Below are 70,738 nucleotides of genomic sequence, written 5' to 3'. Positions count from 1 at the left end.
AGCTTTCCCAGTGTGTTGGCATCGCCCTGCTCATGGTCCTGCACGGCCTTCCCTGAGGTGCTGTGATCAGATGCCTGGGGGATGCTGGGATCGGGCTCCCTCCATTCCCCTGTTCTGCTGCTACAGGCTGAGCAGGGAGGGAGGGAGGGAGGGATGGATGGGGATGGATAGATGGATGGATGGGGATGGATGGATGGAGATGGATGGATGGGGATGGATGGATGGATGGATGGATGGATGGATGGATGGATGGATGGATGGATGGATGGATGGATGGATGGATGGATGGATGGATGTGCAGATCCATCCTTGTACTCACTGACCTCCTGAAATGACCTGTGTCCTCTCCATGGTCTGCTAAACTGACTGTGTCACCTCTGAATCACCAGTACTTGCTCTATGCTAAAAAGTTCCCTGTTAAATCCCTTAAGGTGCTTTGCAGAAGAAATACAATATTGTTTGTGTCCTAAATGAGATAGCTGCTTCATACAGACATTAATCAATATATGAAGGAGGCACCCTCAGGGAAGACAGAGTTCTTTGCTTTCAGGTGAACTCTTTGCTGTCTTACACTCCAGATTATGAAAACTGAAATCAGTTTATCAATCTAATTTTCTGCTCACAATTGATACTTTTATTTTTCAATTTGTTCTAATCAGGCAGCAGAGCTAAACAGAGCTGTTCCTTCTGTGAACCACCTGTGTCCTCTTCCCAGTTTGCCTGGATCCCACACCACACTGTTCAGGTTTGTAGTGGGGGGTGTCCATCCCATCTACCAGATGGGATACAGAACAAATGTTCCCTCATGCTATGGGATTGTTGGAGTTTGAGTGTTATCCTCTTTGTGAGGCTGAGTTATCCTGCTCCTGTAACTTCATCCAGCTTCCCTAAATTATTCATCTTTTTCAATAGGCCATGGGAGCCTTCTGCTCCCTCTCCTAAATTATTTTGCAGCAAACAGAGCGAGTGCAGAGGCAGCCGTGGCTCCACAGTGGAGGATGATCTCCACAGATCTCTGTCACGGGGGGTACCTTGGGGCTGAGATAACTCCCATGTGCAGCCAGAGCCTCCCAAGGACCAGGCTGTGTTGGGAAGGGTAAATCTTTCCTCTGATGGACTGAACATTTTCTTCCCAAGGCATTTGCCAGGGAATCCCCGATGGCACTCTGCTGTTCCAAGCAGCTCCAGTGCTCACTTGCTTCAGGTTGTAAATGCTTTCTATTTCTTACAAGCTGTGAGTCTGATGAAAGTGTAGCAAACCCACGACCCAGCAGCAGAGGAAGCAAACTGTGCAGCACACGGCGTTGTGCTCCTATAGGGTGTCTTCAAGTGTGCCGGGTAATGATCCAGCAGCTGTGAATCCATACAAACCAGCGCTGCTCCGAAGGGCTGTAATTATTAATCTGCTAACGCAGACACAATGCACTCAGCCTCCCTCTCAGCCTCTCCCAGGAATGGGAAATAATGCTGCAGCGGCAATTACCTTAATGCAATTATCTCAGATGTGGAATTCCATCACGGCACTCGGTGTCCTGCTTTGTGCAGAACGGACGGGGAGTGGGGGCTCTCCCAGGGCTCTGGGCTCCAGGCTGGGGCCTTGCTCCTGGTGCCAGCAGGACCTGGTGCCCCTCGTCACCTGCACTGTCTAAAGCCACGGTGGAAGCAGAACCTGGGCACTGCCACAGCCTGCAGTCTGGGTTCCCAAGGGATGCTCCACGCCAGGGACATGAGCAGAGCCGTGTCCTGAACCAGGATTCCTGAACCAGGTGGCATCACACGGGCAGTGGGGGCAGCCCTCAACCTAAATCTTGTTTAGACACAAATCTCTGAGGTCTTTCCCAAGGATAAAGGAAATATAGGAAGCCACGCTTGGGATAATCCCTGGGTTAATGTTAAACACCACCACCGTCCCTCCCACTTGCAGAGCCCATGGCAACTCATCATTAAGGACACAGTGGGAAGGCCTGAGCTGCAGAAAGTTCCTTGAAACCCTCGTGCACACACACTCCAATCAGGCAAGAAAATGTTCTGCAATTTGTTCAAGATGGACTTGGAGACTATTTCAGCATTCTCGTCTCCCAGGGAGGAAGGAACTAATTGCAAAGGATTTTTAAAAGGAAGATTGCAACTGGCCAAAAACAGTAAATGGATTTTACTTCCTCTGCTCTGATAAATATTTAATTACAGAGTGTAATGCAGGGATTGGGTTTAGTTCTTGCTTGTTTTGATGGGCTTTTGTTTGTTTTTACATGTATATTTATTTATACTCTGTTCTTCCACTGCAACTGACGTCCTCGTGTGCCACCTCCACAGTGGTATCTCCTAGAATTAAATGGAATTGTCTTTTCACGGCATCAGTCCTCCCTGTCTTCGTGACCAGAGCCCATCTCCAGGAGCAGTGGTTTGAAAATGAGCCACTTCTGTGGAGCCTGATGTCTCCCTCACCTCATTGCTCCGACAGCTGCTGGTTTGTGTTTGGTTTGCTTTTCCCTCTCACTTTCTGGTGTCTTCCTGCACAGTTTTTAACATTTTATTTTTTGAAAATCTCATCCCTATACTGTAATTGCTTGAAAATGTTTATTTACTTAAGGGACTCTTTACTCAAAACTCCAGGCTCTTGACTACTAATATCATGCACTTACGTAATTGTGTAATTAAAACTGAAATGAGAAATGTTTCTTTAGGCTCCGTTTCTCACCTGTGCCCCATCCCCAGAGCAGCACACGGGGCTGCTCCCCACACCATGTCCCCTCTCCCAGCACAGCCTGGCAAGTGCCCACACTCCATCTCTCCCCAGCCTGCACTCCAGGCTGATGAATTATTACCCATGAAAAAATCTCATTAAAATCACTGAGAATGTGCCCAAACGAAGCACCCCAGGGCCTGGCAGGCTCGTCCTGCTCTGCCTTACTGACTCTGTCCCACATATGCCACAGCCTTCCTGCATCTCGTTTTGTGCAGCAGGATTTTTCCCAGCAGGATTGATAACAATACAGCCTCATAAATAATGTTCCCTGCATTGGTGGATTGGGGATTCTGCATTGGTGTCTGGCTATTAATGGTTGTATATTTTTCTTCATAATGCTCAAGTGCCTTATTTATGCTTAATGGCCCTGACTGTCTGTAAGGAGTGGTCAAATGGCTGCTGCTGGCAGGTTTGGTGGGGTTTAATGTCTCTGGTTTTAAATTGCAGAGGTCGTTACTGTTAAAGGTCCCTACACGTCCTCACGGCCAGCTGGGAACGCCTGTTCTTCACTCTCTGGCCACATGTGAAGTTTGTTCCTGCAAAGGTGACTCTCTGCTCGTGTGTGTCTGCAGCACCCACAGCAGCCCAGCTGTGATAAAGCTTCAGCCTCGGCTCCAGTCACAGCTCCTTGAGGAATAGAGGTCTCTGCATCTGGCATTTGATGGCCTCAGCCATACAAGGAGCCACAAAAAGGTAAGGGCAGCTCCACCTGGAGGTCTCATTCCCCTCCTCTCCCCCAGAGTGTCGCTGTGTGTCCCCAGCACTCCCGGCCGGGAGGGAACAAACAGAACAGTTCTGGGCAGTCACAGAGGAGGGGGTGCAGAGCAGGGGGGTTTAAAGGGCTTCTCCTCTTTGCTCTTCCTTAGAAGCCACTTTGCTGACAGGCAGCATCACTTGCACCACTCGAGGTGGCTGAGCTGGGGCTTCCACAGCAGAAACCCTGTGGAGACACGGCTGGTGCTGCCCCAGCCCCATGGAGAGCAGGAGGAGGGGCAGGGCCCTGGATTTAAAACACACTGGGTCCCCAGGGAGCCATAGGGAGAGCCTCAAATTTGGCAGGCATGTTTGATGTCAGCTTTCACTGCTTCACAGATCCCACTGAACCTACATCCATCAGTGAGAGACTTTCAAAGTGCAGGGGAATAAAACTCCTCATGGATAACGGCCCCGAAAAATGCCTCTTGGCAGCTTTATTGCCTGGTGCATAGGAAAGGAGCAGATGCACTTTCAGGACCAGAAAGTGCTCCAGTAATTCCATTAATGGCCAACCCAAGGTGAGGTGAGGGGTGCATGGAAGGGAGAGCAACCCAGGCTGCTGGGGCTCTCCGGAGGAGCGTGGGGTTGGATCTCAGGCTGGCTTGGATCTCAACACCAGTGCTGCTGGAAGCCCAGCGGGCATGGAGAGGTTTGTACCAGGCAGGAAAACTGTCCCCACGTGTTTCCATGACAGAAAACTCCAGATTGGGTGTGCAGGCTGCTGGGGCCCAGACCCCACTGACCCCCTGGGGCTGCCAGCCCCCAGCTCCAGCAGCGCCCACATCCCCCTGTCCAGAGCTGAGGCCGTGCCAGCAGATGGGCTCCTGCCATCCAGATGTTGTCACCAGGAAGTCCTGTCAGGGGTTGCTGGCCGGGGTCTCGTTCTCGCCTGTCAGACTTGACATCTTCAGTGTATAATTAAATGCCAGGACGCGAGCAGCAGAGCAGGTGCATGCTAATGAGGAGATCAATTTTAATTATGATTTTAATTAAACACCCAATCCGGTAGGAAATATGACAAGCAGGCTAGAAATGCAAAATTTATACTGGGGGAAAACAATGGAGAGAGATGGGGAAGACGGAACTGAGGTGTGTGTGCCTCGAAGCACAGGCTGTGTGGGGGAGGATGGGAGGATGGTTGGGTGGCTACTAGCCAGGGGGGGAATGGAGGGCATCCTCTGATTCTTCTCGTTGTCACAATTTGATGAGGAAAGCCCAAAAAACCACATTTACCATTTTGTCGCTTTTCCCCAACTCCCAGTTTTTGCTCTCTGCCAGCGCTCCAGAGCTCTTGTAAACCACGGGGTGTGCAGCCACATGGTGGAAACCAGCTATAAAAGGAATTACCACTGAACAGAGATCTTTGGCAAGAGGCTTTATAGCAGCCCACGTCACGGGGGGCTGGGGTTTTGGATCACGGATCAGAGGGAACCTTTAGGATCCCTCTGTGCACAGCCTGGTACATTCGGCTGCTCTGGATTAACTCCTCCGTGAACTCCAGCAAGCTTCAAAAGAACAAATCCCTCTCCAGACTACAGCCTCCCCAGAACAGGAAACCCTCCATCACTCCTGCCACGGATAACAGCCACTGTGTTACTCATCCCAATCTGTCTGGCTCCTGACCCACTTCCCTCACATTGGTCTCTTCCCAGCACAGGTGGAACCAAGGCAGCTTGTGCCACCCCTGCCCTCTCGCCACGTCCCCTCCCTGCAGGAGGGGGCTGGTGCCACAAACCCACAGGGAAAGAGGAGCCATGGGATGCTGGTCCAGGCCCCGGGGGAGGACCAGGAGCAATGAGCACAGGCTGTCTCATCCAAATGGAATGAGGCTGAGCATGGATGTAACATGAGGCCAAACGCGGGGAGTGGGCGTTTTAAGCTCATTGGTTACCTGAGCTCACCCCTGGGCTCCCTCCCTCCCCCCAGCCTCCCCCTGACTGCAGAATTATTGATTTTGCTGGGTTTTGCTGTTCCATATCATAAATTGACTTCAGCAACTCTTTTCCCTAACTAATGAGGCCATTAGCAATAGGGTGTGGGTGGACAGGCAGCTCACCCAGATCAATGAGACGAGGGGACATGTCTGTGCAGAGAGACAGGAGGAGGTGAGGACCCCCCCAGACACAGGGTACACCCCTCCTTACCCCCTCCATCCCTCCCGTGCTGGGGGTCAGCCCAGGAGCCCCCAGTCCCCGGAGGGATCTGCAGGGCACGGCCCCAAGGTGACCAGCTGGTGAGGACCAGCACGGGGACAGGGAGCCTGGAGCAAACTGGGGCAGAAAACAGCAGAATTGGGGGTGGGGGAATGTGCCACTTGTCCGTGCAGCTCTGCCATCAACCACTTTTTCATGTGGTTTGGCTCCCGGCCTCGGCGCTCACAGTTAAGGGAAATAATTAGGGGCTGTGGACGGAGCTGCTCTGTCGCACCAAGCCCCACTCCCCCTTTCCCCCAAAAAGGAGGTTCAAAGGAGAAAAGGGGTGTCCTCCCTGCAGCCCCCCCACTCCCACCAGGCTGGGCTTTGATTTGCTGGCTGGAAGTTTGCTCTGCGGATTTGTCCCTCCCGTTTAATTAGCTGCTCCGAGAGCTCCGGCAGAAACCGCAAACCCCGGGCTGGGTTTTTATAGAGCGTGTTTTTACCTTTCACCCTTTGGAAATGTCAGAGCAGCGGGGAAGCTGCGCCGCTTTGTTGCCTCCACTGTTTTAATAACTTTATGGCTCGCAATCCTCTGGCAGCCCTTCTGCCCACCTCCCCTCGGGAGGAGAGCACCCGGGGAGATAACAGCCCATCTGATGGCGAGGAGGCAGCGAACAAGAGCTCGCCCGTTATCTTTAACCCCGGCCATCCAGGGTCATTCCATTTAGGCAGCGCGGCGTTTCTGCCGCCTGAGCAGCGGCGTCGCAGCGCTTTCCACGCAGCGGCCCAGTAAATCATCCTGGCCAGATAAAAATGAAAAGGATGGTTAGTTACTTATCCAGGGCTCGGTTTAAAAGCCGGGAGCTGGGGAGTGGGGAGAGGCTGGGGAGCGTGGGGGCACCTTGGCTCACCTCCGGAGCGGGCGGTTGTTAGAGCGGAGGCACCTCTGGCTGCAGGAAGCAATTTGTCTCCCGGAGGCTGACAGGAGCTCCTTTCTTCTCCACTTACTCCTTGCTCAGAAATAAAAGGGGCATCCGCTCACATGAAAAGCGGGGAAGGCTCCAGGTTTCCCTTGTGAGGTCTCTCCCAAGCTGGCACGGACGGGCAATTTGTACAAATGACACTTCCCTGGGAGGGAAGAAAGAAGGAGAAGAAGAAAGGCCACCCCAGCTTCCAATTTGTGCCGCAGCAGTCTGCTCCAGCTCCTCCTCTTCCCACTTTCAACCTCCTGTGCGATGCTCTGGCTCCGGTCCCTGGCTCCGAGAGCGGCCAGCCCTGTGCCCTGGCTGGTGACTGCCCTGACCAGTGGCTGCCCTGACCAGTGGCTGCCCTGACTAGGGCCAACCCCAGAGCTGCCCGGGGTCGGTGGCCATGCTCCCGCTGCTCTTCCCACTCGGAGCCGGCTCCCTCTCCCACCCTGGAGTCGACAAATGCGTGCCTGGCAAATGCATCCCTGCTACCCCTTCAAAGTGGATTAGTTAAACCTTCACAGACTCCTCGGTGGGCGTTTTTGTTCAGTATTAGAGTGGTTCTAATTCGATTTATCTTAATTCACTTGCAATTTGCTTATAATTAAACTACAGCGAACCAAGGGAGCTGATTTACCCGGCGCACTGAAATCTGATGAGGATTGTGAATCAGCCACCTCAGTTCACTGCACAGTGTATTAATATAAATTGAAGTCAATGGTGTTTTACATTAATGCTTTCTTGAATGTCCCTATACGTGCAGGTCTGGGGCAGAGCACAGAGAACGTTTATTTTTGGGGAAAACCCCAATTTCCTGGGCTTTGTGTTTGTCCAGGACACCCAGGACCAGAACTGCCACCCTGCCTGCTGCTCCTGCCAGCCCACCCCTGATACAGAATCATTTGTGACAAAGCTAAAGAAGGATTTATTCCCCCCGAAGTTTCTCCCAATGGTCCTGGCACCTGACAAAAGGGGGTCGTTCCCCAGATAACGGACCTTGCCAACACTAAACTCTCTTAGCCACAATTTCACGCAGTCAATTATCTCCTAATCAGGGCCGTTTTGTCAGAGGTTATTGCCCTAAGGACTCAATTAGGTTATATCTACGTCATTAATATTTTATGAAAAAATCATTCACGTGGAAGTGTTAAACACCTTTGCAAACTTCCCTCTCCCCCGCCCCCGGGGAAAAGGGGCTTTGAAGCTCCCTGCAGGCAGCGGGCCCGGGGCTGGCAGTGCAGCCGGGGAGGAAAGGCAGGGACAGCCCTGCCTGGCACTGCCCAGCTCCTGGGGACGTGTGGCCCTCTCCTGCCCTGCCACTGCCGGTTCCAGCTGTACCTGCCTCTCACTGTGTCCAATTGCATCTGGCTGCAGCTACACTGCTCTCCGAACCATCGCCCTGTCAGCTCCCCGCGCGTCTGCTCTGAAGTTATTTTCGAGCTCCGAGTTATATTTAACTCGAGGCATAATAGTTGCCACTCCAAACCCTCTGTTTTATTAAGTCAGGCGTTTGGGTACTTGCAAATAGAGCTGCCTGGAAAATGGAACTGCAGAAAATTGCAGACAAAGACGTTTCTTCTCATTACCATTTCTTTCCAGAAGGAAATGGTTCCCTGCCACCTGGTCACCATTCCCTTCATCCAGGACATCTGATGGTCGGGATGGGATGGGGGGGCAGAGGCTGCAGCTCACGACGGGTGGGCATCACCCTTGGAATGGGGCTGCAGCATGGAAACACTTCAGTGTGGACCTCAGGGAGCTGATAAACAACTGTAATGATGGTCCAGGGTGCCAAACGTCCTCAACATCCCGGAGCTCAGCTCTTGAGCGACAGCCATTGAAGTTAATGAATAAAAGCCTTTGGAAGGCTTTTTCCAAAGATTTCTTTGGTGGGCTCATACTGCTGCCGTTCTCTGGGGTGGATTTTCACGCTGGCAAAAACGCAATGAAAAGAATGAACTTAGGAGAGAAAAAACACGTACAAAAAGCGAGCAATGCTACAAAATACTGCAGCATTCCTGCATCCCTCAGATTTCCCTATGTAAGTAAAGAATCCGGCTTTCCTGCCCCCAACGGACTTGGAAGTGCTCCTGAGCACCATAAAGCTCCTCAAAAACCAGTGGTGGGGTCTAAGCCTGTCGGTGCTTTGCGGTGTTTCTGTGGGAAGTTGGGATGTCCCAAGGCAGAGCCTTTCCCAGGACTCAGAGGTGCAGAGAATTCCCTGCAGCGATCCTTATCTCCGCTCTCCCGGCACACCAGGCAAGTGTTTCCTCTTAATGGGAATTGACACAAAGTAGGGTTGATTTTTTTTTTAAAAAAAAAGTTCTCCTCCTTCCCCAGGCAGTTTTGATGTGAATATTAATATTAACATAATTTCATGATGATTAGAGAACACAATTAGGGGCTATTAATAATGACACAAATAATGACATTTAAGGCCTCATTTTCCTGTGTGTAACACTCTGGTGGTATTTAAACAGCTCTGTCTGGCACAATCACTGCTGTGTCATCATGGTGTCAATCCCACAGCTCCCTGCCAGTGCCTGCCCTGCTGCCAGCACGGGGTCCAGGGAGAGGGAAAGGGAAAGGAAAAAGGAAAGGGAAAGGGAAAGAGGAAAGCACAAGTGGAGATGCTGCTGAAGAGGATGGAACAATGGGACACCTGGGGAGAGGCTGATGGCTCTCCTTGAGGAGCTGATCCCCACTTGCAGGGCACACCCCAGCCAAGACCTCACCTCCTCAGACAGGAAGAAAAACCCATGTAATGCCAGCAGAGCCCCATCCCAGTGCCTGGCTGCTCTTCTCCAGGCTCTCCAGAGGCCAGCTCCCACACTCCACCATAAAAACAGCTTAATGGGGCTGTTCCAGCCCAACTCCACCGAAGTCAGGCACTGCAAAGGCCCCATTTCCTTTAGAACACACTCACTGCCAAGCTCAGCCCTTGGAGGAGGCCGTGCTGTGCTAATGTCACTTAATGGAAACCTCGGAATCAATTTTTTGCTCCCTGAAGAAAATCCCCCTGGTTTATGCAGCAAAAGCTGTAATACTGGAAATGGCTTCAGATTTTTGTGGGGAGAAAAAAAAACACCAAAAAACCAACGGAGAGGAAGAGAAGGAAGGTTCATTGCAGCTCCACGAAAAGGAGGTCAAGTGAAGCTTTGCCAGGTAAGTGACTGGTCCACACGTGCTGTCCCCGGGGCTGGGGGGCTGTGCCAGGCTGTGCCCTGGGCTCTGAGGGTCGTGGCATGTCCCCTCAGCAGAAGGGGCTCTGGGTGAGCACCCACCCTCCCAGTCACAAACTCCCATTTCTCTGAAACACCCCAAAATGTCAAGAGTCACCTCGTGCCGTGGAGAGGGGGATGGCAGGGTTAGGGGTGGTGTCCCACACTGGGACAGGCACAGTGCCAGCCTGCAAGGGGCATGCAGGAGGATCTCTCTGAGGTGCACAGGGCATCCCTCCCATCCCGGGATTCAGGGTACACCGAGGGGACTGCACAGCCCCAGCCCTCTCCCCCAGAGCAGCACATCAGGGCTCTCATGGCCCTGAGGGTCCGCCCCGGTGACCTGTGCCTGGCACTCTGGAAGGAGCTCCAGCTGAGCTTTACCTGCCTGTGCTGCTGGAATGCTGCAGAGCTCCCTGGCACAGGATGCCGAAGGGAGCTCCATTTGTGAGGCATCACCCACACGGATAACTCACAGCACACACACTGCGATAAACAAAGCCTTTCATTAAATTCTGCAGACAAACAGCTTGGGGCCATTCGGCATTTCAATGCACACACAGACACCTCGGCAGAATCCTGCTGGTTCAGCTGCAGGTTGAGCTTCCCAGAGAATGTTCCCATGCAGCCAGTGCTCCGGCTGCACTCCCGGCCGGGCACTGTGGGCTCTGGGCACCGGGAAGCTCCCAAATGTCCTGGTGTGGAGGAGGTCATGGGTGGGCTCACCACAGCCACCGGGAAGGGACAGGACTTTGCTGCCAGGGCCTTCAGATCATAGAATCATGGAATCTCCTGAATTGGAAGGGACTCCCAAGGATCTCCAAGTCCAACTCCTGGCCCTGCACAGCACAGCCCCAAAATCTCACCATGTCCCTGAGAGCTTTGTCCAAACCCTCCTGGAGCTCTGGCACCCTTGGTGCTGTGCCTGCTGCCCTGGGGAGCCTGGTCAGTGCCCACCACCCTCTGGGGGAAGAACCTTTCCCTGAGATCCAACCTGACCCTCCCTTGACACAGCTTCATGCCCCAGATCTCCTGTCGTTTGCATTTCCAGAGACTAATCACCATCACCATGGCTTCATCCACTGGGCAAGAAGATGAGCATGGCCCTTTCCAGGAGACCCACCCGGAGCTGGAGCTGGCAGAAGAGCATCCTGAGGAAATACAGCCCCTGGGGGGGGTCCTGAGGCCCCCTCTGCAAACCAGCCCTGCCACCTCCTACCCCACTTGCTCCCCAGGGCTGCTGGTGGGATGGATATGGCTCCATATTGGGCAGGAAAAGCCACCAAGCCAGTTATTAAACTTTAATCAAACAATGCAGAAGGCTACAGAGATAACACTAAAATTTAATGAGCTGGGCTTGTTGGCTTCCCTGAAGAATCACATTACAGTAAAAGTGTGGCTCTAGAAAAGTGCCTGACTTCCAGGTATTATCCACAAACCCATTCTTTGCTCACCAGGAGAAATGAGGCGTGAAGTTTTTCCCCTTCCCCCAGATACCGATTTCTTTCACTTTCCTATCTTGACACAATTTATTTATTCTGGAATTTTGACTCTTTCTTCAGAGCACACAGGCAGAAAGTCCTCACAGTAAATCTGCTCTTCTTTGAATAATGAGGATGTTACCTGGGGTGAGAACCCCCTCTATGACCCGCAGTGATCTGTGCTCTGGGGACCCTCACTCCTGCCAAGGGGTCTGTTCCCAGCTTCTGAACCAGCAGAAAGGAAACCCCAACACAAGACTGTTTTTCCAGCTGAGAAGATGCTCCAGCTCCCATCTTAGGATGCAGGCAGCATCGCATCCAGAACTGCACAGCTGCATGGAGCAATTCAGAAATTGTCTTGTTGGACTACAATGTGCCAATTTTTCACATTTACAGGCATTTTCAGTATTACAGCCTGTGGCACTGAAGCCAGGAGGTTTTTCTTCAGGGAGCAAGAGCTGCTGCAGAGGTGACCATTACCACACGCTGCCGCAGCACGGCCTCTCCTCCAGCCACGGGAGGGTGGGAGCCCAGTGAGAAAGGGCTGGGGAAGGCTCTGGTGACTGGATTTGATGGCCTGGTCTGAAATGTGATGGATTCCATCAGACCTGGAGCAGTGGGACGAGCCCCGGCTGCTGCAGGAAACGGGAGTGTGCCGCGCCAGGATGGAGCCCCTGTCTAGACCAGGGGGTTGGCAGCAGTTCCTGCACATTTTAATATGCCTGGTTGAACTGCAGGCTTGGGAAAGTAAATTAGTCCTTGGGCTGGAGCCAGGGCTGTGATGTTCCCGTGCTCCCAGAACGGAGGCACTGACTGCAGGGGTGTCGGGGCCCGGGCGGGGGTGGCAGGAGGGGACGTCCCAGGGGCTCCCCTCTGGATCACCCGGGGCCTTGGGGTGCACGGCTGCCCTCGCACCCCTGGCCGGGGTTTATTTATACAGGAGGAAAATGCCATTCATTGCGAGGGCAGGCTTTCCCAAAAATCCCCTGGGAAAGCCTTTCCGGGCAGTACCTGGCCTGGCTCGGAGCTGTGCCATTCCCAGCAACACCCAGCACAGCTCTGAGCTCTGGCTGGCACAAAACAGCACCGTGGCAGCACTTTCACTGCTGGGCTGCGAGAGCTCTGCTATGACAGGGGCCATTCCACTCCCCTCCCTGCCACTCCCATCCCTTTGGTATTAATTGATTAATTACTATTTCTTTTCACTTGCAAACTTTATCATTTTTCCCAATTAAAAAAAACTAAAATAAAAAATCCAGGTTCTGCTCTCATTGTACAACTTTTTTTGGATATGCTGGGGAAGGTGGGGCAGGTAATTGGGATCAGGTGGGTCATTTTGGGGCAGAGCAGGCTGATTGCAATGGGCAGCAGCTGTGGGGCTGCTGAAGGGGCTACAAAGGGGGGGGTGGGGAACAAGCACCTTCTTTTTTCCTGGGGTTGAGGTAAGGGAGTGCTGCTGGACTGCTGCAGGAGCCACAGTGAGTCTGGGGGATCTGGGCTGGGGGGGGGATTTACTGCTAAATGCTGACAGGACGTCGCTGTCAACACGATGTTCTGCCTTGGAGAACCTTCATCTATGAAGATACTTAATGAATTAGTTAATTAATGAGTGGAGTTTGATTGATGGATCATAGGGAGCTCTCAGCAGGGTGAGCCTGACCCTGGGATATTGCTGCTGTTGCTTAAATGCATCCCCTCGCTGGTCCGAGGCACTCGGTGTTCTGGCAATTTGCATGCATTAAATGTAGCTCCTTAATAGGATGTAATGTTAGTGAAAAGCCAAAAGCATAGCAGCTGTAACTTAAAAGACAGCCCCATTACTGCAAGCCTTATAATTAGGGTAAGAGGGAGACTCGCGCTGCCATATGTTAAACTCTTTTGAGGTTAATAGCTCTGTAAGATTTTGCAATTTAAAAAAATTAGTCTTGAGGAACGATGACAAGGCTCGTCAATGAGGCAGCTCAGACGGGGGCCGGGATGCTCTGCCCTGCGCAGCCTCGCCGGGCGTGGGGGACGGGGATGCTCGTGGGCTTCCCATGCCCGGGGTCACCGCTGCCCTGCCCTCCTCGGCCCCGGTCTTTTGTAAAATCTCCCTTTCTGCCTCCTCTGCTACCCCTGCACCCGGTGGTGCTCCCGGCTGGGCTGGACCCTCGGCGGGTGCTGTGTGTGAGCAGCCCCTCCCCTGCCCTGCTCTTCGGGGGCTTGTTCAAATTACACACAACAGCAGCTGCTGCCTCCAGGTCCCCAGCCCGGTGTTTGGCTGATGCAGGAACAAATAACCCTCGTGCAGTAGCTGTTTGTTAAAGCCCTTTTCCCGTGTAATCGCTGCAGAGAGGTCTCTGCTCTGTGTCTCGCAGACCCGCGGTGCTCAAGGGCTCCGGGAGGACTCCTGAACTCGCTGTTCAGGAGCGCTCCGAGCTCCTGGGGCTGGTTGCGGACCCAAAGAGGGTCTGGGTGGTCTGAGCTGAGCCCTGGCAGGGAGGCAGCTCCCCGGGGGGCTCATCTCGGCGGGAGGTTGAGAGACAGCTCTTGTGTTTTTCCTTCCAGCTGCTGCTTTTCTTCCTTTCCTCTGCTGTGCGGGCAAATCATTCCACCTTCCCAGCCTCAATTTCCTCATCCATAAAACTGCGACTAAAACCGTACTTGTTAAGGGTGTCACAGGACCTTCTGAGTCTGTGAGGGCTTTGAAGTTCTCTTGTTAAAGTACCGTGGAAGTGGAGCATTTATTGTGTCCTGACGTGAGCTGGGTGGCTATTGGGGGCTGCGCTGGGCTGGGACCCTCTGGGGACACTCCAGGGCTGTGCACTGAACGTTGCTGCCTGGGTGGGGCATTATTTGGGCACTGGCTTGTCTCTTCCTGTTGCCAAATGATGAGTAAATAGAGCTTATAAGTGTGCAGGAGGGAAACGGTCGCATTGGTCAGTTTGGGGAAGGTTCTGTGCTGCCCCTGAGCTCTGTAAGGTGATGGGTGCTCTGGGAGTGACAGGGGGGTGGGTGCTGGGTCATGTCAGCCAGACTTGATAAATGTGAATATTCTCAGCCACAAGAGTGGAAGGCTTTAAGGTCATCCTGAGATCGCTCTAATAGTTTCCTTCCTGCACCCCCTCACCTTATTAAAGTGTTTAATTGCTTTCTTATTTAAGTGCATCAAGATTTCCTGATAGGCTGCTCCATTTGGCTCGCCTGCTCTCTTTAGGGAAAGTGGAGGAATGGACAAGAGAAAATTACCTTGAAGCTCCAGGTTATTGTGGGGTGATAGGAGATTGTTAAACCCTCTCCATTGGTGTTGTGGTCTCATGAAGTTTGGGGGCTGTTTTGATACTGAGCTGGGGTTCAGCTTTGAAATTCAGGAAACTCTGTGGTTTGAGCTACCTGGTCACTGTTGCTGCTGGGAATACTTCTTGAATGCTTTCCAAGGAGTCTGGGCACTGTGACTGAGGACTGGCACTTGGGAGATGCTGTTTCAGGGATGTAGACCCTAAGGTAGTCTGACATGTTGGGCAGGGGTTATTGCAACTGTGGATGGTTCCCAGTGTTCCAGAGCCCAGGTGTGATGAGTTTAGTGGCACCTGTGAACCCACAAGTAGCAGCAGACAGAGCTGGTCAGGAGCCTCCCCCCTGGCTACAAGCTGCCTTTTTTTCCTTTTCCCATTGGTGCTCCAATGTCAAAGGCAAAATCCCCATCTTCGGATCAATATCAGAGCCATTAAAGTGCATCTTCAATTTCTGTGTGTGATGCTGCTGTGTTCATCACTGCATTGGCAGCAGGTTTATAACAAGTTCATGCCTTTGAGCAGGGGGAAATACTTCACTGTCCTGGCCTCTCCTGCAGGCTGGCTATGAATGAGGTGGTTGATCCTTTAGCAGGGAAAAGAGGGTTAGAGAGGTTTTTGGAGCAGGGTAGGGACACGGCTGCAGATTTCCAAGGTGAAGGAGGAGCTGCCAGCCCACAGCTTGCTGGGATGTCGGAATAGGGCTGCACTCGGGACAGGAGCAGTGCCAGAGCATGCAGAGCTGGCTTAGGCTCCTGCAGCTCCAGGGGACTTAGGCATTTGCAAACACGTTCTGAAGCGTGACCCTCCTGTGGAGGAGCATGAAAAGCCCTTTGGTGCCTCTTTCACATCCCTCTCTGAGCCCTGTCGAGCCCGTCACGCTTACAGGGAGCGAGCTGGCTTGGCAGGTCCCAGGGCTGGACAGCCTGAGATCCCTTTAGCATCACTTTGCTGCTGTTCCTCGCTCAGGATTTGTCATTTGTTGATGCAAAATATGTGTTCAGTGCCTGGACGGAAACTGGTGTGTCATGAGGTGCTCGGGGTGTTCTTGGCTTTAGTGCTGTGGTGCTGGGATGTTTCTCAGCATGGTATTGAGAGATCTGACTGCTCACCTGGAACTGTAAACCCTCTTTCTTTACCTGTCTGTGGTGCAGGCAGGTGAGGATGCTTTTGTCCCATACACCCCTTGTCTCGTCTGGCTGGGAACAAAGCTGACCCAGCAACTCATTTAGGTTTCTGTCTGCTTCTTCTGAGCTGGAGGAGAATGGTGTCTTAGTTGTCTGAGCAGAGACTGCTTTTTAATCATGTCTGTACTGCTTGGGGTTTGGGCCTCAGTGCCAGCCAGTAGGAAAAATCAATAATGTTTAAAGTGTTCGATGAAGAACGCTGGCTGCTGGTTCCTCCTCCTTCGACAGCGCCTGTGGGAGGCAATGTCTGTGCCCTGGATGCTGCTGGGGGGCTTTGAGGATCTGTACCCCTTCCCCAAGGGGGCTGGCAGTGGGTTCCATGTCTCAGTTTCCTCTGATAAAGGGGTTTTGAGGGGTTTGGTTGTGAGCTGAGTTTCCCTTAAGATTAGAGAAAGGCAGTGGAGGTGGGTGTGGGGTATCAGCCTGCTGCTGGCACATGTCACTGTGACCCCACTGCTGCTCTTTGGGGTCCTGTTTAACAGCCAGTCGCTGGGGGATATAGATCTTAACCTGCCCCTGTAGTGATGGATGGGAAAGCTCACTTGGGAAGGCTGGACTCGCAGTGAGGCACTGACTGGTGTGTGATGAGTGAGGATGGGGAGTGGAACAGGAGGAAACAAAATGGAAATCCATCTTCTGGTGCTCCTTAAATAATGATGGTGGTGTTCGGACAGCAGAGAAATATCCTTTGGATAGCGTGACAGAAAACCTTATGGATGCTGTCAAACATGCCCTCAGCTCCTCTGAGCACATCGTTGATCTGGTTGCTCTGTGAGGTGCAACAAATAACCTCTGCAGCCTGTGCTGGTCCAGCAGCCGCCCTCGCTCTCCTGGTGCTGTGGCAGGTGCTGAAGCAAATGGGGTTTGCAGAATTCCTGCTGGGAATGGGCCAGGGCAGAAGGGCCCTGAGCAGCTGCTGGAGTCCTGAGCTCTTGTTGCAGAGATGGGGGTGGTCATGCCAGCTGTCCCACTGCCCTGTGACCCACCAGTGGCTCCTCAATCCCCTTCCTGCTCCTGTCTAAAAATAGAGGATGGTGGCACTCGACTGAGCCACCCTGAGAGGGACAGATGTGCAGGGTTGTGCTGCAGGGATAGTCACCCCTCCTCCTGTGGGCATGGGGTGTGACAGGCTGTGCAAGGTGGGGGGTGACACGTTGTATGGGGCCTTCCCGGCTGAATGTCCATGAGGTGTAAATCCTGCTCTGACCTCACATTCCATCTGCATTTCCTCAGATATGCCATGCCAAGCAGTGGTTTAACTCTCAACCCCCCCCAGCAAGCTGAGAGTGGGGACTGAATAATGCCTTTCACTGTTTTACACCTCTTTGCACCAGAAGGTTTTCAAGCCCTTTGTGGATGTTAGGGGAGGCTCAGGTAGTGTTTAACAGGTAGACACAAATCCAGAGCTGTGCTGAAGTGACCCCAGGGCTGTGCAGGTGCTGAGAGCTGGGATAAGAGCTCTACAGCCCGGACACAAGCTCCTGCTCCACTGGCACTGGGTTTTGGGGAAGCACATTGCATATTTCCCCTTTAAGCAGTTATCAGGAGATGCTGCTCGAGATCCTGGAGTTCTCTTGCCTCTGGAGCAAAGCATCGGGACAGAGAATCCTCAATACAGAACAACCTGTCATGTTGTGTTTCCCGAGGCTTCATTTCACTTTTTAAATGATTTAATTGATGAGCCCTTTCTTTTTATACATCCATGTTCAGTTGGTTTCCACAGTAACAACCAAACCTGGAACCCGGAGCTTGGAGTCCTTTCTGAGTAAATAACACCAAACCCAATCCTCAAATATTTAATTAAATTCACTGTCATGCCCCTTTTATCTTTATGCTCTGTGGATCTTCCATAAACAGATTTCATGGAAACATGGACTTTAAAGGAGATAGCAGAGGACAGCCTTCAGGGGGGTTGCCTTTGGACAGGCACAGACCCCTGACAACATTGTGGGGACAGCACAGCTCCTCGGTGTCCTGTAAACTGTGCCACAGATCCAGCCTGCCTTGTGCTGGGCTGCTGTTCACTCCTAGCTTGTGACCCTCAATAACCCTGGGCTCCTCCAGCATTCTGGTTTTTCTCTGGCAATACCTTAAAAGTTTCTGGGGTCCCCTGGATCACGTTTCCAGTTGCAGGATCCTCATCCATCCTGCACTGACCTGCTGATGTGCTGCCATTCCTAGCACAGTGGAATTGCAGGGATTTGTTTTTAGACAACCCCACATCGGCTCTTCCTGAACAGAATTTGGGATAGAAATGAAGGTCTGGGGATAGGGGAGAAACAGTCACCCATAAGATTATTTAGTGAGATGAACATGGAGGTGGTTTCAATTGTGCCAAGCTAGGTCAGGAGAGTAGGACTGTCTGGGGTAGAGGCTTGGACTGTTTTGGTATTTTCCCCCCAGATGCTGCTGCTGTAGCAGGAGCCTCAGCACTGATGGCCATGATGACTTGCAGCAATACTGGTTAATCTCTGGACACATCAATTATCCCTCTGCCAGGGAATGGGACATTAACACCCAGTTGTGTTGGTTTGCTTACAATAGCTCTTCGGTGCTTTTCCATGGTATCACAACACATCTTAATCAGATGGTGAGTGGGCTTAATTAGCCCAAGTATAGGTTTTATTTTTGATTTCTATGACTACTTAATCTAATGGAAACACATTATCTGCTCCGAGGTCCGCAGTTTTCCATTTGTAATTATTGCTGCTCTTAATTGATGGTGCATCAGGGGTTGGGGCTGCAATATGGGAGTTGGAACAAGTTGATTTTTCTTGAGCACAGATCCCAAAACATTCCTGCAAAGTCCCGGTGCCTTGGTGTGCCTCAGCCCAGGTTTGAGTTGCTGGTTACCTGGCTTTTGTCAGAGGAAGGAGGAAATTCCCTGGACTGGTGAAATCTCCAGTGTCTGCGGCGCGGGAGCTGCGTCTCATGAAGTCTGTTGTGCCATTTCATGGTGGAGTTGAGGGAATTAAAATGCCTGGATACAGTATCTGGAAGCTGTTCAGGTAATGGAAGCAAAACAGCTTATAAATTTCCAAAATGAGGCCTGGCATTTATGACTAAAACCTCGCATTTCAGGACATGCAGATGGCGAGGCAGGAACAGCTTGGAGGGATGGGCTAATACAGAATTATTAATTTGCATCTTTTCTCAAAGAAAGGCGCCTGTTGCAATAGGTGGTGGTTTGAGGTGGACAATGTGAAGGGTTTGGGGGGCCCAGGAACCCTAACTCGGTGTTGGTGAGCCACACTGGCTATTCCATGGGATTTCATGGATGGAACTTGCCAGGATCTGTGCTTGGCCTTCCTCACCCCCCGGGGAGGGAAGGGACCAGGCTGTGTCATCCTCCGGGGCAGTTCCCACTGAGCAGCTGATGTGCCATTGAGAGATATGGGAATATATATATTTAGGTGTATCTCACGAGTCCCAACATCTTCCTGAGGCTTTTGGGTGTTGCCTTTTCCAGCTTCTGCCAGCAGAGGGAATGCACAGAAATGTGCCAGTTTTATTTTCTCCCACGAAGAGGCCCCTGCTCAGCTGGGAGCAGCAGACAGGCTGGTGCTGTTCCCTGTCCCAGGCCATACCATCCTGTGCCCAGGACCCTGGCAAGGGCCTCCCCATGCACAGGGAGGCTGTTACACAATATTTTCACAGGTTGCCTTGTCCCTGACCTGCTTTGGCGACAGGGAGAAGCCTCGGCCTCTTCCCCAGCCTCTCGCAGGGTGACTGATCAGATAATGTTCTCTAAGCAAATGCACAAATAACACGAATTGGGGTTGGCACCGAGCAGTGAGGTGTAAAAAAAGCAATTTGAGGTGTTCTAAGAAAATGCCAGAGCCTCTATGATGTGATTGCCTGTTGGAAAGCCGTGCCCAGGGCTCGGAGCTGCAGGGACACTGGGAGTGCTGCTGGTGAGGCATCACCCAGGGAGGGCAGGAGGGTGAACTGGTGGGGAAAGCAGGGGAGCAGCTTGGGGACAGTGTTCAGATTCCCTCTGTGATGCTGAGCCCATGGTTCAGCCTCCTTTGGCTGTGGCAATTTGCTCCATGCTGGAAAGTTCTGAGGGCAGGGAGAGCCTTTGCTGCACCCTGTGCAGCCCCAGCATGGTGGGAGAACTGCTCCAGCACGGGCAGGGCTCAAGGGACACTGATGGCTGGGCCAGGGTGAGAGCTGGGATTCTGCCTCAGCAGAGGCTGAACAGAAAGTTCAGCAGAGCCAGTATTGTCCTGTTTTTGTTACAAGTGTGACTGGAAGTGGATTTCTCTGTATGTGGCAGTGAATGTGAGCACAGCTTTGAGTCTGGGATGTGTCCCTTACCTGTGCCTGCTCTGGCCAGGTGCTCCTTCACCCTCTGCTCCTCTGGGTGCTCCTGTGGCTCTGTGTGAGTGTGTCTGGAGAGAAGCAGATGATATCAGAGATGGCAGCCTTGCATTTCTGCTCCATTTCCCTCCAGCCTCTCCTCCTGTAACATTCATTAGCTGCAGAGAGGCCAGGCTGAAGCAATGAACAGAGGCTGTGTGCAACCTCTGAGTAACCCCTCTGCCAAAGCCCCTGCCCAGCACCCTGCCAGCTCCTCTCCACGGAGTAACAAACCCTCACCCCGTGCCCCAGCTGCCCTGGGTAATACCAGCATTCCTCGTTAGTGCAGCAGAGTCAACATCTGTCTCCTTTACTGGGTCTGTTTACAGTGAGAAACTTCTGAGGGAAGCTCTGTATTGTTAGAAATAAAAGCAGAGTTATAAGAGACCTGGGAATTCCGTGTTATTTGGAAATCACACATCTTTCAAGTTTAATAGATCAGCTGCTTGCAGGCTTCAAGCCACTGGAGTGGCCATCAGCCTAAGTGGACGTGTTGTGTGGGGAGCACTGGGATGTTTTGGAGGTAGTGTCCCTGGTCCTCAGACCCATTGCAGATCCAGGAGGGTCCCACAGCTCTGGGGAGGACCCAGTTCTTAGGCCCCTGTTCTCTGCAGCTGGTTTGTGGTGGTTGGTGCAGCTGTGGCCAAAGCTGCCTCTGCTGGGAGCCTTTGGATGGTGATGCAGGTTTTTCTTAGTGTGACACTGAAGGTGCTGGTGAGGATTCAGGTGAGCAGCTCGAATGCTGCCACTCTCTGCATCCCTTCCTGGACCCTCCTGGTGCTTTCCTTGTGTGTCCCTACTGCTGCATGAGCACAGTGCCAGGACAGCAGCTAAAACACTCTTGTAGATAAGGATGTGAGGGAGTTATCTGGAAGCCTGCAGATACTGTGTGTGAGGAGGAAGGTCACTGAAGAGAGGGAGGTGGTGGAGATGGAGATTAGGTGATTTGGAGATGGCTTGAGGGGCTTAGTGGAGAGGCAGAGCTCCTGCAGAGCATGAATGGGCAGCAGCACCTCTGATGGATTATAGGGAGCCTTGTTCAGAGGTTTTCTGTGCTGCTGCAGAGACCAGCAGAGAAGAGATGGGGAAATCTCGCATTGAGAGGAGGCTGCAGAGCTCCAGATAGTGAAGTGACATCTCTTGTTCTCCTCCTGCCCTGGGAGCACACTCCACGCAGTCAGGACTGGTGCAGCTGCCTTGCAGGGTGTCAGCAGTGGCACGGTGGATCCTCGGGGCAGAAGTGTGGCCATGGGAGGTGGGGGCTCTGTGAAAGGCTTTTACTGTGTCTAAGACCTCATGGTGGGACTTTTCCCATGGCAAGGTCTGTGCAGGGAAATCCCTGCCTGTCCTGCAGAGTGCTGCTCCTCCCTGCCCTGTCTGTTCATCTCCAAACAGCTCGTGTGAGCTCATCCCAGCTCTGTGAGAATGGGCAGGTCAAATGCTTGTCTACATTTGGGATTTGCCCCTTTCTATCCTATTTCAAACCCTGTTCTCTCAGCAAAAGCAGACTTTACAGCCTTGTCCCTGTGGGTAATGCCTGTCTTCCATTGTACCAGGGCTTTTCCCTTTGCTGCTGCAGAAAATCCACGGCCGCTGATCCCGCAGCCGCTGTCGGGGATGTGAACCCGGTAATCGGCAGCCAGATCGTATCTCTGCAGCTGGCCCTAAGCAGCCAGATCCCCCCATCACAGCCGGGAGAACTACACCAGGCTTTATCCTCTATTGTCAGGGACAAAGCACAGGGATTTGTGTCCCAGGCTTAAGCTTTCTCAAATCTCCAAGTATATTCCCCAGACGATGTCCCGGCTCTTTCCTGAGTGGCTTTTTCTCCCTGTTGCCTTTGTTTTCGGTCGCTGTTGCCATTCGTGATAGGTATTTAGTAAACATCAACGTTATTTACTGAAAATTGGCAACTGTGTTTCTCTTCTGGAGTGAAGAGCTTCCCATGGGATGCTCTGCCGGTCCCTCTGTGGGGCAGGGCCTGGAGACCCTTGGAGCACAGCTCCGGCCAGTGCCAGCGTCATTCCTGCGCCTCTGACGCGGGAGGTGCCGGGATCCTGGAGAGCGTGTTAACATTTAAATCAGTGCGCTGGTCTGGGAATAGCAGCGAGTTAAAAGGACCTCTCCTGAAAAGAGCACAGCAGGGACTTGGCTGAAGAGTTCTCTCAGCCCTTCAAGCACGCACGGCTGCACGGATTTCATCAGCGCCAGCGTCACGCTGGTCCATTAGGGCTTGATTGAGCTGCTCTCGGGGTGGGGAGGGAAGGGGAAGAGCAGGAGCTCCCCCTTCCATGGGGTGGGTGGTGGGTGGGGGTCTGAGACCTGCTGGTCCCTTCTGCCTGCTCGGGGTCTGTTGTGTGAGCAGTTGCCAGTGGGGTTCGTGTTGCCTTCACATTTCCTGTTGCACTTCTGTCACAAAACTTGAGGCCAAATTAATAAATGTATAATTACCTGCCCCACATGTGAAACTTCATCCCAGCCTCTCAGTAGTCCAAGGTGCTCTTCAGCATGAAACACGAGATTTAAAAGGCTTCTCAGAATCATTTCAACCTGTGTTTCAGGGAGCCTGGGTGCTCCCATAGCAGTGTGAGCACGCAGCCCCTCCGGAGCCCTGCTCGGCTCCTGTCCTTATTTCCTGTGGCAATAACTTCAGCAACTTCATTACTGTGCTGGAGAGGTATTTCTTTTTGTCTGCTTGGACATTCTTCCTGTCTGATTTTATTGAAAGCCCCAGTTCTCATGTCTTATGAGACAGCATAGAAGTCCCACTCTACCTCTTACAGATCATCCATTGCCTTTTTATTGCCTCCTCTTACCAGTTGCCATTACAAAGGCAGAGTCTCATTTTTTTAGATCTGTCAGGGTCCTGGACAACTCTGAGATAAAGATGCTTCTCTCTGATCACCCCTGTCTCTTTGGGCTCCGTTCTGTGGGCTCTGATGGGTGTGGCACTGCAGGATGTGGGAGCCATCCCAGCACGGGTGCCAGCAGCCAGAGAAGTCTCCCTGCCCTTCACCACTGAGCAGGAGCTTTCAGCGAGCTGTCTGTAATGTTGGCAGCCCCTTTAGCTGAGCTGACAGGATTAATTTAAAATCCCATATGGTGTAAGGGTTGGCTTTTCCCTCCCAGATTGCTCCCCGTGTGGAGAGGGAGCCGCATTTGGTGTCTCGCTGCCACCTCACCCCCATCTCTGCTGACCTCTGGGGCCCCAGGGCTCCCTGACCAGCCAGGGGCTGCAGCTGTCCTGCCCAGGTGCTGGTGCCACTCTCGCCTGTCCCAGGGCAATAAAGCACATCAAAGCCAGTAACTGGATACTTGGAGCCATATGGGTTTTCAAGGTCCTCCGTGAAGTGCTTGGAGTGATTTAGGGAGCTTGAAGGAAGGGGAAGTGCCCATCTTTGGCCCCTGATGTGACACAGCAGCTGAAAAAATAAATAATCCAGTTACTGGGTAAAACATGCATGGAAGTGGTCTGTTCTGAGCAGATCGGCTGTGGTCCCAAGGTCCAGGGCTGTGTCCTGGTTCTGTGCTGTGCTCCCACCAGGGCACTGGGAACTGGAGTATCTGGGGTAGGAAAACCATAGTGGCAGCACATGAACAGCTTTGGCTACTGCAGGGCAGCCAAAACCTGGGTGCTGATTGTGAGTTTGCTTTGATTTAATATAACTTCAGGCAGGTGAATTAATCTTTCTGCACTTGTTACTTTTGCAGCTCCCAGTGCTGAGGTTTTGTTGGTTAATGTTTGTAAAGCCTTTTGAAATGTGGCTGCTGGTGTGTGGGTCCAACAAAGAGAAGCAATTGTGAACATTGAAAGAATATTTTCCAAAATACAGTGTAGTAAAAGCAGCTGAGATAAGGTCTGCTCTCGTTAATTTAAAAAATGATATTTTTCCTTCTTCTTTCAATAAAAACTGTCTGCATGATAAACTGACATCTTTAACAATTGTTTAAGCTGCACAGGTTTAAATATATACTTCCTGCATAGGCTGCTGATGAGTCACTAGTCAAAATTATTTATCAGAAGCGATGGCTTTGTGCTAGACAGCGTTAGACAGAGCTCTTTGTTCTCTGGCCAGAGCTACGTGGTTACCGTGAGCAATTACCGGGGCCCTACAGTTCTGCCCAGCATTAAATGATTTTGAGTCCACTTTAACATCTTTGGGAAGCTGGAGCAGTTCTGGAGAAGTGCATGTAGGGTGCTGAGGATGCAGAATTTTCCACAGTCTGAGGGTAGAAGCCAAGCTGAAGCCATTCCCAGGGAATGCTGTTAGAAATGCATTTGGGCATCTCGGCTGCTCCGAGCTCTGCTGTCAATTTTTGAGCACTTACACTCTCATTTCTTTTGATTGCAAACACACAAACACTCTCCAGCCAGAGCGAGAGTAACTCACCATGCAGAGAAAAGAACAGACAGGATACACTGAGGGCTGATGGTAAGAAAAGGAATTTAATAAATGTGTGTGGACTTGCACACCCCCAACAAGCTCTTTTTCGTGTCGACATGGGGTGGAACGTAGCGAGTACAAACATTTTAAGGAAGGTGGTTTGCCAGGCACCCCCTAAAATCCAGCTCTGAGGGATTGCTGTCTTGATTTGGAGGCTTGAGAAGAATAGAGCTGTTGGATTTGTCATTTGGCTTCAGCTGAGCTGATATTTGTAATTACAGTGAGTCTGGAGGGTGTTGGCCTCACAGCTCAACAGGCTCTGCTCGTGGACAGGGAAGGGGGTTCCCAGTGCCACGGGCTGGCCTGGGAGACAGGGAGGAGAGGATGAAGAGGGTGCTCAGCCACTGTAGATCCCTAATGATGGTGCTGGGCTGAGCCCACAGAGGAGCCCTGGTGCTCTGGGAGTGCCAAGGCCAGCGTGGTGGGGTTTGGAGGGTGCTGAGCCTGCTCTGCTGGTCCCTGGCCAAGCCCACCCCTTTGAGGCTCTGCTGCCTGTTGTCCCTGGTGTCTGGTGCCAGCGAGCTCTGCAGCAAACCCCGTGCCCTTGGCTGCTGGAGGACGGGGGGCTCTTTCTTCTGGTGTTGGCAGGGCTGGTCTCCCACACTAAACACCTTTATTTCGTTTTAATCAAATTGTCACCAGGAGACACATGTGTTCCCGCCCGCCTCGGCGCTTTCAGCAGGGGCAGGATGGGGCCAGCCTTTGGAGCATGGGGATGCAGATGCAAAACACCTCAGCCAGCGGGGCGAGGGGATATCAAAGCACAGCCTGCAGAGGTGGGATGCTGGCATTTGCATACGCGATTGCCAGCTGAAATACAAACAGCAGAGATGGGAAATCAGTGTGAAGGGTGAGCATGAAAAGCAGGGGCAGGCTGGGGAGGGGGAGCCAGGGCAGGTGGGGAGAGAGGCAGCGAGATATGAAAGAGCAGGAAAACGAACACACAGAATATTTTAACTAACAGAAAAGTTTCTTGTACTGCAGACAGATGATGAAAGGGAGACAGTGAGGAATTATTAGGACAGAAGATAAGGAAACAGCAGAGATAGGAAATAATTATTTTGTATCTGTCTTTATAAATGAAAATGAAGGGCATTAACTTAAATAGGATTTAGATTTTCAGGGACAGAAGGGGATGAATTAGGAAGTGTTCAGATAGCGGCAGAGACGATTATGGAAGGTCGGGGGCTCTTGAAACAGACGCTGGGGCTGGGCCTGTGCAGAGGCAGTCGGGGTGTCCCGGGGCTGCCACGGGGCAGGAAAGGGATGTCTTGGGGTGCTGCCACCCCAGAGACCAAATCCTGTGTGTGACTGAAGGGGTGCTGAGTGCTGGTGGGGTGACAGCCCCAGTCCCCCCAGGCTGAATTACTCCAACAAGAATGTGTACAGGGCTGTTTTCTCTCTCAAACCCCCTGGCCTGTGGCACACAGTTCCCCAGTGAAGATGCTGCTGTTTAGGATAATAATAATTAGGAACACTTCTTAATACTGCTGTGGGGGTAAAAAAAAAAAACCCCACCCAGCCCCCGTAAGAACTTCCTCGAGGCGTGTTTTCATCCTCCTTGCACATAAATAGAACGAAATTCAGCAAGTCAAGCATTTTTATTACATTCTTAAGCCAAACAGCCCTTGGCCCTGTTACATTTTCATGCACTTAAAGAGCGCTTGCAAAATTCTTTTCATTTGCACTTAGTTTAATTTCAGATGATGTTTTCATCACTCGGTGCCCCTGCTTCGCACGCACGGCCTCGCACCTGTGGGTAGAGAACAGAACCTCACCTGTGTGACTGAAAATGCTGGGTTAGTGTCCAAGTGGGCAGGTTTGAGTGTGTGGCTCATTGCAGATGTGGAGCTCTGGGGCAGTGAATAATTTGAAATGATAGGTGAAGATTTCCAAACAGACCAGTGACATCAAGTTTAATGTCCGAAACGAGCTGTTTAAGCACAGCCTGACCTTTGTAGGCTGCATGTTAATGGCATTCCAAAAATGCTCTTGGAAGTGCTGTGGTTTGGGTGCTGAACCTCATGAACCACTTGGGAAAATCCCTGTTGTTCCTCTGGCAACCTGATACGAACTTTTAACTTTTACCCTGATAAACAACATCTAATAGGCTTTAAATAAACCAAATAACAGTAATTTCTCTTAACCTCAGACTCTTAATAACACTTCTCTCTTGTATCGGTCTGATACGCTGAACTTTGCTGGTAATGGATTTGGTTTTGCTGCTCATGAGCAGACTCCTCTCAGCTCATCCATAGGAGTTTTTGTAGGGTTCTGCTGGTGGGTCTGCCCACCTTGTCACTCCTGGAGGAGCTGGGGGATGGATTTGGGGATGGCATTGGGCTGACATTAAGCTGGCAGTATCAAATAACCCACTAACACCTTGTTCTGCCTCAGCTGGAGGACTGAGGGGTGTGTAGGGATGTGCTGGCTCCTGCTCCGAGCCCATTATACCCAGCCTTATGTCCTGCTGAGAGCAAGTGGAGATCTCTGTGCAACCCTCCTGCTGAATCCTGCATGGAAGAGCTGGAGGAGTTCTGTGTCTGCTGCCTGGAAGAGGAGCAGGATCAGCCTTGTGAGTGGGCGAGTCACTTATTTATAACTCTCCCACTGAGAGCGAGTTTGTTTAATTTCTGGAGCAGCTCAGCGCCGGCGAGTGTGGCTGTATAAATTTGCTAACAATAGTGTCTGAGCCTATATATAAACCTGAAGACACTGCAGTCCGCAGTGCATTCCAATTAACAGGATGATGCATGATCTATGGCATGCCAGAGGTAAGCTGGGACCTTACCTTGCTGATGCTCTTATCAGTCCCAAAACTCCCTGGGAGCAGTCGCTGCCTCCCTCCTCCACAGAGCTGTAGAAAACGTTTGGTAGTGCCCAGTTTGTTCTCTGCTGTTGTGATTTTTGTGCCACCTGGCGTGTTCAGACCCACGCACTGTGGGTTCCCTGGGTCTTTGACCACAGACCTTGCACCCTATTCACTCTTGCACCTTGTGACTAGTTGCAATAAGTGTATGGGATGTCAGTGCTGGTTTTTGCAGACCCTTGATGAGGCTGGTGGCTCCAGAGGAGGGTGGCAGAGGAGAGGAGGGATGCAGGGAACAGGAGGTGACATTGCAATGGGAAGGGCAGCACTTCCAGCACATCAGCAGGTAAACTGCTCCAGGCTTTGGAATAGATGTCAGTGGAAAGAGGGCTTTTACGACATGTCCATTATACTGTTAATTGTTAATTGATAAAATCTGACACAGAGTAAAGGCCAGAATCTGCATGAGTGAGGCTGAGCTTGTCCTGTAAATTACCCAGACGGAGCTTGAGCTTCCGCCTTGGCTATTCTGTCAGCAAGAATGGGGCTATTCACCTGGTAAAGTGGAAAACCATGATTGAAATGAGATTTACAGCACAGTTGTGGGAAATAATCAAAATGAGAGGCTGCCTTTTCAAACCACCCACTGCCAGCAGAAAGACAGCCAAGAGGCTGCCATGGCTGGAGCGGAGGCTGCCCGTGCAGGGTACCTGGGGACACCACTGCTGCTGCTCTGGAGCAGTGGGAGGGCTGGGATGGGAGTGGGATGCAGGGATCAGGCAGTGGGGGCTCCCCTTTGGTGGATTTGACACCCAACAAGCTGCATCTGCAACGTACCTGTAGTTGCAACGTTACTCATTAAGACCCTTATAAAAATGAACTTGTAAATAAGCACTTGGGCAAAGAGGGGCTCCCTCTGGGGCAGTGCCGTGTGTCCGCCTGCTCTGTCTGGAGGAGCTGATTTGAAAGTCAGTCTGAGCTTTGGTGAAGGCATTTGAAGGTTTGGAGGAGCAGAAGGATTATTTTAGGTGGTCTAAGGCCAATTTATACCCTGAGTGAGCTCCCTGGGCACACGCTCAGCGCCTGCTCAGAGCAGCTGTTTGACATGCAGTAACCAGAGCGTGTTATGCACCGTCTTAACGGAGCCAAGTAAATCCCATCAGCTCCAGAGGCTGCAGACTGGACCTGGGGAGGGGCTGCTCCAGCCTCCTGAGAAACCCAGTCACAATATCGCTGCCTCATGTCATGCAAGAGAAAAGGTGCAATTTAAAATCCCATCCTTCAGGTGCAGCGAGCAGCCTTTGGTTGTCAAAACTGCATTTCTTTAAGGCAGTGGCCCAGAATAAACTGGTAATGAAGAGTCATTTGACAGCAGGCAAGCTGGAAACATGTCTATGAAAATAATACAAGAGTTTCTAGTTTATCGTGCATTTAGGTGACTTATTTTTTCCCTGTGCAGCTGCTTCCCAGGGCAGGTAGTTCAGCATAGCTGTGCCTTAGGGAAGGAGGTGCCTGAGGAAGCTGCAGGCGTGTGTTGAAGGAATGCCTGTGCCCTATGGACGGGGCACAGCTTGTCCAGCTACTTCTGGGCATAACCAGCTCCTCAGGTCATTCTGTGTCGGTGGCAGAGCTGGGAACAGGGTGTGTTCTGGACACCCAGCTGTGCTGAGATCCAGCTGTGCAGCACCGACTCGTGTTCCGTTGGCCAGGGGTGAGCCATGGCATCTTCCATGCCCAGTCAGCATCTGTAGTCAGAAACCACATCTCCTTACCAGGACAGAGGATAAATGCCCATTCCTTGATTTTCACATCACCCCTCTGCAGTCTGGAAGCCATGGCTGACAAGACCGATTATTTTTCCAGTTATCCAAACTGTCTGCATCGTAACAGCTTCCTACTTCAGTCGAGACAGTCTGAAAAGTTTAATATCATTTCAAATCAGAGCACCAATAAAACTTGACATTATTAATATGATGTCAAGGGGTTTTCCAACTGCTTAGGGAAAAACAACGTGTCCCATTAAACAAAGCTCCCTGCATTGTGAAATATTAAGTGACTTTTCAACGAGTGCCAGCTGGAGCTATTAGTTTTCCTTTGGTGCTGCTGATGTGGAGAGGAGGTCTGGCTGAGAACCTTTTATGAAGACATTAGCTGAATCCATGCAGTCGGAAAGGCTTTTGCGTTCCGAGGGGCCGTGCTGGAGCTGGGCTGCGTCTGCCAGGATGAATTATTAAAGGCAGTAAATACATTTGGCGGGATGTGCTTCCTCCCCCTGTTAATGCACTTGTTACGCTGGGGAGTCTGGGTCCTCTACCGGGACTTGGAGCTGAGATTTCCATAAGTGAGCCCACCTCCTCATCTTCTCCCAGATCTCCTGGTGGGAGCTGGGGAACGGGGAGTGCTGCTGGGGCTGTCATAGAGTGGTTTGGATTGCAAGGGACCTTAAAGATCATCTTGTTCCAGCCCCCTGCCTTGGGCAGGAACACCTTCCAGGGTGCTCTAAGCCCCATCCAACCTGGCCTTGAACACTTCCAGGGATGGGGCAGCCACAGGTTTTCAGGGCAACCTGTGCCAGGGCCTCCCCACCCTCACAGGGAAAAATATCCCTTGCTCTGACTTAGGCTGGATGTGGTTGTTTGTGCTGGGGGTCGATGCTGGGCACTGCCTCATCACAGCCCTGGCTTGGCTGGGTGCTGCTGTTCCAGGCAGGGCTTCCCTGGGTATCCCACCACCATTTCCAGGCTGGCTGGTTTTCCTGGTGGGTGCTCAGGTGGCTCACAGCTGGCAGGAGGCCTGATGTTCCTGCAATCCTTCCTTTGCCTCCCAGTCATTGTAAAAGAAAATCACTTCATCTCTTTGTCCAGACCAAACATGTTCTGCACAAAAAAGTTGAAACAGACGATTTTTTTTTTTTTTTTTAGAAAGCCTTTGGTACCACGCCCAGGACTGAGCAGGGATTTCTGTGCTCCAGGCTTTGTACAGCACATTAAAGCCTCAGCTACACACGATGTTTATAATGGGCATGTGTTGGTGCATGTTCTCAAACACACCTCTGAATGCTGGGCTTGGCTCTGCCTCCACCTCCCGTGTCCCCATCAGTACAATAAGGAGGGCTTTGATGTCTCACAGGGGAAGTGTAAGTATTTAATTTAACTTTTATGGACTTTTTTGACAATGTAAGTGCGTTGCATGTAAAGCTGAGTTCAGGGAAGTTGAGGCAGTGATGTCCCACTTTTATCTCCGAGAGAGCTCCTACATCTGAGCTCAAAGCCCTCCAACCCCCAGGGCTCCCAGCCAGCCGTGCTCGTGCCTTAAGGCCATAACTATTTTTGACACTTTTAGCCAACAAAACCATAAACCCCCTTTTCACATTCTAATGCAGTGAGACCAACAGCTTTATCACCTGAGCCATTTGTGCTGCAGCCATGGGCAGGGCTGGAAGGGAGCTGACTCCCATCTCCCATCCCAAAGGTACCACCATCCCACACCTGGACTTGGGACTTGTCCCAGACAGTCCCAGGCCATTCTCTCAGGGCTGTTCCCTCTGGAGGTGCCTCTGCCTGGACCTGGCAGCTCTGTGCCCCAACCCAGGGGGGCAGGAGCAGGGGCTCTGGGGATGGATGCTGCTTTAGCTCCCCAGTAAGCCCAGCTCCTGGAAGGAGAGCAGGCAGTTGTTATGTAGCCTTCAAGGGGGAGGAAGCTTCTTGCTGCCTTTTTCCTGCTGCACAACCTTCCTTCACCTTCCTTCTTTTAATGTCTTAATCAAGTGGCTGATAAAAGAAGTGATCCATGAAAAGGACGGGTATCTTGACAAGGCACAGAGGCTTGTGGCAGCACTTTCCCCACAGATCAGCATCCTTCACGAGAGGGAGAGACAAAAAAGGCGGATTTTTGTACCCTTAAGCTTCCACCACTGCAGTTCAAAAGACCAATCTTTACAGAAAATAAATTTAAAGGAGAATTTTTGATGTATATGATGGTCTCTTGTGGTCGACAGGAGAGCTGCTGGCAGTATATGGAGTTATGCAAAGCCAGAGTTGGGATTACTTAAAAGTGTCTGTAGTGCTTTGATTAACCAGTGTGTATTTTATTTTTTATATGGCACAATCACAGCCCTACATTGATAATATCTTGCTATTATTGTTCGATACACCAAACTCCCCCTTTTCCTGCAGCATGTGGCGGCTTTTTAGGGCACTTTTTAAAGACTTTGCTCTCTGCATGTGAAATCTGTGGTTTTGCAGGAGGGTTTGTGAGCTTGGGTGTAGTTTTGGTGCCAGGCTGTGCCCTGGTGAAGAGTGGCTGGTGGGAGTGGAAGCAGGGGAAGGGATGGGTCTGTGTTGTGGGAGATTTGCTGAGGGAAATGCTGGAGAGGAGGCTCTCAGCATCCTCCTCCCCTGCACTCAGCACTTTGGAGCTGGAGCAATGCTGATTTTTGGTGCTTTTAGCAGCACTGTGCTCTGCCAGCTTTACAGGCCTGACAGGGGAGGTGCCCGAGGTGCTGTACCAGGTCACTGGCCAAGCCACGAGCAGATGTGAGGGCTCTGCTCTCCTCCATGGCTGTGTTTCTTTGTGCCCCCCTCATCAGCTGCCTCGTTCAGCTGCTTCCCGGGTCAGGCTGCAGGCGTGGAGACAACAGGGATAAGAATAGCACACGGAGAAGGCAGAAGTGAGCAGTCCCAGCCCGGGGGTTGCAATCTGAGCATGGGGTTGCTGGAAGGGGAAGTTCAGCAGCTGGAGCCAAATAAAAGGAAAGCCTGCTTGGCACGGCAGGCTGGGGTTTGGGGACTGCTGCCGAGGCTTGCTGGGCACCACGTGAGTGCTCTCAAAGATGGTCCCTGCCCCAAAGTCCTTAAAACCTTTGCAGCAAACGCAAAGCTTGAAGCAAGGCAACAAATTCAGGCTGAAATCTGAGTCAGGCTGGTCTTTTTGGCTTTTATCCAGGGATTTATTTGTATATTTTACACTTTGCTTCTGGCCTCTCTGCTGCCCACAACAGCAGTTCCTGAGCGGGGGCTGAGCCCTGTCATGTTGGTGTTCCCGTGTGACGTGGCAGGTCCTGCTCTCCTGCTCTCCCACCAGCCAGGGCTGGTCCCTCTGTGGTGCTGATGGGCCCCAAAGGCTTGTCCTTGTCAGTCGACTGAGCAGCCAGCACTCCTGGGGCACACACAGCCAGAGAGGAGCTGCATCAAGGTGCCTCAGTTCCCCTCCAGACTTACATCCACTGCTGGAAAAGGGAGGAACAAACTGTTTATAGGTTCTTTAGCCCGTTCTTAGGGAGCAGGGAATGCTTGGCATCACTAAAGGGAAGGGTGTCTCCTGTTTCCGTGCTCTGACTTTACACAGGGACTGTGTGATTGTGCTAAAAAAGGGTGTAAGAGCCTTGGCTCACTGTCCTGGGAAAGGTGAGTGCTGCTAGAGGTGAGAGCCTGCCCATGGGTGCTCCAAGAAAGGAAAGGTGGGTGTGGGGTGTGGAAGCTGGTTTGGTGCAGTTTCTTTGGTGCTGTTGGATCAGAAACTAAAGAGAAAGGGATGCTCAGCCCTTTCATTATTTTCCTCCTTTTATTATGCTTTCACTTTAAATAGAAATGAAGGTAGAGAGTAAATTTCACATCCAAAGATGGGTGTCTGCTCCTGAATAGGATCGATTTAGGGTCAGTGCTTCAGCAGTGCGGGATTTGGGTTTCAAAGGTTCCCAGCCATTCCTGCAGTCAGGTTTTTCTAAAGGGCCCAGCATGATGACATTTACAGCCAGAATTTTCAAAAACAGCGTAGTACTTCAGATGCTGAACTCATGAAAAATCCAGTCATTTAATTTGTTAAATGAGAGCGAAGGTCTCTTCAGATAATCTCCCTGTCATTGTGAGAGTGGAGCTCTTCTGTGGGAAAAGCAGCCTGTTCCCAACTGAAGCTCCTTTTGGGAGCAAAACACATTAGTCTGGAGTTGCTTTAAAGTGTGTTGGAAAGGCAGGGATGACCTGAGGAGTGCCAAAGGCCACCTGAGAGCAGTTGGCTGGGATTTGTATGGCTCATCCCTCAGTTTGGAGGTGTTTGGTCTGTGGGGATGGTGCCTTGCTGAAGTTTAGGATGGCATTTCCCTGTGCCTGGCACGGGGACGGGCACTGCAGAGGCTGCTGGAGTGAGCGATGGCTCCCCCAGGGCAGATAAAATACTTGTGTGACAACTCACTCCTAAGATTCCAGGCGCATCTTTTCCTTAAGAGACTCCAGCGGGCTGAGCACTGTCTAGGGATGCACAACTCAGAATTCATGGCTCCCTCCAGCCACAACCTGCCTGCAGTGAGGACAGGGCACTTCATCTGCCTGTCCCACTCTGCGGCACAGGGTCGGTGATGCCTGGGACCATTCACAGTCCACAGGGTGCAGGAATTCCTGCCCTGACTCCTTTGGATCAGATCCCATCTGGAGGGGCAGAGGTTCATTGCTTCAGCCAGTGGGTATTGCTCCCTTTCTAGTTGTTATAACCCTGAAATGGGGAAATAAGAGCTGCTTGATACCTGGCCCTTTCCCCATGATCTGCTCTGAAAGCCAGAGCACCACAGGCAAACCCTGGCCATGTGAGGGGCTGTCACCTGTGTGGGCACAGGGATTTGGGATGGGGCTTCCCTGGACACTGCAGGGTGGAGTGTGTATAAATCCCAGCTGAGGAGCTGAACCACTTGCTGACCTTTAACTGATTGGGAGCTGATTCTCTTCCATAATAAATATCTACTGCAATTAATAGTCAATTGGTGCTTAATTAATGAAGTAATAACAGCGGAGCAGAACATTGGCACAGGGTAATGGGCTCCCATAGCCATTATGCTCTGGCTGTCCCCCTAAATCAGAACAAAGTGCAGGGTGAGGTGGGGAGAGCAGAGCCCTGTCTTGCTACTGCCTGAGAGCTTGGCTCAGACTGAGCTGAGTCTAACAGCATGGATAGGATGGATCCTGGCTCCTCCTCTCCTTCCTCATCCCAACATTCTGCTCTGGCTGCCCAGTGCCCTTCTGGCAATAGTGTTTGGAGTGATGCAAGAGCTTGCCCCTCTTGGGGTGGGGTTTTCTGGGAAGGAGCACATCAGCTGTGCTGTGGAACATCCCTTCCATGTCCTCTCTGGAGGCTGTTATGTTAGAGGTGACTCCAAGCATGTGAACACCAGCTTCCTTCCTGGAAGGAACACCACCTGGTTTGGTGGTGTTTTGTTTTTTTAAAGTCCCATTTTTCTGTCTTGTCAGGTCTATTTAAGCATTTAATGAGGTGAGATAGTACCAATAAATTTAGCACAGCACAATAACTCTGATGTGGGCCACAACCTAATAAACTCCCATCCTTGGGCTGGGAGGATGATCCAGGTTGCATCTGGAGTGATTGCTTTGCTCAGGTGTTCCTGAGGTTGAACAAGGACTTTAGAGGCACCACCACAAACCTGAGGGTGTTCACTGAGACAGGCTGGAGCAGGTTTCCTGAGGGCAAAGCCTGGTGGTGGTTAATTGGCAGCAGGGGCACAGAGGAGGGTCTTCCTCGTGTTTCCAGCACTGCTTTGTCCCGTACCCCTCATGGTGCTGCATGGAGGTCTTGGAGGATTCCTTCTGGGGACTCAGAGGAGCAGTGGTGTATGTGCAGGCAGGCTCAGAGTTTGGACTGGCTCTTCAGAGCAACCAGCTCCTCTGGGTGCTGGACTTGCACCAAAGCTCAGTGGGTTGTGGGTGCTCCTGGCTCTCTGCTGCAGGCCACTGCAGGGGCACTGCAGCTTCCTTCTGTCCCCTGTGACTGATGCTGAGAGTGCTGGATTTGTGCAGCCCTATGATGGGGCTGAGGGTCCCTGGGCAGTGAGCTCAAGCCCCCACTCCCGCCGTCTCTGCCGCAGCTGCCTCGGGTGAAACGCTCCGGGATTTTTGCACCATGTTGCACAGCGTAGAGAGATTTGTCCTTTGGCTGCTTTGAATGTCTCCTGAATGAGTAACTTGGCAGATTTTTACTTTTTTTATCCCCCTCACTACTTGCAAATCTGTTTGCAAGCAGCTTGCTTTCTCGGGGGAGGACTTGGAACCATCCGCTGGCTCCTGCATCCCGTTTACTGAAGCATCCCTGGCTTTGGCGATGCCTTCTCTTGTGATCAGAGTGGGGCTTCTTGGTGGAGAGAACAGGGAGAGCTGAGTTTAAATTTCATACAGGAGCATCTGCGAGTTTAAGGCTTATTCTGGCACCTTGGTGTGTTCATTTGTGGCTGAGGCAAAGTTATTTCAAAGTAAGAATTAATTGTTTCTGACTTTACACGTCTCTGAGGATTTTAATGGCATCTGCAGTCTTATATTGCCCATTCAGCAGGGCTGAGTGAAGCCATAGCTAAATTACCCATCTTCACACGGTTCTGTACATGGCAGCAGTTTACAGCAGGAAATCACAGGGCGCCTTGTGGAAGTGTGCATCATCCAGAGCCCAGAGCTCTGGCTTTGCAGAGCTTGGCTCTCCTTCCTGAGCACAGCTTCCTTAAGCTCCCTTGTGCTGAGGTGCTTTTTCCCTGCTCTGTGCTGAGGGACAGTCTGTGAGCAGTTTATTACAGCTTTTGGTTCTGTTCAGCTGCAGTACAGTAGAAATAACACAATCCTGCCCTGGTTCCATCTGTTCTCTGAGGCTGAGGCAAAACAACCTTTAGCTTTGCCGGTGCTCTCCCCAGCAGTGCTGGGGGATGCTGTGGGATGGACGGGTGGATGCTCTGCTGCTCCCACCCTGCTCCCCTGAGCCACTGTGTGCCTGGAGAGGAAACACTGCCCTTGGGAAACAGCCACGTTCAGCTCAATGTTGGTGTTTGTGTGGGGGTCCCACACTGCAGAGAGCGGGCGTGGGGCCAGAGCATCGTCCCCGGTTCAGATCGTGTGGGTGCCTTTGCTCCTGCTGCAGAAAACAGCCCTGTCCTGCCTGTTAGCTGTAATCTCTGTGACCTCTGACTGCTCCTACCCCGGCATCTCATGTAGGGCCATGGGAAATTAGAGGTTGTCTCCTGGATTTGGGAGCTGTGGGTGTGATGGGAGCACAGAAAGGAGCAGTGGTGACAGCTGCCATGGTCATCGTGCTGGGTGTGGGTTGAATTCAGCACGAGGGCAAGGCCACCAAAAATACCTGCAGGGTGTTGGGTGTTAGCTCTATCCAGACATCCAGGTGTGCATCCAGCACTCGGGTTTATTCTCATCATCTGCTCCAGAGAAGTCCAGGGATAACTCACTGCTCAGAGCAGGGTGCCTGGTTTCAGCTCGATAAAGAATTTGGCAGTTCTTTGAACACAGATTTGAAAGACATGAGTGCTGTCAGGTAAAAAGCAAACACAAAAATGCATGAACTGCTGGTTTTGGGGGCTGTAGAGGTCACGAACTCTGCGAAATTCTTCCAGCCTCGGGTGCTGGAGCTCCATGAAACAAACCTGGGGGAGAAGGAAAACATTCCTGGTGCCCCTGTGCCTCCGCGGAGCGGCAGCAGCAAATGTTTCCAATTACCCTGAGGAGTTTGCATGCACTGGGTTATTCTGCCCAGTGCTGGAGAGGCTCAGATCCCTCACTGCTGTGGATGGAGTCTGTCAGCCAACAGCCACAGCCATGGAAAAACAAAATCCAGCTTGGGCTTTCATCATAAAAATAAACAACTCTCCTCTGCAGGGGGAAAGCGAGGGGTGCAGAGGGCAGGGATTGGGGCACTCCTGGGACACCAGCCCCTGTTTGTGCTGTGCCTGCAGGTCTGACTTAGTGAGCTGGGAGCCCAAGAGAGGGTAGCAAGATACTCCAAGGGGAGTGGGACGCTTGGAAAACACTCATGATGTTGTCAGGATGTGCCGTCATGTGATGGCAGGATTCACCCTCTGATTTGTGTGGTGCTCCCCACCACAGCCTGCACAGCCAGGAGCTGGAGGGTCCTGAGGAGAGCAGCCTCTGGGTAGAGGGGGGAAAACTGTGGATGGACAGAGAAAGGGGGCTAAAGGAGCCTCCATGGGCTGGAGAAGCTTTGGGAGGGTGTCAGATCACCAACTGTTTCCCTTGCTTTGCTGCTCAGGAGCATGGGCTACTGAGACCTGCTTATTAGGAGAAATAAGTGGCTACTGACTTCAGGAACCTGGTAAATCAGCCCCACAAGGCTGTGGGATGCTTGTTTTCCTCCCATAGCACTTTTCTTGGGATGATCTTTGGCTGGGAGCTGCGTTCAGGGTGGTGCCACACTGGGGGCTCCGGGTGCCCTCGCAGTGCTGACCCCGTGCTCCTGGAGCTGTGCTGCTCAGCACCCTGCATATGGATGAGTGTTTCTTTAAGGCAGCAGCACTGATCCTTGGCTGCCTGACAACCCAAATGTGGTAGCAATGCCATATGTTTCTGGCTTTAACCCTCCACGGAGTGCCCCAATTTCTCCGTGGTTTGATTTTATTTAATTTTTTTTTAGCTCAGGCTTCGGCAGCTCTCCCCTTGGCTGTGGCTGCTGGGAAGTGCTCTGCTCCTCTCCAGCCCTTTGTTGCTGAAGCAAATCAAGAGCATCTCAGCTCCCTCGCCTTCCCACACACTGCCAAGTAAATCCCGCAACTTTCTCGGGTGACGACATAAATTTGCAATGGTGTTCTACAAAAGCTCCCTCCGAACCAGAGCTGCCTGGCATCCCTAACAAGCTTATCAAAGGGTTCCTTTGCAGGGAGATCTGAGCCCTCCAGGTTTTGATTCAGAGCAGGTGAAGGCAGAATGTGCTGGAGCCTGATTGAAATGTGCGAGGTCAACAAAATAGAGCCGAGAGTGCACAATAATTGGGGAAGAAGTGGCAGCCTTGCTTTCTGTGTGTGTTCCTGTGATCCCTTGGCTGTAATCTCCCATTTCCAAAGGGAAGCCTGTCTTGCATACTTTATCATGGTGCTCATTTGCACAGGACGCCTCTTCTTGCAGAAAATGGAGAAAACCCAAGCTAAAAACCATCCCTGGCTTTATTCCCTGGCATTTTTGGGCAGCCGAAAAGGGAGACATCCGGAAGGGCTGTGGGGAGAGGAGGAGCACGCAGCTCTCATTTCATGGCACCCAGCTTCTCCCAGAGTTTGAGCCTTTTATCTTAGCAAATTGCTGGTATTTACCCTGGATCAGTAGCTGAGAAAGGGGTTTCTGCACTCTCTTGGAAGTTAAAAATCCCTGGAAGGACAAGGCATTAGGGCTGGAATAGCCGGGTTCCTTGGGGCAAAACATATTTGCCAGCCCACACTCTTGGGAGAATTTACAGCTTTGGGGATCTCTGACCTTTCTCAGAGGTTTGGGGAAGAGGTAGGAAGGGGGTTTTTTAAGTGTGTGCTTTCCCCAAAGGCCGAAACACTTTGTGGGAAATTCTCCATTCCCGAACATCTGTGCAAGTTAAACCCTTCCCTTGCTTTGGAGTGTGCGTTTGGGGGGGTCCCTCTCCTCTGTGTTCTGTCTGGGAGGGGAATAGATTAAAAATTGGAAAAAAAAAATCAGGGAAGGGGGAAGAAATCTGTCCCCTTTTCCCTCCTTCCCATCTGTTGTTTAATCGCCAGCTGTTTGTCCTTAAGCTTGAATTACAACCTCTCCAGCAGCCTGCTCCGTTCAGGGCCCTCGCTCCTCACACACCTCATTCTGCACTCGCTGCTGCTGGGGAGAGGAAAATCCAGGGAGATGCTGAGCCTGTCACTCAGTCTCCTGCAGAAATGTTTATTCCTTCCCTCTGTGCTCCAGCTTGAGATGTCCATGCTGGAAGAGTCTCTGATGGGGTGTGAGCCAGAGCCTTGAAATCAAGGGTTTGAGGTCACTGCCCTCCCTCTGCCTGGGAGGCGACGAGGGCGAGTGAGGAGCATCAGCCCTGACCCACCTGTGGTGTCAGCAGTGTCCCCTCGGTCCCTCGCTGCCCTCCCAGGCTTAGGGAGCTGAGAGGGGCTTTGTGCCACCCAGCTGTTCCCCACACCAGCCCGTTTGGGTGTCTGCTTCCACAGGGAACTGCAGCAGGAATGGGAGCTAATGGTGCTCCAGGGAGTATGGAGCCAAGAGTGACACCGGGATTTTAGGATGGGTGCCAGCTCTGCCTCCATCTAAAAGAGCTGGAGAAGTCAGCAAAAAAAATTGAGGGATTGCTTAACAAGCTCTTTAGTGCTACTTGAATGTGCTGAGCTCATCCAGGGAAGCCGTGGCCGCCAAGTCTGTCGGACTGACGGACTTAATACCTCAGGATGGGAGCCATCAGTCGGCTCCCTCTGCTTCCATCTTCCTTAGGGGAAAGGCTCAGCTTAGGGCGAGTGGCATCGCTTTGCTCCCCACCTCCCTTCCCCCTGCTTGCAGCACTTTCAGACCCGCTTGAGGCATGAGGAGGCACATCTCCATCCTTGGCATCTCCCAGTGGGCCCCACTTTGCCGGGTCTGCAGCTCAGGCCGCGGCCGGTGACAGCAACATGGATTGGGTTGCCTGAAGACAGAGCTACTGGAGCCTAATTATCACCAAAGGGGATCAGTGCAGCCACCAGCCTGATTAGCAAACATGCCCCGGCAGCCGGAGCTCGTGTAACCCGCACAGCGCCCGGTGCTGCAACAAAGGAGCTGCAGGTTGAAAGCGGCGCCGGCTCCCCGGGCACGCGGCAGAGCAGCAGCAGCGCCTGCCAGATCATCGGTAATGATGCCGGTATCAAATGTAAACTATTCTTAGACACCTGTGTCAATCGGGGAGGACAAGAAGAAAGCAGAAACCCGCGGCTGCCGAACACAGCATCCAAAATATTTTTATAGATTAGCCCAAGCGCTTTATTTCAGAGCAGGTGAGGTTCAAAGGAAAGCAGGGCGTGGGGAGCGGCCCAGTGCACAGCGCTGGGAAGGCATTGATTTAGCTCCGAGTTTGTACTCATACAAAAATCGAGCAGGGAGATGGGGCCGAGGCTTTTGGGGGCACAGATTGCAGCAGGGGCATGGGGGGGTTTCTTGCCAGTACCGGTGAAGCGACAGCTGGATATGGGATGGACACTGCTCTTGTGTCCTGTACAGCACACCTGGGCAGGTGTGCACGTGGTGTTAGGTACCTCTGGGTGTGGGAGGAAAGAACTGGCTCCCCTGGTCTGAATCACGGCAGAAAGCAGTGTTCAGAGTTGGGGGCCGGGGTGGATGCTGGGCTGAATGCTGGAGAGGCTGGTGTGCGGCTTCAGACAGGGCTGGCTCCGATACCCATCTCCAGTGCTGAAATCAGTTCTGGAGGAGGGGATGTGTTATCTGAGGAGTGTTTACAGCGTGTGCTCTGACCATGGGGTCACCTGCCTGCACTCCAGGTGAAATCCAGGAATGATGGCTTTGAAATGGGCCTTTTCATCTTGAATTTCCTGGGAAACCCAAGAATGCCGGAGAAAGGAGCAGTTTGAAGTCAGGAAGGCCATAGGTTTGCTGGTTAATGCATCACCAGCAAAGGGGAGCTTCCTTACACAGGGTAATCATTTACAGGCTGTACATCAGATGTGTGGCTTAAAGCTCATTACCTCATGCTCTGAGTATGTGCATTGGTTTCCTGGCTCCGGGGCAGAGTTGCTGGTTGGGTCTTTGTCTCCCTTGAAAGAAGAGATTGGTGATGCAGTGTGTGCTGAAGCCAAGCTCAGTCCCTCCTGCCTGGTAACCATCAGTGCCAGACTCTGTCTGGAAAGAAAGATCATATTGGAGTGTGGTGACCTCAGGGTGCTCGAGCTGTTCTCAGCATCTGTCCTTTGGCTTCTGCACAGGTGGGAAGGGTGTAAATGAGCAGGAACCTCAGCCTTTGGCTTGGAGCTTTTGGGGGTGATGCAGGAGAAGCCTTAAATGCAACCTGAAATGGATGGTGCTGGCCAATTGTGTTGCTTGAAGACACAAAATGTGCTCCCAACTTGTTAAACCCTCGGGACTGGCTCTGGGAATGTGTCTGGTTTTGCCTCTGTGGTGTCACGTGGTGGCTGCTGTGTTTTGGTGCCCCAGGCTGGGTCTCGCTGCCGTCAGTGCCCTGTTGGGCACCGTGTGCTGTCGCTGCCACGTGATCCCCACTCTGCTCTCCCGAGGCCCCAGTCCCAGTCCCTGCATTCCTCTCTACATTCCCCCTGTGAGGCAGCTATTGATTTCCTTGGGCAATGCACAGGGCCACACATGCCAAACCAAGCAAAGAGGACTCAATCAGCCACTTAAACCAAACCCACCAGCTTCCCATTCCAGGCTGGGCACCCAAAGCCATGACAGCTTGTAAGGGCTCCCACTGACCCGAGCACTCGGATAACACAAAGGCAGGAGGTGTGGGCTCAGAGAGCTCTTCCCTTACAAGGCAACACTTGCTTTCTTTCTTTCTTGTTACCTGTGAATGAAAAGGGAACACTGCTCTCTTTGGGTCTGCATTATTCCGACCACACCAACCCCCAGCTCCCCTCTCCCTGAGCTAATAAGGAATTGTGAAGAGGTTTGTGGCCATGTTTGTTTATATTCAGCCCAGAAAATGCCTTTTCCCCCATTTCTTCCTCTCTCAGTAAAATGCTTTCTGAGATTTATTTGTAAGCCTGTAAATACAGAGTAAATAGCTTTAATTTAATTTACTGGGCTGCTGTAAGAAACTGTATCTGCAAACAGGAGTTCTATCAGCCTCTGCTGAGCAGAGAAGTGTCTGGGATGCTGGGTGCTCTGATATTTTCCGTTTTGCTCCCCTTCCCGAGGAAGAAACTGTTTCCTCACCTTCTAGTAACCTCAGGAGCTTTGCTTGGTGGATGCTCTGATTGCAGGTCGGATACTTGGTGCTGAAGGTGACAAATTCCCTTCCCTGAGGAGGGGAGGCAGTGACCTGGTCCTGAATGTGGCTGATGCAGCTGTTGGCCCAGTTTGCCTTGCGGTGCCAGACCCTGAGAGGGCATCTCCTGCCTTCCACCCATCTGCGCTCCAGGAGATGTTATTCCCATGTTTTCTGATGACTCTCAGAAGCTTCCCAGTTTCTGGAATGTGCTCGGCAGGCAGGGCTCGGTACCCGGCTCTTTCTATAAGCGGTGTCTCTGCAGAGATGTGAGCGAGGTGCAGAGTTTTATGAATGGGGAATGTTGGTGGCATATGGGAAGCAGAGCTGAGCCTGAAAGGAACGTGAGAAAAGAGGGGAGGGTGTGAGCTGGCGAGGTTCCTGTGTCACAATCCTCCTGGATGCGTGCCCGGGCGCCCACGGAGCCCAGTGAGAGGGGCAGCTCTTTTGGGCCAAAGCTTTGCGAAGGCAGGGCTGGTGATGAAACTGCACTGCTTTCTGTCTCCATCTTCAGCTCTACCCCGTCCATCTGCCCTCCCTCCCAGCCCTGGGGGTGCAGGAGAAACTGCTCACCCCCAGGGATCTCTGTACCATCAGAGCACCCCGAGGCCAGGAGCTGGGAGCAGGATGGGTGGGAAGGCAGCAGAGCTGGCAGCCTTGGCACGTTAGCCAAGATAAATCCCTGGTAAATGAGTCACTGACGCAGGAGTTGGCTGTGCCCTGTTTCGCTCCCATAGCAGGGGCTGGCACTCTCCCAGTTAATCCAGTGCTGCTCGTGCTCCCGAGCCCATGGCATGGCTGGAGCACTGCTCTGCTCCAGGTTTGCTGCTCCACCAGGGCCAGGGGTGGCTGTTCCCTACATCTGTCTGTGCCTGCTTTTACCTTCCACTTAAAAGATTTGCCGGCTGCGATCTCTTATTTTGCATCGATTTGTGAGGAGGTTCCCCCCCACACCTCTCCCTTCCTCCGGTGCCTCTGACAGCTTATTTAGAGGGGGCTGGTGCCCAGAGGTAGAATTTGCAAACAAATAACTCTCACCCGACACGACAGCGCGGAACAGGCTGTGACAATGCGCGGCGGCGCTGCCTGACGTGACAGTGACAGGGGGAGTTTTGTGCTCATTAGTTTTCCCAACATAAAGAGACTCCAGCTCTGCCCGTCCCTCACCACATGTCACCGGGAACAGGCTCCTCCAGCTCCTGACTGCAGCCACTGGGACTGCCTGGGAATGTGGGGGGGCACCCACCCTCCTTCCCCCCTCCCCAGGGAGCTGTGCTGGTGCTGGTGGAACACCAGCCTTGTCTCTGCAGCTACAGGAGGGTTTAGGACATTTGTTAGGATGAATCCACCTCTGGTTTGGAAGAAGGGAAGGGATTGAGGCTGCTTTCCCTTTGCTGCTTAGTGTAGGTTTAGGAGTTATGGCATGTGTTGTTCTCATCTGTGGTCACAGCAACTTCTACATTAATTTTACTTACTTTTAATCTGAAGTATTTGCAGTTCCCACATGAGTTGTCCTCTCCAGTGCTGATCTTCATTACCTTGTTATGATCAGAGTGTGTGTGGTGGCAGGGGAAGAGGAGGAGTAAATCCTCCCACGGCTAGAACTGTGCTGCAGGCTGGGATTTATGATGGGAGTGCAGAGGCTGAACTCCCTGGGTCTGTGAGGGGGTGAGTGGAGATGGGGGGGACACTCGAATTTCAGAATTTAATAATTTATGTCTTGGGCACTCTGTCCAACAATGCATCTGCCCACTTAGGACCACTTACCTGATGGAAAATCGAGTCATTCTGCAATTTCAGTCCCCCTTATGTAAGCCTTGGGGGGGTGGAAGAACCCCTCCTGCATCCTTTCCCTCTCCCAAACTGCAGTCACCAAACACCTCTGGGGTAGCTGCTGAAGGTCCACAGCACAAACCCGCCCGTCTCCCCCAGAGCAGCTGCTGATGACACCTCTCCTGCTGGGGTGCAAGTGGGCTCCCATTTTTCCTAATTAGTCATGATGTCTTGCCCATCACAGGAATAAATAGCAAGCTTTCCCTGAGGGTGTGAGATGAGAAGCACTATTTATCGTTGCTCTCAGAGGAAGCAGACAACATGACAGGTGAAATATCAGGAATAATTAAGAAAAATAGGGGGGTTATGTACTTTATTGCACCACCAGCAGGGATGTACTGCCAGCAGCTCGTGCATCCTTGTGTATGCCCCCATCCTTTCCTGGGCTGCACTCGCTCCCATGTTGGTGCAGTGCCTCGTGCCCGGGGCATCCCTGCAGGGATGTGTGTCCAGGGTGTCCAGTGCTCCCAGATTTCATGGCTTTGGTAGACCATAGGCACCAGCTTGGTGGTGGGGTTCACCCTGCAGTCTGTGTGTGTTTGGTAACTCCTGCTTTCCAGTGAGCTCTTTGTCCAGGAGAGAGGAAGGAAAAAAACCCAGTAACCGGTGTGTGACTTAGGGACTTGGGGTGTTTTCTAAGCTGTTGGCTTCAAAAAATGGCTGGGCAGCAGAGCCCACTGAGGTGTGGTGTCTGAGGGGCTACAGCTGGGCTCGTGGCCTGCCAGGGGTCTGAGCTGGTGGCTGTGCTGAGGAGAATGTCCCTGGCTCCCCCGGGGAGCTCTCCATGCCACCCCCGCTGGAATCGATGCCGGATGACGCACAGGGAAGGGGAGCAGATCTGGCGACTGATTTTCCATCACAGTATTAGCCTTGCCCCAGGGTGCTCCTGGGTCCACTCAGGCTAACGCTGGGCTTCGTAGCCTCCTTGGGAATTCAGTTACAGCTGCGTCCCGCCTGCACTGGGAGATGTGTTTGGTTATGAGGCCAGACAGCTGGGGAGCTCAGGAACTGTATCTCCTCAAACAATGTGAAAATCTGATTACAGCAAGTGTCACTGGGCATCACTTAACTCTTGCTCTGCAGGCCCAGCCTCGCCTGACAGCCATAATAGATCTCCCGGATGCGCCTTGTGCAGGAATAAAATGTCCAGTCAAAAGTGCTTAAAATCGCTCAAGTTTTGGGTTTGCTGGTCGTGTCTTGCTCGCTGGCTCCGGGCACTGTCGGGGCCACCCAGCCCACACGGAGCCTCATTAGGGCTGTGCAGCCGCGTTCCCAGGCGTGGGCAGTGAAATGTGTCTGCTTTTTGGCACTTGGGAGACAAGTGATTGTGTGTCGTGGTCCTCGTCTCATCCCCTCTGGCCGTGTGCTCCCAGGGCTTGCTGGCGCTTTTTTGGAGGCTTGTGAAAGGGACCCTTTGTCGAGGGAGGAGAAATCCAGCAGCAAACAACTCTCAAATTGGGAAATGCTGCTCTTGGGGCACTTATATTTAGCTCGTTTGCAGCACTGTCCCTTCAATTTATCGTCGCGCTTTTGTCCCTTTAACCACGGGCACCAGGGTCTGAAAGAGAAAGGTGCCAGTGAGGAGCAGCAGCTGCTTCTTGCAGAGGTGGAGGTATTTTTAACACAATGTCTGAGAAAAAGGAGTTTGTTTCCTCCAATCTTCAGTCCAAATCAGCCTGTGAAGGGGCTCTGGAGGAAAGCAAAGCCCGTGCAGTCTCTCTGTGAAAGCATCATGGAGACAAAACCACCTACAAAGGCTGGAGAGGTGGAATGAGACACACAGGCAGGGTTTGGCCCTGGCTCGCTGGCCTGCTGTGACTCACTGGGAAGCAAAGGTGCTGCCAAGGAGGCAGGAGAGTCATAGATATTAATTTAAACATGTGGGGTGGCCAGGATCCCAGCCCAGGCAAAGGAGAGGATGAGGACTGAGTCACAGGGAGCCAGGTCTGTGCCAAAGTGAGCCTGGCTTTTGTACTTTTAAATATTTTTGGAGCACTGCAGCACCTTGTGCTCTGGCCTGTGTTTCCTGAGGCTTTGGAATAGGATAAAATGTCCAAGGCAGGGTTTGCATCTCTGTGGTGCCACTTGAGAGCCCAGTCATGAGGGGTTTTCCCCTCCTAGCTTTGACTCCCAGACCGATGGGTCTCATCTCTGTGACAGGTCCCTCCAGATCCCTTGGGATGCTGGGCAGGGAGGGGGATGGCCAGCCTGGAGGATCCCTGCTGGGGGACAGGGTCTGTAAGGTGTGGGACCCAGCAATCGTGTTCCCAGTGGAGCAGCCCCAGCTCCAGGGGTGCTGACTCTGCCCCTGCACTCCCAGAGAAAGGTGGTCCTGCAGGAACAACCCCAGAGCATCTCCATGAGAGGCATCACTCACCAGCTCCTCTTCATCAGAGCCATGCTGGGTTCTGCGAATACTCCTACAACTCATTCATCCAGCCAAGGAAAAGGTTTTTTCCACTCCTTCCCTATCTTTAAAACAGTTGTTTTCTTTATCAGTAGCTGGTTGGGATCAAGTCCAACAAGTCTTGAGTTTAACTGTGCGACCCCTGAATCCAACAAGCAAATCAGCCCAGATAAGACCCAGACCTTTGAAGCCAATCATAATTTAATACAGCTTAAATTGTAAACATCCAACAGTGGCAAAGGAAATATGATCAAAGCCATTGATTTTTCAGTAGTGACACAGTGTCTTTCTGAATAATTCCCAATAATGAGAAAATTGAAACCTGTTTGCAGATATTAGAAGCCTAAATGGTCAAATAAATAATTAGCAAGCTACTCATTTAAGCTCTGAGTATGAAAGAGCAACGAGATGCTTACTTGCATGTAAACATGCTACACTGAGCATCTTCTTGGAGTAAAATGGGAAAAAAAATCACTTAGGGCAGGAGAAGATGGATTTGTTCTGCTGAAAAGCAGGATGCTTACTGTGGAGAACAAACAACTTTTTCCAAACTGCATCAATGTAGTACTACATGTTTTCCATTGTGCTCCCTGCATTTCTGGTGCAGGGATTAATGCTGGAGGGCCAACGAGCTGGCCTGACCCAGCATTTGGAGAGCAGGGCAGGACTGAGGTGTGCTGGGGGTGGTTACACATCCCGTGTGTGTTTGACCCTCCAGTGCCCGTGTCATGGGAGCCAATGGTCAGCACAAGGCAGGACAAACAGAGCTCTGAGATGTTGCTCCCTAGGGAAAGCATCCTGGGAGAAGTGCATTTGGCTGTTTCCATTAAGGAATGTGTTTGTAGTTGAATGTGTTTAATATGGGCTGTCTGTGGTGCCATAACAGAGGGGACTTTAAAGCACCATTAGAGGTGTGCTGGCTCCCCTCTCCCTTCAGAAAGGGCAAAGTACACCTGGGAAGAGGTTTCAAGAAATAGAAGTAATTTGTTAAAAATTCCCTGTGAGAGGAGATGCTCGTGCCTGTGCTGAGCATGGTATGTCTTGCTCTGTTCCTTCTCTTAGCTGGAGGAAAACATCTAACCTGGAAACTGGGGGTGTAGGGAATGGGATGCCATTGGGCTTGTGTAATTCATGGCGTGATGCTCCACAATGCTGCTGTTGAAGCACATGCCAGAATTTAGTGGTGTGTGTGAGAATTATGGACTGGAGGGCACGAAAGTGAGGTTTCTGGTTTCCCAAGCAGACAAAATACCTGGCTGATTGTGGGCCCTGCAAAGGCTTGGAGCCTTTCAGAGCTGTGTTTCCCTGCCAGGCACGTTCAGTGGGACACTTGCCAACCCCCTGTGGAGACAACATTCAGGTTTGTCTGGATTTCCACGTGCTTTCAGGTGTCAGGATTTCAGCTGGATATCCTGCTGTTCAAAGTGCAGGAATAGGGTGGCCAAAAAATCAGGATGCAGCAGATAATGCACACCGGAGCGACGCTGCCACTGAGGGCAGGAAGCCACCGGGTATTGTTCATGCCAGGCCTGGGCTCACAGTGGATGTCCTCAAAACAGCCACGCTCTTCTGCGGCCCTTCAGCCAGCAATGAAAAGGCTTTCATGTTCTGCGGGGGCGGAGAGCACAATTTGAGCTGACCTGGCTCCGGCTGGGATTGGAAAGGTCACTTTGACTACCACGCTATCTGAGCCCATTGATTTAAAAAAAAAAAAAAGAGCCCCAGTGCTGTAAGTAGGGGGAAAGCGGCAGAGAGGAAGCGAAAATAGCTCTGGTAACAGTCATTGTTTAAAACCAACAAAGAGGCACTGAAAGGCTCCCCGCCGTCAATAGCCACGGCAAGGGCTGGGCTGGGCTGGGAGAGGAGCCTCTGCCTGGCTCCTGCCAGGGCTGGGATGGGGGATGAGGAGATGAGGTGATAGGGAGGATCAGGAGAGCATATGAGGAGTGGCTGAGGGAGCTGGGGTTGCCCAGCCTGGAGAAAATGAGGCTCAGGGGGAGCTTATCACCTTCTGCAACTCCCTGACAGGACAGTGGAGCCAGGTGGGGTTCGGGCTCTGCTCCCAGGGAACAAGTGAAAGGATGAGAGGAAAGGGCCTCAAGCTGTGCCAGGGGAGGTTCAGGTTGGACATCAGGAAGGACTTCTTCATGGGAAGGGTGGTCAGGTATCAGAATGGGCTGCCCACAGTGCTCTGGTCTAGTTGACAAGGTGGTGATCAGTCAAAGGTTGGACTTGACAATCTCAGAGTTTTTTTCCAAACAAAACAGTCCTGTGATTCTATGGAGAGGGCATGGAGGGATTGGCAGCTCCTTCTTGATAGGGAGGGCAGGTGCTCAGACACCCTCAAGAGACCTGGGGCTCCCTGATGGGCCGGGAGTGACACCAGCACGTAAATCAGAAATGTTTGCACCCATCCAGTGTGTCCTGGGGTGCCAAGAGCTTGGCAGAGCTCGGTTGCTCACTGGGTGCTGCCCACTTTGTCAGCAGAGGTATGGCATGACGGGACAAACTGAGCTCCCACAAACCCAAATGGAGTGAGTGTGAGGGGCCTCACCCCCAGCCACGGCTGAATCACTGCCTTGAAAGCATCCGAGGCCGGGAAAGAAACGATTTGCCCTAAAGAGCTCAGCCCACTGTCAGCTGCTTTGTGAGCATTAGTGAATAATAAGGAGTGAGAGCAGCATTAGCCCTGCGTCCGTGCAGTCATCTGTCACGTAACAAGGGAAGTATTGGCACACTGTCATGTTTCAAACAGTGCTGATCAATGTTTTTAAAAAAACAAACACTGCAGCCGGGCCCATGCGTGCCTGGAAGCAGCACTGGCTGGGGGGGGGCTGGCAGTGCCTGGGCAGCTCCTGCCCACCCACCCACAGAGCCTCTGCTCCTGACAGGATGCTCACGGGCAGGGAAGGTGCCAGGGATGGAGACCCAGGTGCAATGTGTTGTGTTGTCTTTAGTTTCCGTGGGACTGAACAAACTGGTCCCCAGCTCGGTGTCCTGTCTGTGAAATGGGGACAGAGGCATCTCAGGGATGCTCCAGGGGTGCTGAAGGGACATCAGAGTCATGGACTGTTTGGCTGCTCTAGCCTGGGCAGCTTGGCTTGGGAGAAGCCAAGCAACTGTCATCTTCTGCCTGCCTGTCCTTCAGTAGTTGCAGTGTGCAGCCGTGGATGTTTTTGTGGGAAAAGGGAACACTCAAACCTGTAACTGGGTTAGACAGCAGGGAAAAAGAGGATTTTGCCCTGGCCAGTGGTGAGCAAAGGCAGAGGCTGCATCTCCTGGCCTGGGTGCCCATGGGGAGGATAATGAAAGAGCAGAGGAGGCTCTTCCAGAGGGCTCACGCTGCCAGGTGTTAGGGAAAATGGTATTTTCCTATTGACTCAGAGGGGGAGAGGACAAAAGGATCGAGGGATGGGAACCCCTCTGCTCCCAGCACAAGCCTGGAGGATGCACACAGGGAGGCAGAGCTCTGTGCCAGCAGGAAGGAGCTCGACAGAATCCCTTAATGGATTTATTCCTTTAATTTCCCTCAGCTCTCCAAGCTTTGGATATAAGCAAGGAAAGCAAGTTTAGGCACAGATTATAAAAGTGATGGATCCACAGAAACAGGAGAGGTTTGAAGGGCTGAAATTTACAGCAAAGCCTGGCCCAGAAATGACCCCCTTCCTCCTGCTCGGTGCTTTTTCCCTCTCGTGCAGAAAAATGCAGCTGGTCAGTGTGACAAGTGGAAAGTGGAGCTTTGTCATTGCTGCACGAGGCTGAAACAATGATGTATGGCTGGCGATAGATCATGTTGGGTTTCCGGAGAGCAGAGAAGACGAAGGCATGAGACTAATTCATGATGCATGAACACATTGATCTTCCTGGCTCTGAAAATACAATGTAATGAACCCCCGCTAACAGATCATTTTTGTGCCACTGCACTTCACTAATATCTAATGATTTCACCTTGCTCTGAGATAAAATATAATTGTATGGGAGTTCCAGCTTTGTTCTTTAATACTCACGTAGAGTTAACGAATTATGTTTTCCTCTGTAGCTGTCGGCAAGTTGAGACAAGCTTACAAAAGCCCCACAATTACTAGGCTAAGATGCATGTTTAAAACCCCGTGTGTGTATGTGTGTGTGTGTTTATGTACAGCAACTCCATGCACGGAGCCTGTGCATGCTGCTGGGAGCTGAGCAGTGAGCAAGGATGTGGAGGAGCAGCAGGTGTCCATGCTCAGGGACTTTGGGGTCTCATCCATCCACCTGGCGCTCAGGGAACAGCAGGAGCTCTGCAGTGGCAACCTGCAAACACTCCTGTTTGCAGTATCCTGGCTGGTGGTTGGGAAGTCCAGCCATCCCATGGGAAAGCAGAGCTCTCTGGTTGTCATTTCAAAAGTCCCTCAGCCCGCCCCAGTCTGCCCTCCCAAATCCACAGCCAGGCTGTCTCTTCCCCACGCAGGCACAGCCTTTTGCTTAAGAAGACAAATTTGAGGTCCTTTTGCTTGATGCTCCCCTGAGTTCCCTGCACTTCACCCCAGTGAAGGTGCATGCTGGGATTTTTCCTGCTTGTTGTGTGTCCATAAGCAGACACTGTCTCCCTACCAAGCCTGTGCTGGTGCCTACAGCCTGTCTGGTGATAAATAAGAAAGATGCTCCCTAGGGAGCAGTAGGGCAGGTGGAAAGGAGAGGACAGGTAACTGCTGCCAGTGTCAATGGAATCTTATGGTTTGAGGGGGCTGATGAACCTGGTGTGTGTCCCTGGAGCAGCACTAGGAATGCTTTTGGCTGCACCAGCCCGGGGCTGTCAGACCTGGCTGGCAGTGTGCCAGGGCAGTGTTTGTCTTGGCACCTCCCCTGCATCCCCTCTCTGAGTGATGGGAGGCTCTTCAGGGAGCAGCAAGTGGTAAACTCCTGTTTGCTGCACAGCATCTGCTGCAGTTGGGTCCTGGCCCCTGGCTGTGCCTTTGGAGAGCTATCCCTGTGCCAGAGACGAGCCAGAGTGCAGACAGGAGCTGGAGGTGAAGATGTTTGTGAATTCTTCAAAGCGCGCTGTGATGGTACAAAAGGAGTCAATGAAAACCTAACTGCTCCTGACAGGGAGAGCTGCAGTAATGCTGAACCTCATTTGAAATTCCCTCTAGGCTAAGTAAGGCTTTCTTATGTGGTGTTTGGATCCCTTCTGGGAGACCTTTCCTCTGTGCTGCGTTCGGGTACGTGTGGTGTTGGCAGATGATTAAGACATGAAGTCTCTGAAATCAGAGGAATGGCCCAAGTTTTGCATTGTGTGCTCCCCTCACATCAGTGTGATTGTATCAGCCTGACTTTGAGGTTTGGGACCTGCTGCTGCCTCTCATAGCTCGAGGTGTCCCTGGAAAAAGAGATGCTGTAAGGAATGACAAACTGTGGCTGTAGGAGCAACAGAGGAAAAACCAGTCCTTTACTGGTAGCAGTGTACTTATAGTGGATGGTCTTAGTGGGTTTGCTGGTGTCCTTAGAAGTCACTTTATGAGCTTCACTCTGTGCAGATGAGGAGCAGAATGTTCTACCAGACTCTGCTCCCCCCAGGCAAAGCCTGTACAGTGATTTAGGGAACCAGTGACTGCTGCCTCTGCACCTTTTGGATGTTTCAAAAACCCAGGGTCAAACAGTGTCCCTGGGATAGAGCTGGGTTTTTGGGAATTCAGGTGGGGCAGACAACACCCGAAAAGCATCACGTGGTGGGGAAGATATGGACTTTGATAGGATCAAAAGTGTTTTGTTTCCCTGCAGCTTATATAAAACAAACAAACATAAAACCCCAAGTAATTTGCTGTGGTGCCTGTCTGGAGCCCTGGGCTGGGCTGGCAGTGCTGGAGTGTCCCTGGCTGCTCCCAGGAGACACTGACACCGAAACCTGTGTGGTGGGGTGGGGAGTTGAACCAAACCCAGCTCTGCTGTAGGACTCAGACCATGAGCATCATGACTGGACTGTGCTGAAAACAGGTCAGGAGCACTGGAGCCGTCTCCTTACGCGGGGCTGTGGCCTCCTTGGCACTTGTTTTGATGTCTCCCTTCCTCTCCTCCCCATGATCTCTGTGTCTTGACTTTTCCAGTCACTTTTCTCCTATAAGAATATTAAAGACACTTAAAAAACACTTAAATGCTAATGCGAAACCTGAAAAGAGGATGTCAAATGCGCGAGGCGCTCTGAAGACATGATGTCTCTGCACAAGGGTTTGACCCCGGTAATCTAATTTGCTTTACATTTAAAATGATACTTCATTCTCCTATTATAAGGCTCTATGTCATTGGCTCATAAAGATTACCATTTCTTGTCTTCCAATTGTAATAAATCCCATTCAAGCACCCTCTTGATTTGAAATTTGTCACAACAACATGCAGAGGGCACAGTTCCTGCGTTTTATGGCACGGGTGCATTAGAGACTCATCTGCAGGAAGGATGATGCAAGACCATAAAATGATTTGTCCCTCTCCTTTCTCAATTAGATCTGTGTTTAAAAAAAAAAATGGAAAAAAAATCTGAATTACAGCTTACCCCTTATTCTCCAGCAGTAAAAAGGTTAGGCTGGCAAGGGAGCCAGGCTGGCTGGATTGGCCCTGCTTTATCCTTACACTGGGGAATCATCTGGTTTCTTTGAAATCATCCGAAAATATTTCTTCCTGTTTCAGCAGACTGGGGAGCTTTAACCTTTCTGGTTGTGCTTGTTGGAGATGAGAGAAAAGTGAGTGTTTGGTGCCTACACCTTATCAGGCACTGAATGATACAGTCACAGCAGCTGCTTGTGCCGACTCACGAGGCTGGATCTGGGGCAAAAATGAGACTTTTGGGTAAAATCAGGTATCCTGAGGGTAGGAATGCCCCTGCCCCACACTGGGGGCATAAGAGTAGCAGAGTTGGAGCCAGCCTGCTCCTGTGTGGGGCAGGGATAGCGATGAATCAGCTGTTGGTGCCATGGAAATGCTCTTTTTTCTGCATGATCTTGAATAAATACATGCAAGACACTTTGCTCAGGGAGAACTTTTATACTTTTAGTGTCTGTTGTTCCTTAGGGTTTGGTCTTTTTTTTTTTTTTTTTTAACAAAGGTTTTAGTTGAGCAAAGAATCCCATCTGTGTGGCTTTTTTATTAAAAGATAAAAAGCTGGAGTTCACAGGAGTTAGCATTAAGTCACAGTCCACAGCAATCCGAGGTACTCGCCGGCTGGGGACTCTCTCTGTTTATTTCAAATACCCCTTTATCATCCTGTTGAAAGAGCCGTGTGCTCTGTAAAGCTCAGCCAATTGAAAAAAGAATCAGATAATGAAGACTGATGCTGCACTGATGACAGCCCCTCAGATCCTCAATAGGATTGCTCCAAAATCAAAAGACTTTTGCGTTTTATTGTCACACTCGTGGCTCAAAAATAATTAAATGGAATCTTTTAGCTGTGGAAACAAAAATGAAAATTTAAAACCAGCCCCCCTCGCCCCCCCACCTGCAGGGAAGCGACAAATGGGAATATCCAGTGCGTGTTGGGGAAAGTTGTGTAAATTATATGTGAAAATGTGGTGTTTGCAGTGGTGCCCAACATATGTGTGGGACAAAGGTGACACTATTGCTCCAGGCAACGTGACTGGTCCTTGTGTGCACCTGCAGTGCTTGGCCCAAGAGAGATGAAGTCACCATATGACACTTTCCTGGTACATGTTGCTTTCAGTTTTTGATTTGGCACTAGTGGTTTTTGGAATCCTTTTAAAAGGTACCACCTTTTTCATGCAAATCCAAAACACTCAGACCTGTCCGTGGGCTGCAGTGAATCCCAGGAGATGCTCACACTGCTGGCTCAGCCTGTGGGATGGGCACAGGGCACCCTGACTGGGCTCTGCTGTAAGGGGCATGCGGGTGATGACCCCACAGAGCTCCCAGCCCTGATGGAGCTGGACAATCCCACGTTCCCTCTGTCCTTGGCAAAGCTTTGCATGGTGCTTCAGCCTCCGTTTTACCTCTGGAAACTTTGAACAAATTTGTTGTTCATTGCAGTGGAAGGCAGATAAATAAAATATACTGGGAGTGATTTGTGCTGTAACTAAACCCTGAATTTATAGAGGGAGAGCGTGGCCAATGACAACTTTTTCACAGCACATGAAAGACTTGAAATTAGACTTTGCACTTTTACCTGATTTTTAAAGAGGCATCTTTAAAAATTTTAAAGAGCTCCCCAGGCTGGGGGCAGGTACAAGGAGACACTCTGTGGTCCCACTGGGGGGTCCTGCCAGCGGAAGGGACACAACCCACCTGGCAAGCACCGAGGTGTCTTTCAGGCGAGCCATTAAATCTGAAATGCTATAACTCGATTATTCCTTCCCCAGACTCCTTTTGAGGAACTCCTCCATTTTCAAAGAGTTACACGGGATTTAGCCCCGCGCCTCTTTCATGTGAATTGTGTGGCTAAAGTTCCGTGCAGCTCTTTGAAAATTTCAGAGCCGGTGCTTTCCCCAAGATCGACAACTGTTTTATTTCTCTTGACAGAAAACGGTGAGAGGATAAACACTGCTGGGCGTGGGGGAGCGCTTTGGTCGCGGGCTCCTCAACACCTTTAATGTGAGGCTCAAAGAGCTGTGTAGGAATGGCAGCTCCTGCTGTACCTGGATGTGTTCTGTGGGATAGCCCTTTTCTAGAGAGGAGAACTCAGGCAGTTTTGGGTTCTTTTTCCCTTCCTAGGGAACAAATGGCAAAGCCCAGGGCATGTGGTGAAAGCTGTTGTGGCTAGTGAGCCACCTTGGCTCCCTTTGCCTGTCTGTGAAACTAAGGAAAGGGACTTAATTGATCATTGGTTTTGTAAACCTGTCTGAAAACAGCTTCTACAGTAACTACTTCTGTAATGGATATAATTAGCGTTGGTTATTTGAGATTAGCCACCCACTGGGTGATGTTGTGTCCCCCAACACCTTTGCCAGTGGTGGCAGTGGCAGGACTAGTGCTGGTTTGCACCGGGACTGCTCCAGTCCTTGGCCCTTTGGCAGCAACTGCTGCTCATGCATGGATCTGTGGCTGCATCCCACTGCCAGATGCCACTTGAGGCACGTCCCAGCCCCTGTTCGGTGCTGTGTCACAGGGAGGTGGAGCACAAATCGCCTTTATCCTTTCTCTCTTGCCTTTCTCTGTAAGTGTGTTTGAAACCATGGGGCTTGTCTCTGTCTCTGGAATTATATCACAGATTGGAACTCTCTTTTTAAGTTCATTTCTGCTCTGATTTAAAAGTTGAATTAACAAACAATGGCTTATTGGGTTTAAAATGCAAAAACACCATCTGGTCTTTGAGACGTGCTAAAGCGCAGCGGGGGGAGCAGGAATGACACATGGGAAGGGTCTCCAAGTGGCATGGGTGAGGCTCCCAGGAGGAATTCCTGCCGCTCTTGACCCATGTCAAGGGGAGGAAACCTGATCTTTGGTGTGGGCACCAGCTGCAGCTGGTGGCCTGTGGACAGGCTTGATTTTGGGGCTGTGACACTTCAGCTCTCACAGAGGGGGCCCTGGGAGTGCTCCTCTGTCACTGGCTCCTCTCCTCACCCCAATGCCGGGTTCTGGAGTGGCATCCATAGGCATTGCTGGCCCTTGGGTTTTTCCTCGCTCCAGAGCAGCTCCACCACAGGGTGGTTTTCCAGCATCCCCCGTTTCCCACCAGTTTTTGTGGTGAGGGTGAGTCTCAGAACTGAGGGGCTGCTTGCCAGTGGGAGTTGTCACTCAGGGACTGACCCCATCCCGTGACACCCACGATTACACCTGCTGTGCTCATGGGTCAGGTCAGCCCTCACAGCCCTTCCTGCCCCCCGTGCCCCCGCTGCTGCCACGCTCCCGGCTCCCCAGCTGTCCCTGCCTGCCAGTGGCTTGATTTAATACAGCTTTCAATCACTGCCAACGGGCCTCGCGCCGCAATATCGTCACTGCTAAACACTCTGTGACAAATAATCTGAGGCTAAGCTTCCAGGACAGAGGAAATCGCTTTCCTCTTGAAATTAAAGTTGATGCATAATGGAAGGCACTAAGACGTCTCCAGCAGGAACATTGCCAGTTTGAGTCCAACCCGAGTCCCTCTCTGTCTGCCGAACGAGACGCGGGAGGTTAGGGAAGTCATTTCCTAGAGTTCAGGATTTGCAATTTGCATTCTATAATCTCCCGGCCATTTACCAGCAGATAATTTGTCATGGTTTGTTTTAGCTGTTGTGATATTGATATTTATTATGCAAATTGTATTTCCTACTACTTATTGTCCTCACCCTTGGAATACTTGAATTATTATAAACCTGTTTAGTTAATTCGGGTTGTCTCGCAGTTGATGTCTGAGCCACAGCAGGTCCGAACGTGCAGTATCGTGGAGGAGGGGCTGCTCTGTGTAATTAAGGACAGACACACAGGATACCTGGGTGTGGGATGGCCCAGTGGCCAATGGAGCTTCTCTGCTGTGTTTAGTGAGGCTGGGGTCCTCCTGGAGAGGAGGGAGTTTGGGGTCCCAGGTGAAGACAAGTGCTCTCTCAAACTGGGAGATTAATCTGTCTTAGTTATGGAATTGTGATGGTTATGGTGGCCCCAAACTGTGCTTGTTGATCAGGAAAGGGAGATGTTTGGCATGGCTATGGAGCAGAAAGGCTTGTCATCATGGGAGACAGTGTGGCATGGGGAGGCAGGGATACAGGGAGGGGAGATGCCCCAAGCCAAGTCCAAAGCAGTAGTGTTTTGCATTTTCTCTAGTGTGAAACCAGCCTTGTTTCGCATTCCAATGGGTGAAAGCTCTTCCCAGCCCCACATGTGACTCAACACTTGCCCTGGGCGGTTTTAACCTCAGGCTTGGCAGAATGTGGGATGATAAAGCTGAACTGACAACTCACCTGCCTTAGGTTAACTTGGAATAACCTAATTAATAAGGTTGGGAATACTTGACATCCTCTGTGTTTGCTCCATTAATGCTCGGGCCCATTGTCAGTGATTCCTCGTTTCTATTCCTGGTGCCGTGGGTGGGAGGGGAGCTTGGACCCTTCCCGGGCAGGATGAACCTGCCGGTGACACCGGACACTCCCTTTGCTACAGCTGAGCCCTCGGGTGGGGGGTGTGGACGGGGCAATTCTGGGGGTTTACTTGTTGATTTGCTCCGTTTAACCCCCTCCAAACCCATTCGAGGGTGAAAGATCCGCAGGAAAGGTGGATTTGTTGCCGGTCTGCGGTTACCGAGCCCCGATCGCCGCCGGGGGGCTCGTGGGCTCCGGCCTCTCCGCTCCCCCGGAGCCGGGAAGGCTCAACACCGCCTCCAGCGGCGCGGGGGGGCCATACCGGGGGGACCCCGGGAGAGGGATGCTGGGGCGGGGGCACGCACGATCCCGGGAGGAGGATGAACGGGGGGCAGCGCGGGAGGAAGGGCACTGCGGGGGACACACATACACACGCGCTGCTGACCGGGGGGATGCTGAGAGGGATATCCCTGGCAGGGAGAGCGCCGGCGGAGGGGGCACCGCGGGATGAAGGATGCTGGGGTGGTACCCCGGGGGCGGGGGGAGGATGTTGCGGGGGCACGACGACCCCGCTAAGGGGCAAAGCTGGGAGCCGGAGGGGAGATGCTGCGGCTGGGGCACGGCGGTGCGGGGGCACGGCCCCGCTCCGGCTCTGCCCCCCCTTCCCCGGCCGGGGGTCGGGTCCGCTCCGCTCGGTCCCCGCCCGTCCCCGCGCGCCCCGACCCCCGCGGCGGGGCGGGGCCGAGGGGGCGTGTCCCCGGCAGGCCCCGCCCCGTGACGCGCCATCTCCCGCGGGCGGCGCGCGGCGGCGGCAGAGCGAGGCAGGTGCCGGCGATGGCGGGTCGCGCCCAGCCCAGCGGCCCCGCGGGCAGCGGCGGCGGCGCCCCGGGGCTCCTCCCGCTGCTCCTGCTGCTCCTCTCCGCCGCCGCCATCATCCCCAGAGGTAGGAAGGACGCGACACCCCTTTCCCCCCGCCGGGGCGCCGCCGCGGACGGGCAGTACCGGGGAGGGGGGTTCGCCCCCGGGGGTCGCGGCGGAGCTCGGGTACCCCCCGGTTAGTGCGGGTCCGCGGCGCGCCCGTGCTCCTGCCCGCCGTCGCCCCGCGCCTCGCTCGGTGCGCCCGGCTGGCCGGTGGTCCCGGGAAGCGCCCCCGGCGGCGGGAGCGGCGGGCGGGCTCAGCCGCGCGTGGCGGGGCGGCGCGGGAGCCGCTGCCCGTTTCCATGGAAGCGGCTTCTCTCGCTGCCCGGGGGCTCATCAGCGGCCTCGCAATTAAAAACTAATTGCTGTGCGCGCCCCCTCTTGTTTCCCCCTTTCCGCCTTCCCCCGGTGTTTGCGGCGGCGGGGGGATGTTGCACCCCCGCGGGAGCGGGGAACCTGTTGGAATCCGAGTGGAACTTGCGCGGCGCTTCCCTCTCCCTTTTCCTCCCCTCCCTCTCCTCTCTCTCTCTCTCTCCTTCCTCCCCTCTCTCCCCTCCCTCTCCCGGTGGCCGCGGGGGCTCCGCCGCAGCCGCTCCCACCCCTTTCCCTCTGCGCGCTCGGGGGCGATCGCCCGGCTCGGGCGCTGCGGCTGCAGCGGGCGCTAATTAGGCGAGGCTAACGAGGCCTCCCGAGCGTGGCTGGTGGGGTTCCCTCCGGTGCCCCTGGCGCGGCGGGCGAGCCCCCCGCCCAGCCCGGCATCGCTCCCGCCGAGCCCCGGAGCCGCAGCAGCGACCTGCGCTCGTGTCCGGTCTGAATCTTCCATTCAAACATTCCCGTTAACGCCAGCTCGCGTTTCCAGCGTGCCCGCGGGGCGGCACAGGGCGGCATGGCCGGAGGGAGTGGATGCTCTGCCTGGGATGTTTGTGAAGAACAAGAGGCTATTGAGCGATCTGTTGAATCCCGCTCGTAGGAAAGGGGGGACGCAGGGGCCAGCAGCGCGGCGAACAAAGAGCTTTATTCACAGCCTGTGTACATGTCCATGCCTTCCCCCCTCTCTTCCCCGGCGGCGTTTTTGGTGGGATTGTGGTGGGGGGAGAGAGCCGGTGTCGCTTTCAGCTCGTTCCCCCTCCGTCCGGCTCCGACAGGGACTCCATTTCCCTCCGGCGCGCTCGGTGTGCCCCGAGCCCCGCGCTCCGCATCCCGGAGCGCCCGGCGAGGGGAGCCGGGAGCGATGGGAACGAGCCGCCGCGCCGGCTCTTGGAGCTGCGAGACCGGGAAACGCTCCGGTCCGGCCCCTCCGTGCCCGGCAGCAGCCGCCCAGGTGTTCCCGCGGTCGGTGCGTTGTAGCTCTCAGATGTTTTGTTGCTGTTTGTGCGTTTGGTGCTGCTCGCTGCCGGGTGTATCTCCCGCCGGTGGTGTGACCTGGAGACCCCGGCACCGAGAGAAGCCTGGATTGGAAATAAGAGCCCTGCTGCAGGACGGCTGCCTCCATCCTTTGTTTTGTTGCCTTGCTCTTAAACCCTCACCTTGAATCCTCTGTGTAAGAGCAGTTTTTAACTGGAGGCCAAGTGATCCCCCGGCGGGCTCAGCCTGTCGCCGTTGCCCGGCTAAAGGTTGGAATGCCACGATGTGGGGATCGAGGAGCCGCTGAAGGGAAACAAAAGCAGGGCTGGATGCTGGATCGCAGCGGTTGTGCCTGACCCGTACATCGGGGTGAGAAGCACCGCGCAGCATCAGCCGAGGTTGTGGTGCCGTTTAGGGGAAGATGGCTATTTTGTGGTTGCGGTGCTGTGTTTTGAATCACGGGATAAAATCCCAGACCTCCTGCTTTTAGGCAAAATTTCCTTGCAGTTGAAGACCCCCCCCCGTTTATTTTCCCCCCCCGTTCTCCCCTTTTGCCAAGCTGTGTATTTGTCAGCTTCAGTATTCCGGGGAGACAGCGTTAGCGTGTGGCAGCGGCGTTGCCGTGGATCGCAGGGTGCTGCCGTTGTCTCTCCCGCGCCGTTGCCACCCGAGGCACCGCGGTGCGAGCGCCGTGGCACTGCTGTGGTGGCACCCCCGTGATGCGGAGCGAGGGTGAGGGCTCTGCTGCCTCCCTTCGCAGGGGTCACTGGAACAGCAGTAGGCGCCGCTGGGACTTGGTTTGAGCTGAGCCGGTAACTCGGGATGAGCCTGTGCGTTTGGCTGGGTCTGTGTGTGTGTCTGTGGCTCCTCTGCTCTCGATGCTTTCCGGTTCATTAAGCTCCGCAGTGCCCCTGTGCAGCAGGGCGAGGGCTGAGGAATGGTCTCGGCTCACGCCGAGGCGGTCGGGCAGTGCCGGGGTGGAACGCGGCGTGTCTGCGGAGCGGTGTCACACGGCACTTTAGGAAGAGCAACTTTCCAGCTGAAGCACTGGGAGGCATTTGAAGACGGCGTCGGCACGGAGCTGCGACCTGGCCATGGCTGTGATGGGCTGGTGAAGGGTGATGGTGGCTGCAGCCTCCGTGTTTGCTGACATTAGAGCAGCCCCAGAGAAGCCCCCCGTGAAGATAGCGAGTGCTCCCACCGCGGCTGCGCTAAGTCAGGCTCCTTTGTAAACACGGAGTGAGTTTCCAAGGAGCCTTTGTATGCAAGCAAGGCGAGTCTTCTCATCCCTGGCCTTCAGCAACACGCGTTGCGTTCTGCATGCGACGCGAACGCCGGCGGGGAAGGGGCTGGGGAATCGAGCGATCCATCTGGGTTGCAGCTTGGGTTCATTTGTCTTGCGTGTAGGCAGTTGAGCCCAGGTTTATAAGCACGACAATCTGGTTTGAAACCACTGCCAAGGAGGCTCCTCGGGATGGGAAGGCGAGGAGATCGCTCTGCTCCGTGCGCGTTCGGCTCTGAAGAGGGGGCAGCTGTCAGCACCTTTGGCGGGATGGACATCACCGGGATGGATGCTGTTGGGATGGATGCCATCGGGGTGGACACAGCTGGGATCCCCTTGGCACGGGCGGCCACTGTTCATGCACGGAGATGGCTGTGGGGATAAGAGGCTGGAGAAGAGTCGCACTCCCCCGGGGACCCCTGGGCCGTACCAGCGGCCGCTCTGCCGATGCTGCGCTGCCGTCGCCTTTGTTTGCCTTGCGCTGTCTGTCCTGGTGTGTAAATAAAGAAGGCTTTGTAAGCAAACAGCTCTGGCTCGGTCGCCCGGGTGCTTGGCGAGCCTTCCCCCAGTCCTGCCAGGACCAGAGGCGTCCGTGGGGCCGTGGCTGTGCTATGGGCCGTGCTCTCTGCCCTATTGCTGCATGGAAAATGGGTCAACTCGTTAACCCTGCGTCTGCCTGAGGCCACCTGGAATAAAACCTGTGTTCCAGCCTGGATACGCCCTGTATTTAAATGGACCGTCCAAGCACCCCTCAGAATGCGTTTGCTCACAAAAACCAAAGCCATCTTCCTGGTCCTGGCATGTAGGCAGAATTTTCTGGATGTTTCTGCTTAATGCCTGTTTTTCTAGGGATTATTGTCATACTTTGTAAAGGGGTTTTGACAACCTGTTCCTATTCTGGTTTTTGGTATCACCTGGTGGTACTTCTGTCAGGAAAGCAGGGGCTCCCTCTTGTATCCAGACATGGCTCAGGATCTGAGCAGGCTCCAGAGGCTGGGAGCAGAGCGCGGGTGCAAGGCTGCAGCCTTCCCTGGAGCTGGGCCAGGAAGTGAATACTTACACTGAGGTTTAAGAGTGCAAGCAAAGCTGGACACGCAGCCGGTGTCTCTGCTGAGAAATTGGATGCTACGTGTTAAAAAAATAAGTTGTGCTTGTTCCTCCGGGGAAGGCTGTGTGGTGCAAACCCACCGGCGCTAAATAAAGGGACTCTGTGTGGAAACCTGCCACGAAGGAGAGACCCTAGGTGGAATGTTGTAATTAGGAGTGGTATGTACTTGTTTAAGTTCCATAAATCAGCCGCTTTCCCGCGATGTAATTGCAGGCTGCAGCGAGCAGCTGCCGCTGCGGTTCCCGGGGAGCTCCGCCACAAACGCTTTGAAGGTCGCCCAGCGTGGGCTCGGGTGCTCCGGGGCAGCGTGCTGGGGAACAGGGGGGTTTGGATGTGTGGCAGGCGAGTTTGAAGGGAAGTACCACGAGGCTTCAATCTCAGCTTCGGTAACTGGGACGCAAGGAGCTGTCGGCTGGGCGCGTGGTGGCTGGCCTGTGCTGCGCTGAGACGAGCCGGCGTTTGTGGTTCGGCCACGAGCTGGATTTAGATATTCCAGTTTTTAATTTGTAAGGGCAGGCAGAGCCCCAGCTGCGATAACTGCGGGTGCAGGCGACTCTCTGACGGCCCTGCCCGTGTGTGACCACCACCCGTTCGCTTTCTCGAAGCCTTTTTTGCCATAACAACAGTTTTTTCTCCTTCCTGGTGTCCTTGTTACCTGTTGAACCTTTGGGTTTTCTGGCTCTGTTGCACACCAGGCTCTCACCTTGCGCCTTTGCACGACATTGAATTGGGTGTTGAGGAGCCCCGCAAAGCGCTGTGCAGTGCTGGAGGGGGCTCTAAAAACCTGACTTTCAGGCCAGTCTGTTTCACCCTCTCCAAATTCTGGCGAGGGGTGCAGATCCCTGAGGAGCAGTGCTGGTTCTCGGAGTTAGTGCTGAGCCTGCACCGCGCTCGCCCATAGCATGTGGTCGGTGGCTGCTTGTGTTCAAAACACTCGGCTGGGTTGTACCAGGGACGTTTGCTTTGCTGCCCTGGTTATTTTAGACCAATAATGTCCATCCACAGGGTTGGGCCAGCTATTTTTAACCCTGTGGTTTGGTTTTAATTGACTGTGTTCTTCTGTGGTTTAAAAACTTGAGCATTAAAAACACTCTGACCTTACCGAATTCTCAAGGTGAATCAGTAGAAGACTTGATACCCCGTTTTAAGTTCCAGTCTGAAGGATCAAAGCGATACTTAGGCACATCTCTTTACTCAGAGATATAAACTTTTGTGGGCAGTAGCTTAACTGGAAAATGTCTTTAGTTTTGCTTTTTTGGGTGTTTTTTTGTCTGTGGAAACACTGACAGCTGCTCGGTGTTTGCTGATAGTCTCATGTGCAGGTGCTGCATCCTGACAGGTCTGTCGTGGCATTGCCTTGGTTTTTCCTTATGAAGTAGCACTGCCTGTGTTTGTAGGTCCTGCCTGAAACCAGCCTGGTTTCCCCCTTCCCTTTTAATGGCAGTTCCAGTCAGGTACTAATGTTGAAGGGGGAATAGTCTCTTAGCAGGACATGAGGGCCAGCATTTTTTCAAGCCCAGGTGCGTGTTTGGCAGTGGGAAATAGTTGTGTTGGAAACATTCCTCCTCTGCCAGTCCCAGCTGTGAAGTTTGCCCTGAGCAGTTGCATTCCTGGCTGGAGCCTTCCATGGGACGGCGAGGCTGCGGCGCTCGTGTTCCACGCTCTGGAGCCGAGCAGTGGAAGTGGTGGGGGACAGTGATCTCTACTTGCAGAGCAGGAAGATGCCAATGAGCTGTTGAAGCAAGGCTGCCCATGGGGCTGGCCTAAAATTGTGCCTAGACTTGACGAGTGCTTGGTGTATAAAAACCTGGGTTCGTGTTACGTCTGGAGTGAACCTCTGTGGTCTCGTGGTGTGCTTTTTTAGCAGTGAGTGCCTGAATCTGATTTATGATCTCCTCCAAGGTCTCCTTCCAGAATGTAAATGTCATTGCATTCCCCAAGCTGTCAGCAGGGCTCTGGAGTTGGGGGTCTTCCTTCACAGAGATGCACTTGGGTGCTAATCCCAAACATGATGGCACTTGGACCTGAGATACCTCAGCATTCAACAGAAACAGACCTTTTTGTTAGAGCAGTAATACTGTTTGTAGATAGAAACTTTCCATGGGCAGAATGAGACCATGTTGGGGCTTGCCAAACTCCAGTGTGGGAGGTCTAGGAGTGCTGATACTGTGGGTGGTGGCCTGATGGGGGTCCTGGGTGTGCCACCTGCCTGTGTGACATCCTGTCTGCGAGGTGGGTGCATCCTGGACCCCTCATCCGTTCCTTTCCATTGCTTGGTAATGTATATCCCTTCTCCAAAGTGTGACAGGAAGAAAGAAATATGAAGCAGCAAAGTGACATTCCCTCCCTCCCCTGCTCCCCCTGCAGAGCAATAGAAATACGAGTCTGAGTCTGCAGCGTCAAAAGAGAGATCAGAGTAATCGGATCAAGCATGAGGAACTGCTTGTTGCCGCTTCCCTGTTTTTAAATGAGGCTGCCTGGCAGCTTCCCTGGCAGAGCACTTTCAACGTTAGTCATGTTCAGCTTTGGAGCTGGGGTTGCAGCAAAGTAGGGCTCTGTGAGAATTGGGCCGGAAAGGAAACTTTCCATGTAGCCTCTGGGCTAACACACAGAAATAAAGGCACCTCGTGCCCCTCGGCCCTGGTTTTGTAGCCGTGCAGAGAGGCACATCCATCCCTAATTCTTCAGAGAGAGCTCTCACTTCATGCATTTAGCACAGTGTTGCTGCTCTGGGATGTGCTCCGTGACACTGATACTTCCTTGACCTTGGGAAAGCACAGTGACTTTCTCCAGAGCCATTCCCACCCCGTTGCCCTGGTGTGGTATGGGATAACTGGGCAACAGCTGCCCTTTGTCTGCTGGGACGTGTTGAAATGGCGTAGCTGGGTCAAACTGGGAGGAGGGCTGCTGGCTCAGCTGCAAAGGCTTCTCTTCCCACAGTGCCTCTGTGCTGGCTGAAGCCATGTGGACATCCATCCATGTGGACGTCCATCCACCCTGGTCCCTAGTGCTGGCAGTGCTCCACACCGTCCGGACGGTCACCGGCACCACGGTGGAGCTGCAGTGCCTGTGGTTACACAGTGGTGTTTGCACAGGCTCTCATTCCTCATGGATCAGCTCTGTGTTCTGAGGTTTGTGGAAGAGCAGCCGGGAGTGGTTTCTCTGCTTTCCTAGAGCAGAAAGTGATGCTTCTCTTCTGGCTGGACACGGCAGATCAGGTGGGTGACTTTCAGGAGCACTGTTCCAAAAATGCTGGTTGGGTCTTGTACAACACCTGTTCAAGTGAGGGGGCTTGTTGCACCCCAGATCATCCCTTAACACCTCAGATCATCCACAGTGAGGTTGATGTTGTATAAACCAAATTTGCTTTGAGCGTAGGGGACAAACACAGAGACCTCATATCACTCTGTAGAGTTTGGTTGTGAGGTTGTTCAGCTAATTCTAATTAGTTTCACAGTAGCGAGGACCTGAAATATCTGCATTTAGAGAGCTGTTGCTGTGGCTTGGTTTGTTTTGGATTTTCATTCTTAGCTATTTTGCTTGAAAATAGGGTTTGAACTATTGGTGCTCCCATTGTCCCTTTGATGTCTTCATTCACATTAGCTAACACAGACATAGGTCATGATCGTAGAAACTTGGTAGAAGCAGGAAAGCTCCTTAGGGTTACCCCTTCTGCTTTTCCCAGTCTGTATGGAATTAGACGCTGTTCCCAGCTGCCTAGAGGACAGGCCCTGCTCACGGGCTCTGTTCAGCTGCGTTGGTTTGGGTGTCAGCAGCTCTTTAAAAGCCTTCATGCCGTGATCTGTCCCTGCCTTGCTCAGGGAATGCTGCTGGATGACGGTGCTGAGATCCCGAGCGATGCCGTCTCCGTTATCGTCTCCCGATGACAGCCTGACTGGGCTCGTGGCGTTGGGGGAAGCTGGTTGACAGAGCTGGTTGACAGCCATCAAAGCTGGGAATGCTTGTCATCGTCGGGCATCAGCTTTGTCAGGTGGAGCTTCTGGGGGACGGTTGGTTTGTTAGGACTCCTTGGGGTGAGCCAGCTTTTCCAGGATGGGCGCAGCAGGAACCAGCAAAGTGAAACCCCTGCTTGCTATGGGAAGGGCTGTCATGGTGTTGGCTTGACAGCAGCTCTGGGCCTCCAGGCAGATTAATTTCTTTGCCAGCCTTGTTTTTGCCCTGCTGTGCAGAGTCTGGAGAAACAAGGTGCAGTTTCCTGGGGTGTGCCAGGATTATTCCTGTTCTGGAGGGCAAGGGGGTAGCACAGATCCCTGCCTGGAGCAGGGTGGGCTGTCGGGCATTGTGCCTCCCTTGTCCCGTGTAGATGCTTGTGGTGACTCGTGCTGGGGCTGAGACAGGACCCAGGTAACCTGCTCCTGCTTCTTGTTCATTGTCACTGTTGGAGTGTGGGTGCAGGGAAGTTTCTTCTTGGTGTAGAAAAATTGAGTGTGATTTCTCCTTTGACACTTTTAACTTCTGACCTTCATTTACTGTGATTTTATGGACTGCTTGGAGTGTCATTAAGACTCTGTGTCTGTAGGGTCATGACACACAGTGGCTTTTCCTGCTGTGTCACTGTTAGGGACTGGTTTTCCTCAGCTCCTGACCTGTGGGTAGCTCCAAGGAGATGTTACTCATCCCCGAGTAGGCAGAACCACTGAAGGCGACTCCCACGCTGAGGTTCCTGAGCTCTGTCCACACGAACAGCTTCTGCTTCGATTTAAAGGTCTTATACTTTAATCATTCCATAGAATTTTTAACAGGATGTGCACATTTAATCAACTCCCCAAATCCATAACTGCCAGGTATTGCTTCCTCAGCACAAGGAGCAGTCGTGTCTCTCCTCAGTAAGAGTGGAGATTAAAGCGGGATAGACGGGAGATTAACACGGCTCCCTTCGGACACCAGAGAGAGGGGGGGAAACTCCGAGATGAGGAATGAGGAAAATACTTGGAGGCAAATCATTTATTGCTCTGTAGGAATCCAAGGAGCCTTGTAAACAGAGGGTTTATGGCAGACCCAGTGATGTAGCTCTTAAATCACTCTGGGAGAATTTCAGATGCACAGTTAGAGGATGGCTCGTTCCTCCAGGCTCTCCTTGGTAAATTGGATCCAAAATTTTCAAGTATGTTAACACAACATGGTGCATGTGGAATGCAGCTTGGGAAGGCATGTGTGGTATGTCGGATCCAGCTGTCTGGTTTGGGATGCTCTTTCTATTTTGTGTGAGGTTGGGTGGGTCTATTGATCTCGTTCCTGTTTGGGAAGGGGGAGGTTGTCTTTAGCAAGAGTCCCATTAAATGTGATTTTAGTGTTTCCTACAGAAGTATCTTTAACAGTTCCTACAAGAATAAGTATCTTGTGGATAACCTGTTGTATTCACACTGTTTCCTCCTCTCCTTCCCCCCATGCCCTGCACCCCCCAAAATGTGACTTCTTTGGATTTATGGACGAGGCAGGATAAGGGAACAAAAATAGTTCTCCATGGGAGAATGGTGGTCTGTGGGGGTGTATAAATCCCATCTGAAAGTAGGGGGTGGATGAAATGATTCTGCAGTAAATAAATTAGGATTAGTAAGCTATTTTCAGCCTGGTCATCTGCCTCTTCCCAGGGAGAGCCCAGCAGAGTGGTCAATCCAGTGGGTGAAGGGATTCTCGGGGATGAAGGGATTTCGTGCCAGAATTAATGGGGATGTTGGTGGGTGTGCACAGACAGGATGTTGGAGGAAAAGTGGGATCATTCCCTGCTTCTGGATTTCACTGCCCAAAAAACAAACCTTGCACTGCAAGCTGTTCCTGGATCCTCTGGGAAATCTTTGGAAATGCAGCTCCTTGTTGCTTTACGTAAAATGTGTTTGTAGTGGTTGAGGACTCTGGTGTCCATTAAAGACAAAATCTGTGTGAGAGTTTTAATAACTTGGTATTTTTGTGGTGCCAAAAAATCCAATTACGTATGGAATCGCTTTTCTTTCATAAAGGTCTGGGAAAGCGTTTGCCTAAACTGCTTTAGAAGCTGCGTTTGAGTGAACCAGCTGAAGAGTCATTTTTGTGGGTTTAATGAGCGTAATAAAAACGGTCCATCTTGAAGGGGGGAGAAAAGCCTCTCTGAAATTGGGGTATTTTCATTTTAAATCGGTTTCTAGGATTTATAAAGAATTCAAAGGCAGATGGAGAGGGAAGAGCTCTGAGTAGGTATTGAAGCAGCTTGTTTCTGTTTTTCGGGGAAATATTAGGGATCCTGTATATGAAATATTTATAAAATAGACACGAAATACGCAAATATGTACAGAAAATATACAAAGCCAAGCACAAGAAGCTGTTGTGAATGACTGAGGGCTGGTGTGGCTGTCCCAGGCAGGGTGGCCCTGGGTGCTCCCCTCGCTCTGCTGTCGGGTCCTCGGTGCTGTCAGTGATCCTGGAGTGCCTTCGGTGCTTGTTTCCCACCCCACGGGGTTATGTTTGTCTGGTCTCCTCTCGGAGTGGCTTTTTGCTGCCTTCATTTGTCCGGATTATCAGCATGCAGGGGAGAGCTGCCTGGTATTTACATGATTTAGTTGTAAATATGGTAAGTGTTGATAGATATTGTTGTCATAAGTGCTTACAGCTCCTGGACTGATTACTGAATTTCTTATGTGGAAATCTGTACAAGCTCGGCATGCGAGCAGCTTCCCAAGGGAAGTGCGAGGAAGGAGCTTGTGGTTTCCGTGTGCAAATCAGAGCCCAGATGTGGCTGCAGTGGGTGATTTTATGGGGGAAGTCTTGTCGGGCTTGGCTGGCAATAACTGGGGTTCCGAGGCTGTGACGAAGGAAAATAAAAGGCTCTTGTTCCCTGTTTTTTGTGGGAACAGATGCTGTTCTGTGGAATAACTATTAGGGGATGATATGGGTAGGGAACATCTGAAGGATTGTACACCAGGGACTGGGGCTGAGGGATGTTCATCTCTGCTACTGGGCTGAAGAAACAAATGTGTTATTTGTTGGTAGTTTTGTTTTTAATTGACTAATAGGCTCTGCTTGAACCACCCTTGTTTAACACTCTTACTTCCAGAATGTTTTACATCCCGGCTCAGATCCCTGAATTTGCAAATGAGTGTTTCTGGGAAATGTCTCTCTGAACACAAAAAACCTGGATTTGGCAGAATCCTTTCCAGGGCTGCAGATTGTGGAGGGCTCTGTGACCTCGAGACACACTGTCACGTTGCTGAAAATCTTGTGCATTTGCCACGGAAAGGGAAGTTTGCAGGGGGCTGATTTGGGGTTCTGAGGTGGGAATGGTTATCAGGATAAAAACAGATGGGAGGAGAGGACGGTTGTGTGAGTGAGTGGAGGGGATTGTGGATGTGACGTTCAGCTCGATGCTGAATTTAGGGCAGAGATAAAAAGCCTCTCCCAGCCCCGATGTACTTCTCTGTGCAGTGCAACACTTAAACCCTCACAGCGCTCGCTGGGCTCAGGCTGGGGAAGGAATCCTGGGAGCTGCATCCCAGATCCTGGGAGCTGCATCCCAGATCCTGGGAGCTGCATCCCAGATCCGGCGTTGTCGGTGCCGTACGTGCAAAGCGAGAGGCAGCACTTCATGCCCACCTCTCCCTGGATGTGTTTCTGGCTTTAGAGCTGCTTCCTCGGGACTACAGGCAAGTTGGAAGGAGTATCTGTTCCCTCCCAGGCAAAACCTGTTCCTTTGGAGGGAGCTGGAGCGGCGTGCCTGGATTCACAGCGTGGTTTGGCATTTGTTTGCCTGTCAGCCCCTTGATTTGGGGCTGTTTTGCCTTAAGGGGGGAAAATCCCCAAAAACCCCTTCGCTCGTGGGGTCAGGAGAGAAGGGAGAAGAGGAGCCCCAAGTACTTAGTATGGGCAGTGTGAGCTTTGCGGAGTCACACATCCAGATGGATTACATGAGGAACTTGACATCTTGTTTAAAAACAAATCATTCATTATGTAGCAGTGAATAATCAAGCATTACAGTTTCATCTCTGGAGGTTCCTTTTTTTGGTTGGAATTTTGATAGTTCAGTAATTAAAAGCTGAAAGCTATTACACTGTCTACATGTTGATCAATTGGTAATTAAAAAGTTGATGATAGATACGGTATTTCATGGGACTGGTTGGTTACGGTCAGATTTCCTTCGTGTGTTTGGAAAATTGTCATTTAACTTTGCACTTAAGCATTTTTCAATATTCATGGGCTGTTTTACTTGATTTTTATAAATGCCTTTAAATGATCGCAATTTGCATATGGTAATTTGGAATCAGAGAATCGTTTAGGTCGGAAAAGCCCTCTAAGATCATCGAGTCAAACCATTAACCCCGCACTGCCAAGGCCACCACACTAACCATGTCCCCAGGGACCACATCCACGTGGCTTTTAAATCCCTCCAGGAATGGTGACTCCAACACTGCCCTGGGCAGCTGTGCCAGGGCTGGACAGCCCTTCCAGGGAAGGAATTTTCCCAAAATCCAACCTAAACCTCCCCTGCTGCAGGGGGGAAGCCTGTAGGTCTGCTGAGCCCCTCCCAGCTGAGAGGGTTGGAGATAAGTTTGATAACACAATCAGGGATAAAGCAGTCCAAAATGAAGGAAAACCAAACTGGTAATGGCCTCTGTGATGGAAGATTCATTGCTTCAGGAGTCTAATCTGAGACCAAAATGAAGCCCAAACCTGACACTCTTCAGAGCATAATGCAAGATTTACTGCTCTGCCACGCTCCAGAGATTAAAAAAAAAAAAAGCCAGCCACCCTCCAAACGACCCTTCCTGTGCCTGCA

Source organism: Lepidothrix coronata, unplaced genomic scaffold (assembly GCF_001604755.1).
Source record: "Lepidothrix coronata isolate B3197 unplaced genomic scaffold, Lepidothrix_coronata-1.0 Scaffold27, whole genome shotgun sequence".
Lineage (NCBI taxonomy): Eukaryota > Metazoa > Chordata > Aves > Passeriformes > Pipridae > Lepidothrix > Lepidothrix coronata.
This window is presented reverse-complemented; position numbering follows the sequence as displayed.